We start from the raw sequence: 72,089 nt of genomic DNA on the forward strand, positions 1-72,089 counted from the left end.
GGGGCTTCCACCCCGATTGAGGTGCATTCCACTGAGGCTGTGGCTGGGCATGTGAATGAAACGAAGGAGTAGTGGGCTGAGTATGGTACTGAGGCGGGTAAGACCATGGAGGAGGTATAGACTAGGAAGGATGAACAGGGGGTCCCCAGGAAGGCATAGGAGCAGATTGGTTGGGGCTGTAATAAGCTTGGGGTGTCCCTTGCATCCCCTGTTGGTAAGGTCTGGGTCCATGTGGCCTCCTTTGGTTGAGGAAATAGAGAGGTTCAGTGGGTGCTTCTGTCCCTTGATACATGGCTTTAAGCCCAGGTAAGGTTGGACATTGGTTTGTGGGCTAGTCCTCCTCACAGACAAAACATACCTCAACTGAATGTAATGGGCACTCGTTCTTAGGGTGTTTCCTTGTACACCTAGGGCAGAAGATGGCCAAAGCCCTCTTAGCTTCCTCCTTCTTCTACTGGATTCGGAATGTATCAAGTTGCATGGCAATGGTCTGTCTCACCTCACTCTTGAGGTCCTCTAATTGATTTGCAAACTCATGTTTGGAGAAATGAATACCAGCTGAGAGGGGGTTTCCTCTACCTCTTTTCCGGGCTGCCCTAGAGTGGTTTCTAAACACAGTCTTTATGTCCTCATAAGGTAGTTGGTAAATATCTCCTCCAGCTAGCATGTGAAGGGTATCTAAGAGGTCTTCAGGGACTCCTCGGAGCAGGACTAACTTGAGGGATTCAGGGTCAAGTGTGCAACTGGCCCGTTTATAGCTGAGTTGGAACCTTTCCTCGTAATCTTCTAAAGACTCATAATTCCCCATGGTCATCCGAAAGATTTCTCCCTTGGTTTCCTTGGACCTACAGTAGTCTCGGTATTTGGTATTGAAAGCTTGCTGCATCTGGGCCCAAGTGGTGATACTATTCCCAGGTAAGCCCATGAACCAGCACAATGCTGCATCCTTAAGGGTAGAGGGGAAGAGTTTCAGTTTTTGCTCATCCTCGGTATAGTCATAGGTTTGAAAAAGGACGGCAAACTCAAACAGGAAGGTATCAGGGTCTTCAGTAGTCAGTCCATGGAAGTGAGGTAAAGCGGAGGGGCTAATGTTCTTCATTTTCATGTCTCCATTGGTCTCTCGGATGGGGAAGGCACCTTCAATTCTCTCATCTTCTCTCCTATTGTCAGCCATAGCTTCAGATGGAGTGTTCTCTAACTCTTCTTCTTCTATAGGATCTTCGTATATCTCAGGAGGTTCACCTATAGGTTCTTTTGGATCACTGCCACCAAAGAAGAGAGAAGGGTGACTCAATGATGTGGTGGGGGTGTTGGGTAAGAATTTGCCTGTTTTATCTCGATTTCTATGAGGCATGAAATGAAAAGACTTCTGATTCCTTTTGTTTTTTCTGGTACCTACAAAACTAAAATAGATTGAACTGCAACTACTATCTTGCTGAAATGGAAATGCGGAATTGAAATGAAAGCATGAAAGGACTAATCTATTTTGCTCAAATGAAATTGCGGAATTGAAATGCTAATCTATGCTTGAAGAAATGAAATTGCGGAATTGAAATGTTAATCTATGAAAGCAGGAAATGTCTATGCTACTTTTGCAGAAAGGAAATTGCAGAATGGAAATGAAATACTACTTAGCAGAAGGCGAGAGTAGGAAAGTAGAAGAAAAGCAACAATCACTAATACTCTGACGCTTCCCCGGCAACGGAACCAAAAAGATGGTGGGCTCCAGTATTGTAGCAATAATGCTACAATTCCTGGAACTCCCTTCTTTAATTTTATCGACCCGGTAGTTCGTAACAAACTTGGAAGCGATGGTGCTGTATGCACAAGTACTAGCTCTTGCCGCAGCTGTCACTTGGTCAGCTGGCACAAGTCTGCTAGGGGCTCATGCCAACTTCTATGAGCTCTTAGAAGAAGCTTTTTAACCGATGGACCAAAGCTAATCTCAAAAGAAGCTAATCTATTTGCAGAAAGGAAGTGAAAGCCAACAAGAAACGCAAACCCTAGCAAACCCTAATTCTACCAGCTAGTCTTACTGATGCAGAGATGGGAATGAAAACTAATGAAAGCGACGCCATTACTTCTATGAAGGTGAAATGCATGCGTTTAGACTACCTCTATCTCAAGAAAACACTTTTTGTATTTTTGTTTCAACTATTAGAATTATCATGCATGTGCTTTTAACTAGTTTTTTTACTGTGCAGAGGTGGATCAAGGAGGAGAAAGGCTTGAAAAAGGTTGGGAAAGTTCAGAGAGGGTCTAAGGGGTCCCTAACACCCTTCCAGAGAGTTTCACAAAGTTTGGCTACCAAGAGACCGTGTTTATGAGCTTCTACAGGAAGTCTGCAGGGGTTCTACAGGATGTTCCAGAATTTCTACAGGATGTTCAGTAATTCCTACAGGATGTTCTACAATCGGACTTTGGGTGATGGGTGAGTGGAAGAGGCTACATGGGTGGATAGGGAGGTAGGAGAGGGGTTTGTAATGCCTTAGTGACCGAGAGATGAGATGATGAGGGGGTGTGCTAAGCTAGTTTGTCTGGAGGAGAGTAGAGGGAATGGAAGGCCGAAAAGGTAGGATAGCGGGGCCAGTAGTGTAGGTAAGAGACAAGGGGTCTAATTGGGAGATGAGTAGTTGACCTGGGCAAGGCTTAGAAGGAGGAGAAGGTGAGGGAGTAGCACTACACAGTGCAAACTGAATCAAATCATCCACGTCCTGCATATAATCGAAACATTCCTAATATGTCCTAACTGTTTAATGGAACCAATGAACAACAACGTTATTCTTAAGGAAAACCATGTATGGTACTGAAGCAAAGAAACATTCCAAGAGGTCTGAACGCATGGACAACTTCTACAAACGAAAATATTGCACCACAGATTGCATGAATTTGTAAACCAATGTTTTTGGTGGGTAGCACTGTCTGCAATTCCAGCCCCTAGAAAGAGGTGAAAATGAGTGTGCAGGCAACCCTTTTTTAGAAATTTTATCAACTCCAATCTCTTCACTCTATTCTAAACAGCTGGACCAATTCTGTCTTATGATAATGACCTACTTAACCACACCAAGAAATCTAACTCAGCAAACTGTGTTTCAAATGCATGTAAAGAAAACCATAATGCTGAAGGAAAAGATAACAATACAAAGGAAGGAGACCTTAGGCTCTCAGGTTGGGCCCAACCTCGAGAGCTATGGCTCCTTTTAAAAACTCAGGACTGAGATCAAATAGGACTTCTTTCCATTAAAAAATAATAATCATAAGTCAAATAGCATGCCAATAATTGGCTACAAAAGAGCAAAACCAAACTAGCAGCTCGTAGTGCAGAATTTGCAACAATGTTTCAAAAGTCCTTTTCGAAGGCTAAAGCCTTAGCATTTATACATCACGAGGCCCCAAGCTGGCCTCCTAAATTAGTGGGACTCGGCTGACCAAACTAGGTGTGAACTGCTGCTTCCTCAAAATCCATTTGGCTGCCTTCTAATCCAGTTGTGGTGGCTGTTACAGCTTGGAGTTGGGGGTGAAGATCCCGAGGAAGGCCTTTTAATGCTGGACAACCCTCCTACGAATCCTCAACCCCATCTTGGTTGTCTCCTGGTCCTTATCTGCTCGGTTTTGTTCCAATCATGTGTCAAAAAACCTGAAATGAGCACGTGTTAGCCACCTAGGAATAGTGACTGCCCTTATTCGTACAAATGACATAAACATACTAAAAAATGATGCATAAGTTATGAAAAATGAAGGATTGAGCAAAGGTAGTTAGGCCAAATGAGCCCAAAATGTTACCAAATTTGGGGCTCATCATATATATTCCTGCAAGGATGGAATTGGTGGATTCTTGATGCACAAAGGCAAAATGATTTTTTATGAATCTCGTAAATTAAATGAGCACAAGAAGAATTATGTAACTCATGATCTGAAATTGGTTGCCATAATTCACACAAAATTTGAAGACACTACTTTCTTGGTATAATATTCACTCTAATGATTTAAATTTGAGGGCTAAAATATTTATTTGAACAACCTAATATAAATGCAAGGGTAGATAGAGGGTTGACCACACTCAGTGAATTCGAATTTGAAGTCAAATATATAAAAGGTAAAGAGAACAAGGTGGTTGATGCACTCAACAGTAGGGTGTAGTTAAACACTTCAACAACCATATGTTTCTATAAAACTAATCTTGAGAAAATGATAAAAAATGTTGGGTAGTAGGATGAAATGTATCGTCAAATTAAAGAGTAATTGTAGTAAGCAAATGAAGGTGAAAAAGATAGGGAATATAATTATGTTGAAAGTAGATTAATTAAATTTAGAAGCATAATTTATGTTCTAAATAATAGTGACTTGAAGAAACTCATATTAAGATAATTTCATGTGAAGTCATATTTTGGCCACCAAGGTTATCAAAAGACGCCAATAACCATCAAGAAATTCAATTTCTAGCTCGATTTAAAGAGGGGTATGGCATATTTCATCACCAAGTGCATAAAGTGCTAGAAAGTAAAGGCTAAGTGTAAGTACCCAACTGGATTATTGCAACCTATCTCTATTTCAAAATGGAAGTTAAAAGTAATTTCTATGTATTTTATTATAGGGTTGTCAAAGATTCTAAAACAACATGATGGAATCATGGTGATCATTGAAACGTTAAGGAAGGTGGCTCACTTCATGGCTATTAAATCTAGAAATTTAGCTAATGAGATGGCTCAAGTTTTCATAAAGGAGATAATGAGATTGCATGGAGTTCCTAAGAAGATTATCTATGATAGAGATTCCAATTTCACTTCAAAGTTTTGGAGAGAGCTGTTTGTAGTGCTAGGAACTGAGTTGGCATTTAGCACAACGCACCATCCACAAACCGATGGCAAAACCAAAAGGAAAAAACATAATTATTGAGGAAATATTAAGAATGTATGTAATACACCAGCCAAGGAAGTGGGAAGAATATCTTCCAATCATAGAATTCACATTAGGTATCAAAAATCGTTGAAAATGATCCCATTTGAATCACTATATGGGAGGAGTTGCAACACTCCTATCGACTAGAGTGGACCCCTACTAGCCATGATAGGATTTTCATCAAAAATATCACAAATATGTAATCTACAAGTTTGAAGAACAACTTAGAGCATAAGGGTCTCGTACATAATCTGAGAATCGCGAAGAAGAATTGATCCCTTATATCATTAGCTGCATTATCATCTATTAGGTCTTAGATACATTATCCATTCATTTACAAATTGAAACATAAGGCGAGCCATAGATCATTACTGTCATACTACATGCTTATAACCAACATAATAAAAATAGAAATATCAAGGATACATCAGCTGTAGAATCTACATATAAACCAATACATTTATACATAATATACCATGGAAATAACCTCTTATTAATGAATGCGAAAAACAACCTGGGACGGGGCTGCCATGTTCCACCTAACCATAGAATGGCTGAGCCAATTCTCTCTTCATCCATTCACCCCTGTGGCATATTCCAAGCATGAATGTGGGACTCAACAAAAAGAACCAACCGGGGCATCCTAAGGCTAAACCACCTCACCCTCATCAATAGAAACTAGGCTTTATTGTAATACATCCTATATCACTAGGCCAAAACAATAAAACATTCTTTACCATGATCTCCACCACATCACTAGGGAAAATAAGCATGGATGCCACTGGATTTCTCCACCTACATTGTGAGGAACTCTCATGTCTCCTAGTCTCTCAAACTTTACCACAATCCACACCAAATCACTAGGCCCTAAACTGAGACCCACTCTCCAAGATTTACCGCATATCCCATCATGAGATTACTAGGCTTGATGGACAACAACCACCTCTAGGATTTACCATATATCTTAACATTCACCAGTCAAGGATTCCTAGGCCCACCGAGGCAACAAAAAATTTGGCTTTACTGCAACCCATAGTTTGGTTCATGGGTTAATAGGCCATGTGTTATATTATTCACATATCCACCTCACTCAATTTTGAATCCATCCGCCAATCCAACTCAATGAAAACATGAGAACCCCATCACACCATGGTTGAACAAAAATGGAAAGGCGAGGCTGAAAAACATTGTCACACTTGGCAAAACCCATGCCATAACAACAACAAAAACCACATGCAATGCCATGTATGCCAAATCTAGCAAGGAAAACACACATGCAAATTGATACCTGCAAATAATCTTGTTGTAGTTGCTTTATCCTACTCTTCCTTACTTTCCCTCTTTTCCTTTTGTTGATCCAATGCCAAAGTGCTCCAAGAAAACTTTGTGTGTCCAAGAGTGAGAGAGAGAGAGAGAATGATGAGGGAGCTCCAAAACTAAACTGACAAAAGGTACCAACTAATCCTTAGAAGAGTTTTTATCAAGTAGGCCTTTATTTTCTTCATTTTCCATTATTTTCCTTCATTTTCCTCGTCACATGCAACCTGTGACCTTTCACCTTCCCTTTCCCCTAATTTCCATTTTTTTCATAAATAAATGTGCCAAAAATGTCATTTTTCCTTTCCGAGTCCTTAGCCATTTCCTTTGCCAATTTCCTTAGCCATAATAAACCAAATGAACACACACTAGGATGTTTTTCCCAAAAATCAGCTTGGAATAAATGTCCCATAAACCGTGGCTATTATTTTTCCTTTATTAACTTTTATTACATAGAATTTACACCAGGGTTGTTACAGAACCACCCCCCCCTTTGGGGGACACCATCCTCGGTGTTCAACCACCCGTATACCTCAGGAAAACTACTGAAAAGAAAACATACTTCCAATGGAGCTTTATAACATAGTTCGATGCAGTATTTACAATGATGACCCTGTTGAAACGAAAACCAACATGACAACATAACAAAATTATAACTATAATGACATGACACCCATACCGCTTATTGGAGCTTTATAACTTATCTCATGGTGGTATTTACATCAATATACATATGCACATATACCAAACATCACTAAAACATGTACCAGAAACATATACCAAGGACAATATACCAAAACATCTACTCAACAGATGAATAAGGAAGGATACATAACCCGCATTTGATCTGCCATCTCCCATGTCACTTCATCGGGCCCAAAGTGTTTCCACTACACTTTAACCTGCTCAATTTCTTGGTTATGGAGCATGAACACCTTTTTCTGCAATATACATTAAGGCTTCTATTGGAATTCTCCATCTAGCTCCACCTGCAATACAAACAAGTCAGTCACATGATCAACATATTTAACATGCTCCTTAAGAAATGACAAATGGAAAAAATCATGGACTTTTACGGTCGATGGTAGTGCAAGTCAATAGGCTATTGACCCAATCCTCTCAATAATCCTACACAATCGACAAAAATGAGGTGCCATCTTGGCACATGATCTAATCTAAAAGGAGCTCTTCTTCGGTTTGATGTGCACGTACACATGTCCCCCAACTTGGAACACCTTGAACAACCTATTGCAATCTACATAGCTCTTCTGTCTATCCTATGTTGCATTTAGATTCTTCTTGATTACCTACATTTCCCACTCCATGTCTTCCAACATGTATGGTCTAATCAACACCTTGTTAACTGGATCACTCCAACTAATGGGAGTATTTCAACTTCACCCATACAATGCCTCAAAAAGATTCATCTTCAAAGGTTCTTGATATCTATTATTGTAACTGAACTCTACTAGTGGAATATACTCTTCCCATTTTTGTTGCTGATACATGACATACATCCTCAACATGTCCTCCAATATTCTATTGACCCTCTTAGTTTATCCATCTGTTTATGCATGATAAGTTGTACTGAAGGCTAATCTTTTGCCCAAACTTGTGAATAACTCCTTCCAAAACTTGGAAGTGAACTTTGCATCCATGTCTAACACAATCTTCTTCAAAAATCCATGTCATATTACCACGTCCTTGATGAAGACCTATTCTACATCACTCGTTGAGAATGTGGACTCCACTAGAATGAAGTGCACAACCTTTGTCAACCTATCCATAATGACCATGATGGAATCATGTTGTCTCACTGTCCTCAGCAATATTTTCACAAAGTCCATGGAAATTACCTCCCATTTCCACTCTAGAATCACAATCAGAAGTAATAGTCCACCTGGATGCTTACATTCTGCCTTTATCTACTGAAAATCGAAGCACCTAACAAGAAACTCTACTACATCCTTCTTCAGATTCGACCAATAATAAAACTTCTTCACTGTGGTCAATGTCTTATGATAACTTGAGTGACCTGAATATGGTTTCACATGAAACTCCCTCAAGGTCACCTTCTTGAGCTCATTGTTGTCTGGCACATATATCATGTCCCTAAATCTAACCAATCCATCTACCATGAGACAATATTCCACATCCTGTGCACCTCCACTTGTACCTATACTATTACTTGTACATGTATCTATACCTGTACTCTACTACAAAATGTGCACAATCTCCATAAATCTGACATCCTACTGACCTTCCTACAGGATCCCACCCTTTATATATGTCCCATAGGAACTCATAGTTGCTATATGATTTACCTGTGATCTCCTGCTAAGAGCATTTGTGACCCTATTCTCCTTTCCTTTGATGTATCTGATCTCAAAATAAATCTCACTGATCGTGGCCAACCATCTAGCTTTCATGGTGTCTAGATTTGGCTGGTCAAACAATTATCTCAACCCACTATGATCACTCATCAATACAAACCTCCTTCTAAGGAGATAATGCCTCCACATCTTCAATGCATGTATGATCATTGCTAACTCAAGATCATGCATTGCATAGTTCTGCTCGCTCTCATTCCATTTTCATGACTCATAGCATACCACTTTTCCATCCTGCATAAGTACTCCACCAAGTCCTCTCTTGCAAGCATATGTACATACTACAAACAATTTTTCTAGATCTACAATCTTTAACATTGGTGCATGTGTCAAAAATTGCCTAAGCTGCTCAAAACTAGCCCATACTCGTTTATCCATTCAAACTTATTAACTTTCCTTTGTAATGATGTGATAGGATAATAAATCTATGAGGAGCTCCTCATGAACCTCCTATAATAGCTTACCGACCCCATGAAGGATCTCACCTCATCCACATCCCCTAGAGATGTCCATTTCATGATAGCTCTAATCTTCTATGGGTCGACCACTATTCCCTCCTTGGAGAAAACATGTCACAAGTAATTTAACTCTGTCTGAAAGAAAATGTACTTGTTGAGCTTAGCATACAACTGAAGCTCTCTCAACAACCTCAAAACTGCTTCCAAATTCTTGGCATGCTCTTCCTCATTTTTAGAATATACCAATATGTCATCAATGAACACAATAACAAGATTATCCAAAGAGGGATGCAACACATTATTCATCAAACACATAAAGGTAGGTGGAGCATTAGTCAAATCAAATGGAACTACAATAAACTCATAATGCCCATACTTGGTCTGGAAATATGATTGCAAATGTCCTCCTCTTTAATGCATACCTGATGATATCCAGATCTTAAATTAATCTTAGAGAACATTGTTGCTCCCTTCAATTGATCAAACAAGTAATCAATCCTCAGCAACGAATACATGTTCTTGATGCTTACCTCATTCAACTGCATGTAGTCAATGCATAATCTAAGAGTACCATCCTTCTTCTTCACAAATAATATTGTTTTACCCCAAGGTGATAGACTTGGCCTAATGTATCCATTGTCAAGCATCTCCTTTAAACCTAACTTCACCTCTACCAACTCTGGATTGCTTATCCTATATGGTGCTTTTCATGTTGGCACTACCCCTGATACAAACTCAATAGAGAATTATACTTCCCTGTGAGGTGGAAACTCTGAAATCTATATGGAAAACACATCCTAAAACTCTTGTAGGACTGGGTACCTTCTCAAGGTATCTACATCCTCAACTTCCTTACCTTTGTCATTAGAAATATGCATTACAAATAACACACACCCTTTCTTGCGACTATGTTTGGCTTGCATAGTTGTCACAATCCTAATTGATGTGGCTTTATTCTTTCCTTGTAAGACTCTTAGTTCTCCATTTTCATCCAAGCACTCAATGACTTTGTCATAATAATCCACCTTGGTCCTATGAAGGTATAGCCAGTCCATACCCAATACCATACTATATGATCCCAATGGTAATATATTCAAGTGCGTTGTTGTAGACATGCCATTCAACTCAAATGGACAAGCTCTTACCCAATGATGAACTCGATTCTTTGTACCTGTATCCAAATGCACTAACCAAGATTCTACATGCACTTGTTTATTCAAACCACACTTATCCACCAAGTCAATATTAACATAACTATAATTAGATCCAGGGTGAATCAAAATAGAAACAAATTGATCACAAAGATTATCGTTCATCTCAATTATATATGCCTGACGGTTTGTCTGCCTATTATCCAGTGCTGCATAGATACGAGGAATGCTCTGACCAACATCCCCAATAGTCTATGCCTCTTGTGAACTATATAACTGATGCCTACCACCCTGATTTTGAAGATAATATCTCTTAAGGTGATCCATGTCCCTATAGCTGAATTGAACTTCTTTTGTGGTGCCAAATTTTCTTTATCTTCTGCATTTTCAGGCCCTGTTCTTTTCGACTACCATTTACCCTTAACTTAATCCTTATCCTCCTTTTAAATCCTTTCTGAGATTCATTCTTACACTTTGATTGGTCATAGCAATGATTAAATTTCCCAATAACTTCCTCAAGTGACTGACACTCATCATACTCAATTCGATCTCTAAATGTTAATGGTAATGTTATGAAACCAGCTCACAAAAAGATAGGAAAGATAGATCAACGCATTAGAATTCAGCCTCTTTGAGGGGGAAACCTCCTTTACATTACACAAATGAATGATTCCTTGATGATACAAATTAAAAGACCTCCTTTCTATATATAGGAGTCTAAGGGGGTCATAATATAATAAGAGTCGACATAACAATAATAATGTAAGGACACAATAATAACAATAGTGGGCTTCTATGGGGCACACTAGTAACAATATGGGCACTGCATGGGTACATCAATATAATAAGGGGGTTGTACCAATAACAATAAGGGGTTACACCAGTAGTATAAGGGCCTAACATGCCCCTCTCCTTCAAAAAGTGTTGTCCTCAATGCTTGAGTAGTTCTTGATGCTTCTGTATAAAATTCTTGTCCTCCCATGTGGAATCTTCAGCGAGTAAGTTCTTCCACTTGATGAGATACTCTGAAATTGATCGATTTCATAGCTGTTGGGTTCTTGTTTCTGTGACTGCTCCAGGTTCCAATATGATTTTTTCCTTCCTCTTCAATTTCTAGCAATATTGTTTGAATTGGGATCTTTTGCAACTTTTGAATAAGTGGCCATACTTCTTCATCCTTCTTCCATTCATCCCTTGCTTCATTTATCCAATCCAGTTGGATAATAGAAATAGCACAAAACAATGCTACCACATCCTCATCCTTTCTTGAGAGTGAATCTGCAACAAAATTTTGCTTCCATTTTCTATAGATGATGTCAAAGTCATAACCCAACATATTTGTGATACATTTTTTTTGTTCTTCTAAAGATAATAGTTGTTCTAAAAATTATTTAAGGATATCATGAAACATTTTTACCTTGAAGTGTCTTCCCATTCGGTAAGGTCTCCATTTCTTAAGTGCATGTAGTATTGCCAACATTTCCTTCTCATAAATAGCTTGCTTGAGATGTAGCAGTAAAAATACCCAATCACCTACATCAAAACATTTTTCACTACGATGTTGATATACCTGTTGTTTCATTCGATTTTGCACCAAAGTGGCATTATCCTTTAAAAGTTGGAGAACTTGTTGTTGATGCTCGATGTGATCTTTCACTGTTTGAACCTTTTTCTTCTTGATATGTCCTTCTATCTTTAGAGTTTGAGGAGTGGTAATTTATTCCAATCCTTTAAAAGATATGTTCGGATTCATTTCTTGATGCTCAATGTGATCTTTCACTTCTTGAACATTTTTCTTCTTGATATGCCCTTCTATCTTGATAGTTTGAGGAGTGGTAATTCTGACCAATGAATTACAAGATATGGTTGGATTCATTTCTTCTTTCTCGATGTGATCTTTCACTTCTTGGACCTTTTTCTTCTTGATATGTTCTTCTATCTTGAGAGTTTGAGGAGTGGTAATTACTACCAATGCTTTACAAGATATGGTCTGATTCATTTCTTCTTTCTCTGGGGTTGGGTCCTGGTGTATATCCTCTTCTTTTGATGTTTCTTGATCCTTTTCTTCCTCCTCTTCATACTCTATGCAAAATAATTTCTTCTCAGCACACTTATGACCTTTTGGTGCATTTGCTATCACAATTGTAACAAAGCCCTTTTTCTCTTTTTTCTTCCAATTGTTGTGGTTTAACCCTTGTAGGTTGTGGAAGGCTAAAAGAAACAGCACTTCCATCTTTATAGTTGTGAGGGGTAGACTTTCGTGTTGCCATAATTTTACTTTCCATTATGTAACAAAGACCTTTTACTCTTTCCAATTGTTGTGGTGTTGCTCTAAATAAGGTGTTGCTCTTTGTATCCTCATAATGTGCTATCATTTCCTCTGTCAAAATTGACCACGTAACAAGTTGTTTATGAGAACAAAGCCCTTCATACCATAAAAATTGGTCTGGTTCTAAATATGAAGATGCAATACATACCTTTTGTAATAGTGGTACACCATGTAGATCAAAATATTGATCCATCTGAAGTATCCAATTTACCGGATCCTTGCCATCAAACTTCCTCATCTTTTTTTTTTCTTGATTTTAGGAGCTCGATCTTGAAATGACTGTAACTCTGTACTTTCAAATTTTTAAGTTATGGAATTGCAATATGTAGTAGCCCTCTGCGTCCTCTTTCTAATGACACCAGTCTGATCCAAATTGGATTCTCCAAGGAAGACTTATGCCAAATCTCCCACAGTGACCTGATTATAGACTAGTTCAGTAGAGCGAACTTGTACGTCCTGCCGCATGTCACTATTTCAACCTTTGGCTCTAAAAACTATATACAAGAAACTATGGTCTGTCCTCTTTTTGTACCTTCTTATGAAATTTCAATCCAATGTTCAGAGAGAAAGTTATGACGATTTTCCCCTAGTCACCTGTTTGGAATGTAATTTAAGAGTCTGCAAAAAGACCAACTTCCTCAGATCATATCTCCGCAAAATATAGCGCAAAAAGCTCTGAAATTCGGACCCATGGTTTAGTGCGATTTTGTCTCAAATTGGTTTTTCTTTCACTTTTGAAATATTGTAGAACAAAAGTTATAGAGAAAATGCCACAATGACCTATTTGGAGAAGTGAAACCCTAGAATCCAAAACTCTGATACCAAATGTTATAAAACCAGCTCACGAAAAGATAGAAAAGATAGATCAACGCCTTAGAATTCAACCTCTTTGAGGGGGAAACCTCCTTTACATTACACAAATGAGTGATTCCTTGATGATACAAATGAAAAAACCTCCTTTCTGTATATAGCAGTCTAAGGGGTCATAATATAATTAGAGTCGACATAACAATAATAATGTAAGGGCACAATAATAACAATAGTAGGCTTCTATGGGGCACAATAGTAACAATATGGGAACTACATGGGTACATCAATATAATAAGGGGGTTGTACCAATAACAATAAGGGGTTACACTAGTAGTATAAGGGCCTAATAGGTAAACGACTGAAATATCGTTGAACTTTAACCTTCTCATCTTTCAGATATGGTACATACCTCAATAGCTCTAGGAACTTGGTTGTGTACTCTTCATTTTTCATTGGTCCCATATTTAACTCATTGAATCATTTGGCCTTACTAACGTAGTACCTTTTTGACAAGTACTTCTTCCTGAAAATCCTATTGAACTCATGCCAACTCAATTTTTCTATCTTGATGTCTCTAACCCGCTTCACATGTTCCCACCAGATATTTTCTTTACCTCTCAGGCTGAAGATAACTACTATGCCCTTCATATTATCTTTGTAATTATGAAACTCAAAGAACTTCTTCATCCCAAGTATCCAAGCATTTGCATCTTCTGGATTTTTCACATCTCAATCAAAAGAAGGTGGCTTTTCTTTCTTAAATTCTTGTGGCAAGTATTCCTTATCACTCCTCCTATAAGGATGATAATGATGATGATCATAATTCCTATCAGGACCAGAACTAGAGTATTACCTGTGTCCATCACCTCTCTTATCTGGAGAATCTAACAACCTTCCATCTCTAACCGTGTCATCTCTATCTGACCCGTGACCACCATGAGACCTACTACCATATGCCCCATTAGTTATGTCCTCCTATCCATGGATGATCCGAAGTGGCCCTTGTCACTAGAATATGACAAACTTTGAAGGAGTATTACATTAACCTCTACTTGTTTCCCTTGTGCCTAGATGATTTTTTCATTGTCTGCCTTACAGCTCCTTATTTCCTCCTTCAAGATTCTTAGTGTCTCTACCAAATCAGAAGAGTGCCCAACACCACGCCGCTCATCTAATTCATACGGAGAATCTTGGTAGTCTAACATCTTGCTAGTCATCTTTGATATTATTCCTGCAAGGTATATCATGTCAACTAAACCAAATCGAAATAAGCCAATGTATCTTAGCATAATTCGATGAGCATACCTCGTCTGCAAGATCAACAGGTCAGCGTGATACATGTATAACGTAATCATGATAGGATATAGAAATATAACACATAAGCATGTAACCATATATCCATCATTCTAACTAGTGTCCTGATCCAGGTGGCTCCAGAGAGACACACAGGACAAAGAGGAGTGATGGAAGCTCAAAAATCAAAGTGCTCAGAAGTTTCTCGAACCAACTTCAAGTTGTAGATCTTGTCGTCTTGATTGCAGTAGTGTGAATGGTTCATCAATCTAAGTTCGGATGAGGAAGATAGTGGCAGTCAAAGTTGGGTTGATTTTTTGCTGACTCAGCAGGCTTAAGGAGGCCAAAATTTGAACAGAACCCGGCTAGATTCTGGGTGAATTTGTGGCTCGGTTAATTTTCCTCCTTTGGTCCAAAATTGAATTTTCAGAAACCTGCATATTGTTTTATGTAACAAAAAAATATTAAAAAAAGGTGGGGTGGGGGTCACCAACCCCGCCACCCCCTCCTCACATAACCGCATATATTAATGTGGTGGAGGGGCAGGCCACGACCCCCGGCACCTCCCATGGAACCCCACCACAACAACCAAAGCCAATAGTGTGTGGTGGACCAGCCCTTGGGGCACGAACCCAACCATGCCCAAAGGGGAATATGACGGAACCAATGGAGGAAGGTATGGGGGGCAGGCCACCCAAGGTGGGCCCAGCCCAACCCACAACCTTTGTTAAAAAAAATATTGTATAAAAAAAGGAGGAGGCGGGGTTTGACCGCCCAACCTCCTCCCTATTAACCGGATGCCTAACCAACTCAGCCAACTGCCCACTTGGGATAATCTACCACCATTTTTTATTTAAACCTCATTTGCATGTAGTTTAGAGGTAGATGGAGGAACCAGAAGCTGGCATGGATTTCGAGACGGAGGAAGGAAATGCGCGTAGTTCGAGGCAGCATTTTGCAGGAGGGCCGAATTTTCACTTTGTTAGATTTTGAAAAATTTTATATGGTTTCAGCACTTCTCGATGTCGCGAACGCAATAGCGTTGTCCATTTCTCCATCAAAGTTCTGCATTTTTTAGCCATTTTTCAGTATGCAGGTGGAACCATCACTGCTATAGAAACAGGTGGAACCATCGATAGTCGATTTTGCATTATTCGACACCACAAATTTGATGGTGCATTCAGATTTCTCATTTTCTCATTCTATTCTTTAGCCACTTTTCTAAGTGGAATGCAGGTGTCAACATTCATGTGTGAGCAATCATTTCCATGTGTTTGATGCCGGGAGATTGATGGCACAAACAACGTCAGTAGTTTTAAATCCACTTCTTCAGATGGCCCTTGGTTGTGAGGTATATGCAGTGTTTTCATGTACTTCTTTTTCTATACATTGTGTTGCACAGATCCCCATTTGATGCTCACTGTGGGATCTTGTTGATTACTTGTTTTCATGATTCCTGCTTGATGTGACGCAGAATCGTGTATATGATGTACTTGTTTTCATGATTAGTCATGTTATGTTGTGAGATCCCTTTGTTGTATGTTGATGGGATACTCATGTTGTCGTCATGTATGTTTTCATTGAGATCCCTTTTATGCCATATTGGCGGGATGCTCATCATGCATTAGTTTGTGTCATACTGATATGAGTCCTTTTGACTGAGAGTTCCTGTAGCGAAACATATCTTGGGGCCACTCTTGTGTGAGGGAATTTTTCCTTGTATGATAACGACATCATCTCTTATGTACATCATCACTATTGACAACACTTAATGCAATGGCCTACACCATCTTGACACTGGAGCCCGGAGATGTAGTCCCTCTTGGACGAACTCCATTATCAACAGCTTATGTTTTTATGTTGCTAATGATTGACATGTTCCTCTTCTTTATAGCATGCACATGTATTCATTTATGTTTCTTTTAAAAATTCAATTTAACATATCACGAACGTAAAAGGTCCTGGAAGGGTCCTTTGTTACACCCGAACCTAGATCAACTAGTATTAGAGTGGTCTTTTCATTGATGTGAATTGCAACGTGAACAATGGAACATGCAACAACAGAGGATGAAAAAGCGATGTACGAGACCATGCTCAACATTTCCAAAAAGCTAGAGATAATGTATGAAACTCTATAGAAAGAGAGAGAGGAAAATGAGTGATTTCAGCTTCAGTTGCAAGCCATGGAAGAGGCCTTGGAAGAATTGAAGCACAACAAATAGAATCTTCAAACGGAGAATGCTGAATTGAAGATGTGTCTACATGAAGAGAAAGAGGAAAAACAAAGTCTGCTACGACAGCTGCAAGCAAAGGAAGAGGCCTTGGAAAAGCTGCAGCATGACCTATGCGAGGTAAAAAGTAGTTCTCTACCTTCATATATGTTTCTTGATGATGATTTCGTTGTTTTTGAAAATCATAGCACAGGAATTGGCTCCAAACTGTTGAAGAAAATGGGGTGTGAAGGAAAAGGCTTGGGCATTAATGGCCAAGGAATTGTCAACCCCATCAAAGTAGAGGAATTACCATGTCAAACAAGACTTGGCTATGTCAGAAAAGAATCTGGTGAATGCACTGAGACAGCTAGTGAACCACCAACAACAAATGATGAGAAGCCCTCATCAGTTCTTTCCAAGTTGATAGAGGAGGTAAAAGATGTTGATTTCCTTTTGGTTTCATCTTCACATAGTATGATTTCTGTTGGAGATTTGGAGATCCCAATTATAGGGACAAACATGAGGCTCCTTACAAGAATGAGGTACGAGGAGGAAGAAAAACTTGGTGTTAATAACCAAATCATAACTCAACCATTGGAGGTTGTGCAGAGACCTCAATTTGCAGGCTTGAGGTACACTAAGGGAGAACGCTTGAAGGTGTCAAATTCTTTTGAAACATCGTCAAAATCGTCAAGGAAAGAGAATGATGGAAACACATCACCATCATCCCATGGTAGTTTCCATTGTAGGAAAAGAGCTGAGGCAAGCTATCCTTGCCATACTTACACCAAAGACGACACAGAAAGGTATAACCAATTTCGATATTCGAATGTTTATTTCGATTATAATCATGTTGTTAGAAATGAACGTAAAACATGGAATCGAAAAACATGTACCTTTTGTGGATTACATAACCATACATATTCTAAGTGTTGGAAAAGAATGGTAGCACACAAAAGGATGAGGCATGAAAGACCCTCCCAACAGCAGGAAAAGAAACATGTTAAGAAAATCTGGAGGAAGAAAACCTATTGCAGTCATTGCGACAGAAGTTGCCATCAAAGAGCCACTTGTTGGAGGCTCCATCTAGAGCAGCGCCTTAAAGACAAAGCGCCAGTGCATGAACCAGGTGAAACAATTGTTCAACAAGCAAAACTGCCTTATCATGGTCATGCTTTTGTAAATCATTCGTTGCATTTTAAAATGTAAAAGTGATGATGTATTTTCCATCACTTGTTCAGCAAAAATGATGTCTGGTATTATTTTGAGTGGCATGATGAACTGTGAAAGTGATGTCATGTTTCCATCACTTGTCGAAAGCAAAAATAGTGTTTGGAATTATTGTTGTAGATCATGTGTTGTAGTGATGATGTGTTTGACCATCACTTGTTGAAGCAACAATGATATGTTGGCCTTATTTTCGTGGCTGGGGTATCATTTCCATCTTGATGTAAACGTGACCACTGAGTGTGTGTTATAAACTCGTGGCAAGTATGGGATGCTTGGGTCATTAGTTGCTCATGAAAGTAAAGCATGTAATTTGCAAAATAGTGTACTACATGTTGCAAAGGTTGTAGGTGTCGACTCATCACTTAAGGCTCTGAAGAACAAAGGTGAAGGAGATGGAAGCGAGGCCTTTTAGGATGCTTGGGATGTAGACAAGGTATAGAGAAGTTGCACATTATTTTTCATGCTTTTGGAGGACCAAAATCTCCTCAGTGGGGAGGATTGATCTAGTGGCTCTAGAGAGACACATGGGACAAAGAGGACTGATGGAAGCTCAAAAATCAAAGTGCTTAAAATTTTCTCAAACCAAGTTCAGGTTGTAGATCTTGTCATCCTAATCGTAGTGGTGTGAATGGTTCGTCAATCCGAGTCCGGATGAGGAAGATAGAGATAGTCAAAGTTGGGTTGAATTTTTGCTGACTAGGTAGGCTTAAGGAGGCCACAATCTGGACAGAACCTGGCCACTAGATTCCAGCCAACCTGGGCCAAATTCTAGGTGAAGTTGTGGGCCAATTAGTTTGTCTCCTTCAGTGCAAAACCAAATTTTCAAAAACCTGCATATTTTTTTATGTAACAGAAAAACATTAAAAAAGAAGGGGGTTGGGGACCACCAACCCCACCACTTTCTCCCCACATAACTGCATATATTAATGTGGTGGAGGGGTGGGCCACAACCCCTGGCCCCTCCCACGGAACCCCATTGCAACCAAAGCCAATAGTGAGTGGTGGGTCGGCCCTTGGGGCACAGACCTAACCATGCCCAAGGGGGAATACAAAGGAACTAGCAGAGGAAGGTACAGGGGGTGGGCTACCCAGGGTGGGCCCAGCCCAACCCATGACCTTTGTTAAAAGAAAATTGTATAAAAAAAGGAGGACACAAGGTTTGACTGCCCGACCTCCTCCCTATTAACTGAAGCCCTAACCAACTTAGCCAACCGCCCACTTGATAAAATCAACCACCTTTTTTTGTTTAAGACTCATTTGCACGTAGTTCAAAGGAAAATGAAGGAACCAGGAGTAGGCATGGATTTTGAGGTGGAGGAAGGCAATGCACGTAGTTCGAGGCAACATTTTGCAGGAGGGCCGAATTTTCACGTTGTCAAATTTTGACAAATTTTATATGGTTTCAGCACTTCTCGATGCCACGAATGCAATGGTGTTTTCCATTTCTCCATCAGAGTTCTGCATTTTTAGCCATTTTCCAGTATGCAGGTGGAACCATGACTGTTGTAGAAACAGGGAGTAGAACCATGATCCTTGATGAGGTAATTGTTTCCATGTCAGAATATAGTCAAATTTACAGTTGTTTTTCATGGTTTTCCGCAGGGATCACAATGGCAAGGTTAGATTCACATTTTGAGTTGCATATTTCTAGTCCACCCATGGCGCAGAATCTTTGAGGAATCTAAGGGGAATCTAAAAGATTCCTTGAGCCCTAGATTCTAAATTTCTCAGAATTCAGAAATTGGATAGTCGATTTTGCACTATTCGACACCACAAACCTGATGGTGCATTCAGATTACTCATTTGCTCATTCTATTTTTCATCCACTTTTCTAAGTGGAATGTAGGTGTCAACATTCATGTGTGAGCAGCTATTTCCATGTGACTGATGCTGTGAGATTGATGGCACAAACATCGTCAGCAGTTTGACATCTGCTTCTTCAGATGGCCCTTGATTGTGAGGTATATGTAGTGTGTTCATGTACTTCTTTTTCTATGCATTGTGCTTCACAGATCCTCGTTTGATGCTTAATGTGGGATCTTGTTGATTACTTGTTTTCATGATTCCTGCTTGATGTGATGCGGAATAGTCTATGTGATGGACTTGTTGTCATGATTCGTCATGTTATGTTGTGAGATACCGTTGTTGTATGTTGATGGGATACTCATGTTGTCGTCATGTATTTTTGCATTGAGACCCCTTTTATGCCATATTAGCGGGATGCTCATCATGCATGAGTTTGTGTCATACTGATAGGAGTCCTTTTGACTGAGAGTTCCTATAGCGGAACATCTCTTGGGGCCACTCCTGTGTGAGGGAATTTTTCCTTATATGATAACGACGTCATCTCTTATGTACATCATTACTATTGAAATCACTTAATGTAGCAACCTACACCATCTTGACACCGGGGCCCAGAGATGTAGTCCCTCCTAGATGAACTCCGTTATCAATGACTTATGTTTTTATGTTGTTGATGATTGACATGCTCCTCTTCTTTATAGCATGCACATGTATTCATTTATGTTTTTTTCTAAAATGCAATTTAACACATCACGAAAGTAAAAGGTCTTGGAAGGGTCCTTTGTCACAATCAGACCTGGATCATGTCCAATCATTAATTCATGCTCATATCAACTACGCATACCATGACCTCATGCATGAAAGAAACCATCACATCATTGAACACTCTACCACATGTGAACACTAATGTGCATAAACAACATTCAACCGATCATACACTCATGATGACACAATTCACAACAACAACATTCACCTTCACATGGCGACATCACTACAACCATGACTGACACCATGCATATGCAACAAGCATATAGACCATACGGATGATTAATGCACGTGAAACCAACATGAATGCATGACCATCACACACTACCCATCCATTCCAAGTGGTGAACCATGCTCTAATACCACTTTGTAACACCCTCATCCCACATCTACCCAAGTAACCCGCCATTTTGGGTAAATATACCATGAGATGCCACTATAATGGGATTCATTCTCCTAGGTGACCTTTAAGGAAGTGGAATCAATGGAAACATACCACAAATACCATCCACATCACTAACAGAACTCCTAGGAGCCATCCCAACCACTCAGTTAACCAACACCTGAGACCAATTGAATTTTTATACCATTAAACCCCTGGACGCTCCCTTAATATGGGCATGCATGCGTCTAGGAGGCTTTGTACATTCCCACAACATGGGTATGCATGGGTCCAGGGACTTTTCTGCCCAATGTTGTGCCTACATCTTTGGTATTTGAGCTATCTTTTTAGGCCCACAGTCGAGGTCATAGCCCAGAACTCAATGACACTTTCAGAAATGAATTTTAACAACATAACCATGATGTACTTGTAAAAAGAATGATAAAGGCTAGACTGCACCCCTACTAGCCATGACATGTTTTTCATCAAACATATCACAAATATGTAATATAGAGGTTTAAGCAACAACTCAAAGCATAAGGGTCTCATACTTATCTCAGAATCGCTAAGAAGCATTGTTCCATTGTATCATTAGTTGCATTATCATCTATTAGGTCATAGATACATTATCCATTCATTTACAAATCAAAACATAAGGATATCCATACATCATCACTATCATAATACATGCTTATAACCAACATAATAAAAACAGAAATATCAATGATACATCAACCATAAAATCCACATATAAATCAATACATTTACATATAAGATACCAAGGAAAGAACCTCTTATTAATGAATGAAAAACAAACCTGGGATGGGTCTACCACATTCCACCCCACCATAGAATGTCTGAGCCAATTCTCTCTTCATCCATTCACCTCCGTGCCATATTCCAAGCATGAATGTGGGCTCAACCAAAAAAATCAACCAGTGCATCACGAGGCTAAACCACCTCACCCTCATTAATAGTGATGAGGCTTTACTGTAATCCATCCTGGATCACTAGACCAAAACAATAAACGTGTAATAACAAGATTTACCATGACCTCCACGAGATCACTAGGGAAAACAAGCATGGATGCCACCGATCTCTCCACCTACACCATGAGGAATTTTCTTATCTCCTCGTCTCTCAGGCTTTACCGCAATCCACACTGGATCACTAGGCCCTAAACCGAGACCCACTCTATTGGCTTTACTATATATCCCATCCTAGGATTACTAGGACTGCTGGAGAGCACCCACCTCTAGGCTTTACCATATATCCCACCATTCACCAGTTGAGGATTCCTAGGCTCACTGAGGAAACAAAAAATTTGGCTTTATCACAACCTACAGTTTGGTTCAGGGGTTACTAGGTCATGTATTCTATTATTCAGAGATCCACCTCACTCAACTTTGAAGCCATCTGGAAATTCAGCTCAAACAAAACATGAGAACCCCATCACACCATGGCTAGTATCCCAAAATGGAAAGGCTAGGCTAAAAAGCATCGTCACACTTGGAAAAACCCATGCCATAACAACAAAGAAACCACATGAAATACTATGCATGCCAAATCTAGCAAGGAAAATACACATGCAAATTGATACCTGCAAAGAATCCTATTGTCGCTACTTGATCCTCCTTTTCCTTGCTTATTCCTTCCTTCCTCTTGCCTTCTTTTCCTGTCTTGATCTAATGCCAAAGTGCTCCAAGAAAACTCTTAAGTGTCCAAGAGTGATATAGAGAGAGAGGGAATAAAGAGAGAACTCCAAAAATGATCCGACAAAAGGTACCAACTGATCCTCATAAGCCTTTTTATCAATTAGGCCTCTATTGTTTTCATCTTCCATTATTTTACTTCATTTTCCTCCTCACATGCAACCCATGACCTTTCATGTTCCCTTTTTCCTAATTTCCTTTATTTTCATAAATAAATGTGCCAAAAATTCCATTTTTCCTTTCCAAAGCCTTAACCATTGGCTTTGCCAATTTCCTTAGCCATAATAAACCAAATGAACACACACTAGGATGTTTTTCCCAACATTCAACTTGTAATAACTATCCCATCAACCATGGTTATTATTTTTCCTTTATTAACCTTTATTACATGGAATTTTCACCAGGGTTGTTACAATGTTGAAGGATGTGAAGTAGGAAATGCAAACCATCATAAGAAATTTAAAAGGGGCATAGTATAGGAAAAAAATCTATGCAGACCAACATAGGGTGCACAAAGAGTTCCAAAGTAGGGGAACACGTATTCCTGCGAATTAGGTCCAAGAATATTTCCTTGAAATTTGGGTCATACGCTAAGATCGCACCATGATTTTATAGACCTTTTGAAGTACTTGAAAGGATAGGGCCAATGGCATGTAACTTGGCTTTTCCTCAATCAATTAGAGTGCATGATGTTTTCCATGTTTCATTTCTAAAAAGATATGTGAAATATGTTAATCATGTGATTGATTGGATTGTGTTAGAGGTATAAGCGGAGGGAGAGTTCCAATCAAAACCTCTATGCATCTTGGATTGGAGGCAACTCACACTCTGAAATCGAGAAATAGAGAAATTCAGAGTGTAGTGGAGACACTTTGGGACCGAGGAAGCAACATGGGAAATGGCTGACCATATGTGGGCAACATATCCTTTCTTATTTACTGCATAAGGAAATCTAAATACATTGTAAATGCTGTATAGAGCATTGTGTATGAAGCTCCATAATCAACAATGTTTGGTTTAGAGATGCTTTTTTGTGTATGGTTATTAAACACTGAGGATAATGTCCCTGCCAAGGGCAAGGGGACTGTGACATCCCCTAATTAATATTTTCCCTTTTGTAAATAAATTGTAATTAATTAAAGGCTTAGAAAAGGGACACAAATTCTAGATTTTTGAGGAGGGAGATTTCTTTAGGAATGGGTTGTTTAAAATAACAAACCTAGGTGGCTAAGTAGTTATAAATGAGTTTACTATGCATTAAATTTAGCCGAAAAGGAAAGGACATGCCCAAGTTTCCTTTAAACTCCAACCATAAGAAACAAAAGGAAAAAAAATTAAGGAGAGGCATGGGTTGTGTTGTCTAGTGGTTGATTGGCAGGTAGTTAGCCATTTTTGGGGGAAATTCTTATTGGATGACCCAAGGGTGCGCTTCAATTCTCGCGCACAGAGACAATGGAAGAGAACACATAGAGAAGCGCACTTCAAGAAAAGTTCCTCCCAAGGGTGGTGGTGAAACACATTGAGAGAGATATGATTAAATTTTGTAGAGACCAAGCTCTGGAGAAATAGATACCAGTTGAAGAACCCTCAGTGAGGCTTGTTGGGCAAAAGTCTTATAGATTGTATTGATTTCTTGTAAGGCCAAAGAATCCACTTGAAGCTTTTGGATTGATGAACCTACTGGTTGGGAAGAGTCACTTGGGTGCTTATTTTGCAAAAAATAGAGTTGTTGAACCACCAAGAGTTTCCTTGGGGATGAAGCTCTAGTGCTTGAATCACTATTGAACCACTTGGAAATGTGAACTTCTTACCTTTCAACAACTTATCCACTAATGAAGGTTCCCTTATTGTGGGTCACTCTCTTCCCTTGAAAGTGAGATGGAGCTATCTACACTATTGTATCTTGGCATGGATGCGATTCTTCCTAAAAATTTTGCACGGTAATGTGTGTAGCTGGTGGATGAAGGTAGTGTGGTCTTGTGGCATCTTGTTCTAGTTGTTCTACTAGTTAAAATTCCTTAGAAGCAGTCCTCCTCAAGAACTAGAATCTAGATCAGGGGCGGCAAGTACAAGTAATCATGGTTGTATTTTGTCTAAGGTTGGGTAAAGAGATGAGATCCGATCTTAGTTTCCTATTCATTTGGTTGCATAGGATAATTATTTACTTATGCTTCTTATATTTGAATAGTATGTACAACATATTGTACTCTTTGCATGCTTATAATGTTAATGGGGATGTGGATTCCCATGTGTAAGAGAGATGCTAATGCCCTATATAAATTCATGAGTGGATGGTAATTCTCTGTGTTTATTTCCCTAACTTTATGAATGTGTTGGTTACCTTGAAATTATGTTGATTTCATTAATTGCATTGTGTATGTGAGTTGCGTTGCATGGAAAGAAAAGCTTGATTGTGTTGTAGTTGGGAAATAAAATTGATTTCCCTGTGGTTTTGAGAAGTGCACTTAGATGCATATTTTCCATGTATTTAACTAGGCAAGCTATTGACCAAGCTTATACTCATTCCAACATATTTTGAAAGTAAGATTTCTAAGGATTTCGATAAGTGCAACTAAGGATTCCAAGCACACTGATCCTTTCCTCCATGGCCATGGTGTGATAGAAGAGAGGTGAAAGATTTTGAATCTTTACCTTCGATTTCGTAAAGTTCAAGTTTAGTAAGGCAATCAAGTCACGCAAGCCTTAAGCCTAGGTAATTTCTCAAGGAAATCGGAAGAAAACTTCCTAAGTATAAAGTTTGCGAAACATGCTTAAATTTGCTAGTGGGATCCACCAGGCTAATGGTCAGACTAGTCGGGCTGAATAGGTCAGTCAAGTGGGACCCGCACTCGACCAAAGGGGCAATGTTGAACTAGTCGAGTGGGACCCTCTAGTCATAGGGCGACCTGTTAAGCCTGATAGCATAGTTGGGAGGGACCACTAGTAGGGTACCAGGGGCAAGCTGAGTGGTCAGCGGTTTGGAGGTTAGGCCTACATGGAATGTGCAATGCAATTTCTAGCAGAGAGATCAACCCTGACCCTCTTATTGACGGGACCCGAGGTTGAGTGACGTGCCTTATATGTAGGCTCTATTAGAGGCATACTAGCAGTCATGCATGTTATTACATGGTTGCCACGTGGGAATGAATCATAATGTAGTAAGGTTTGTAATTGGCCTAATTTTGGATGGTCACATGTTTTGGCTCATAATTTGCATTGAGGTAAAATATATATCATTGGAAAGGTGTCAACAATATGAATGCAACAATGTCACATGTTTTGATTTTTGAGGTAGTTGCAAGAGGTCAAAAATTTTAAACTCGACTTCCATGACGAGATTATGGTAGTCAAGTAAACATAGTTACTGTTGGGATTGTTGATGTAGTTGATGGCATGTGTTGGATGTAGTCTTGTCGCTTCACATTGATGTCAAACTTGGCATGTGTTGGCAAGGGATCATGTTGCAGCTTGACTTACATATGATGTGTGTGTGTGTGTGTGTTTGGTTGTTGTCTAGATGGTTGTGTTATTGGTAGTTTTATTGTTGCTTATGATTCTATATGGTTTGATGAGTTTATGGTTGATGGTTACATTACCGTGGTATAGGTATTCCTAACATTGGCATTTCCTTGGTATTGGATTGTGTGAGTGGTCCAAGTTGACTCTTGGTATTGACATTACAGGTATTGGTTTTACCATGGTATCTGCTAATGGTATTTTCTTGGAGGTTACCATGGTATAGGGATTTGTGGTATTGACATTATCATGGTTTTGAGCCGTGGTATTGACCTAGAAACTACCATGGTACAGGGGTGCATGGTATTGGCATAACCATGGTATTGACTTGTGGTATTGACATGGCGTTTACCATGGTATAGGTGTCCTTGGTACCAGATTAACCATAGTATTTTCCCATGGTATTGGTTGGAGATTATTGATGATATTTTGATATATACTTTTGTGAGAATAGTGAGATAGATATTGGATGTATCAATTGGTGGGGTGAGTGTATGGGTGGAGTGAGTAAGTGCTACAATACGTTTGCATAGATAATTATACATCGATAGCTGAGCTTAGTGGGTGTATATCAAATTTTATTATTCATATTAGAGATGTTGTTGGGTTGCTCATGGTGAGCAAGTTTTGAGAACCCAGTCTGAAACATTTTGAAATGTGGTTTGCATGGAGGAGTTGGAGGCGTAGAGAATTCATGCTTGCGGAGACTATCAGATAGTGATTAGAGTCTAGAGGAATCTCAATCCAATGGTGGTTGGATAGTCTAATGGATGTTGGGTGAGGCTCGTTGGTGGTGGAGGCTTCTAGTAGATGTTTATCTGCAGAGTCATGTGAGTAAGTACTTCTCAACTGATGGATGTCAACACACTGTTGTAGGAGTCAAGTCTTCCAGCTAGTGGGTGCTAGCTACTCTATGTAAAAAATTTATTCAGCATAATAGAATATTTGAGCAGCAGCAACAGCGGGTGGTTTTCTGTTGTGGAGAGGGTTTTCCACTAGAAAATATTTGTGTCCTCTTATGTGCATGTTTTCCTTGTTGATTCTTTATGGTTCTTTTATATGGTGATTTTGCATGCTTTGATACTTTGATTTCATGTTGGTTTCATAAGTATAACTGATGGATTACTGAATCTGGTGTTTTGGTAAAAATAATTAAAAGTTAAGTAAATCCTATTGCTACTAAGTTAGGCCCCCTCTTAGTAGTAAGGCCATTTCCAACAATTATTGTCTCCTCATACCCTTAGTTGGGGCTAGGGATAGGATCAAGTCTGTCATAGATACCTAGGTCTCATGCATATGATTTCTTCATTCTTCTGCATTATTCTCTCTCTCTCTCTCTCTCTCTCTCTCTCTCTCTCTCACACACACACACACACACACACACACACACACACACACACACACACACACACACACATATTCCATACAACCATTAATATTAAACAAACTCATTAATATGAAACAACTTAATAATATTCATAATATAATATTTCTTTGTACATTCTCATTCTTTCTCTTACTTGAAACATAAGCTAATCATGAGACTTTACATAGTGCAAAATCACAGACAACTCAAATACTTTTCTAAAATTTCTGGAAATACAATAGAGGTTGATTCCTCCCTACCGTTGAAATACAGTCTCAGTAGTTCCCCCAAGCTCTAAGCTCTACGAGGAAACTAATAAGAAATCTTCCACATATTTACACCTTCTCAAACCTAAGCAATGTTGTACAAATTCTAGACATAGGTCGAGTATTTCTCTCCAACTCGTACCTCATTTTTTAAAATTGAATTTGTCTTTTTATCTCATGCAATCTTTTCTTTAATAGATATTCCACCAGTGAAATTTATCTCCAATCATGTTGGTTATAGTGGTCAAATAAGCTAGAAAGTGGTATCTCATTGGAAAAAATGGAGGATTTATAAATTTTTTTTTTTTTTTGTTGTGTTCCTTGTCTTTTCTTGGTCCATCACTAATTCTAAATGTTTCATGTCTAACCTCTCATGTGGTGCCTCCTCTTATATTTCCAAAAATAAGAATAAATATAACACTTATATTTTATTAACATGAATAAATATTTACATTCTCATACATTGTTCACTTTTCATATTTTAGCTTTTCATCTATATGACAAACTTATAAAATAGTGAAAATCTGTTGTAAAACTGATTTCACTAAAAATATTCTAACATATTCTCTTAAGATTAAATCTCTACTCTTCACTTAATAATAACTAATCATTATATTAAAATTATAAAGAATCTATTCTAAAATAATATAATATTTTATTTTTATATTTAACATAAAATTAATACATCTCACATATATACGTATAAATAATGAAATTACTTGCAAATCAATTCCACACACCAAAATTCGAGTCCAGAGTTTTGGTTTGTTTATCCAAAATCCGATTTAGCGTTACTAAATGCGCAGAATTATTGTTTTCTTGGGAAGTTTCCATCTCTCCTCCTACCCATATGTAAAAATTCGCTAAGGGTCCACTTAAATTACCTTTTTGCTTGAGCAAACACGTCAATATACCAAGATCCGTTTTCATCCTATAAAATTGAATTGTCCTGGTCTATTAGTTAGATTTTAGATTTTTTTTTTTGGAGTTGCGGGTTAAAATCAGATTAAAAATTTAAATTACCATTTTGCTTGAGCAAAAATGTCAAGATACCAACATCCGTTTTCATCCTATAAAATTGAATTGTCATGGTCTATTAGTTAAACTTTAGAATTTTTTTTGGAGTTTCCAATCAAAATCAGATTAAAAATTTGTGGGGAAATTTGGAGATTAAAAAATTGTGAGAAAATTTGGATTTGTATTGTTTAAATTATTATTTTTAACTGCATTCACAGATGAGCAACCTGAAAAACCTTTGACAACTTAGATTAGCAACCTGAAACACCTTTGGCAACTTCAATTATAAAAAAAAAACTATTAAGGATTAAGATTGTAAAAATCAATGAAGGTTCACATAATTTTTCTTGCCTTTCCTTTTCGAAACCAAAATGTCAAAGTCTGTCCGAGACTTGCGGTTTGCCTCTTTCCAACACGTGGAAACCATATAGTGAAAATACGCGCAAACTGCCCATAATCTATGCATCAGTAAAGTGGCGTTGACCAGAACATCATTGCTTCGTCCTGTCCGATTGCGTTTCGTCTACAACTCTGAATATTGACCACATCGCATTACGCGTTGAATTTCAAATTGCAGTGAGTCGTTTGAAAATTCAAAGATGCAGCATACATGTTAATATTCCTCACTTTGCTCGCTCTATAATAAACCTTCTCCCCTCTCTCCCTTCCCCATAAACGAAGAAGAAATCAAGCCTTCTCCCACATTTTGCCCATTCACGATTTCGTTTTGCACATTGTTGTTCTTGCTGAATATGGCAGGAACAAAATGTGTCGCCTTACTTCTTCTGGCAATGGCCGCCGGAGGCACCCACGGCTTGGACTTCGTGGTCACCAACTCAGCCAATGATAGCGACGCCGGGAGGAGATTCGACATCGTCATAGGGAGCGCCCAGGTGAAGCAGATAATGAACAACGCCACGCAATTCATCTGGCAGACCTTCGCCCAGCAATCCTCAGCCGAAAGGAAGAACGTGCAGACGGTCACTCTCATTGTAGAAAGCATGAGCGGTGTCGCCGAGACAGGCAACGACCAAATCCACTTGAGCGCCGAGTACGTTGCCGATTATCAGGGCGATGTAAAGACTGAGATCACAGGCGTTCTGTACCACGAGATGACCCACATCTGGCAGTGGAACGGCAACGGCAACGCGCCGTCAGGGCTGATCGAAGGCATTGCGGATTATGTTCGCCTCACTGCGGGCCTCCTCCCCTCTACATGGGGTAAGCCCGGCAGCGGTGACAAGTGGGACCAGGGCTACGATGTGACCGCCTACTTTCTCCAATACTGTGACGCCGTTACCTCTGGCTTTGTTGCCAAGATGAATTCGAAACTGCGTGATGGATGGGACGTGGGATTCTTCAGTGAGATCACTGATAAATCTGTGGATGAGCTTTGGAATGATTACAAGGCTACCTATTAGTGAGCGAATTTCTGCGTCACATCTACCCCCAAATCCTAAATAGCATCTTGGTGGGTTTAAAAATTTATATGGCATTTCTAGTTAATTTGAAACATATGTTAAACCATTTGTCCATGATAGAGAATGTGTGTGACGTAATAAAAGATGAAAACAGTTATGAGCATTGCCATTTGTACTCGTATAATATTTCAATAAAGTTTTGTGTTGAGAAGTGACGGTGGTGGTACTCAAAGACTTCATAAAATGTGGTTTGAAAGGTTCGAGTAATATAGTTTGTGGGCACTTAATACACATTGATGTTGTTCATCTATAGGCGTCTCTCTATACTAGGACAACCTTTTTACAATAATTACGTCGTAAGGTGTTCCCCGCTGAATTCAATTCCCCTCTCTACCACTTGTCATCCTTGTGAGCCACATGACCACCTATCATCCTTGTGAGACCACCTCTCATCCTTGTGAGATGTTAGACGATTGCAAAAATTTCCGCTGTTAAATGAAAGTGGTTACAAATTCATTGCGGAAACAATTGGCTTCAAACCAGTCATCTACCCTTGCCTTGAATTCCCTTATTGAGTTTCAATCTGAATTAGAATTGAGTGCGCGCAGATCTGTTCATTTGACCCAATTAGCTATTGTCGATGTGAAGTAGGTTCATCATGATGCACAACCCAGATTCGTAAGGACGCTGTCTGAAGCTGATTTGCATGACCCATTGCCTAATGCTTGTTCAAGCAGGGAGAGGGTAAGGAAGGGTTCTGGTTCTTTGGACCTCTGTTCAAGCAGGGAGAGGATAAGGAGGGGTTCTGGTTCTTTGGACCTCAGCGAAAGTCCCTCTACATAAATTTTGAGCAATGGCTTATTGGACGAGTCTCTAGAAGAGGATTTTGATAGCCCAATTTCAATTGCGTTTCACAGCCCTGGAGAATCTCCGGAAAAAATCATGGTAGTCAGTGGAACCCATGGAAGTGAGGGGCCTCTTGTCTCTGGAAGGAGGATTGAGAATTGGACCAGTGATAGGATATATAGAGGTTCTGAATTGGCTTTGGTGTGCGACAGGGCTATTGTTGGATCTAAGAATGAGACGGAGATGTGTTCTGGTAATGGAGGATTTGGTGGTGAAAATTAATACCACAAATCATTCGATGAAAATAGGGATGAAGAAGTTATAATAGTCGGCACTGGGGCATCTGGCTTGGCCATCGCAACATGCCTTACAAACCTCGGAATTTCTAGTTTCGTTCTGGACAGAGATTTTTGTGTGGGGTCTCTGTGGAAAAACCAGACGTACGATCGGGGGACACTGCAGGGCAGTAAGCAACACGCCAACCTTCCTCTCATGCATGTTCCTGATGAATATCCTATGTTCCTTACCAAGGAACATTTTGTTTCTTGCTTGGAAAAATATGCTAGAAGATTTAATATTCAGCCACAGAATTGTGAGTTCGTGGAGTCTGAAAGCTTCACTAAAGAGACGAGAAGATGGCATGTAATTGCAAAGTGTTCTTCGGATAATTCTGAAAGGGAGTACCATGGAAGGTTTCTAGTTGTGACAACAGGCAAATTCAGTGAAAATTTCATGCCAGATGTTCCCGGGTTGGACAACTTTCGAGGAACTATTATCCATTCGATTGATTACAAAAATGAAAAAGATTTCGAGGTCAAGAGAGTTCTTGTCGTGGGATGGGGAAATTTTGGCATGGAAATAGCGCTGGAGCTTGTAAATAACGATGCAGGGCCGAGGTCGCCTATCGTAGTTCGTAGTCCAGTAATCATATGTCCCCCTAAACCTTCCTTTTGTACAACCATTTCATTTTTTTTCGCTAGGTTTTACATATTTTGCATCTTTCATCGGAAAATTTAAAGAAACGCAATAATTGAACATTATATTCATTTTAGAAGTGAATGTTTACAATTACATGCAGCGATTTATGGATCTTTATGCCTGAATAACGAAATTTACCTCGAAAAAAAAATAAAAAAATCTGCAAAGCTATGAGTATGTAGACAGGAACCAGATCCAGGAAAAAAATATTTATATCTGCGTACAGAAATTTATGGATATTTGATATAAGTATGCCGGAATTGTTATACAGTGATGATTTTTATCGAAAACTAGGATTTTCTACAAAGTCGTGGTGAATTTTTTCGTCTTTCAAGTTTCCTGTCAGCGATGGAAACTAGAGGTCGAAAGCTATTTCTGTCCCAATTTACATTCTTAATGTATTTTCTTCTACTTATTATTTTTCCAAGTCCAAGAATGTAATGAGCAGAGTCCAAGAAGCCTCACAACACTGAAATAAAAACAACACTAGCATATACAGTTTTAAACCAAAAAGAGTGCCTAAGAACTACTGACCTTCAGCTGAAAGTGAAAGAAAAACCTTACAACAAACACACAGAATACACACTGCTAAAATATGAATAAAAAGTCCCCAAAGGAGAGCTGACAGTCTGAAAAGACACAACTGTTATAACTAAAAAAAGTCTTGAAGGTATAAACAGAGTTTAAACTGTCAGGGCCAGATTCAATCACCATACATAAACCTGCTTCAAGAATCAGTGTCTTTTAAGATAGAAGATCAGATACAGTGTTGTGTTCTCGGAAAACATGCTGGACCTGGGTGGAAAGCCTCTTGAAAAGCCCTGATCTTGTTGTCCCAATATTTCAGCTCAAGAACCTTGAGCTTAAATCTACAATAAAACCATTCCAAAATCACTTTTCAATCCCAAAAATATACACACTTTTAAGCCTGTAAAGAGAGAAACTTTCATTACGCAAGAAGTCCAGCTTCTCTATTGGTTTTCTGTTAATTACATGTATGGACAAGTAATGTGTCGGACAATGTTCTGATCTGGATACGCCATGATAATTTGGACGTAGCTTCCCAACTCAAGTGACTTGTACAGGTTGCATTGTGCATTTTGGGTTCACACCAGATCATAACCACAACAACTCAAATTCTTGTTCATGGTAGAAATGATCAACACGTTCTACGTGCTAGAAATGGAACAGATCAAGTAGAGTCAAATAATGATTTGAGGTGGCCTTTTGGGCTCATTACAAAGGAAATTTAGGTAAGTACAGTGATTCTGTAGTTTGCTTTCCTTCAAACAATTGCAATATACTTGAGATTAACTCCAGTGAGAATGAATCAATAAATAATGAAATGGAAAGGTATAAACAGAGTTTAAACTATCAGGCCTAGATTCAATCACAATACATAAACCTGCTGTTGGCATTATGTTCTCTGGTATGGCTATATGTTACAGATGTTGTACTTGATGGCAACTCCCATGACAAGGCTCTCAATTTATTGAAAAATAAGAAGGACGCAGGAAATCAGTTCTGAAGGTGCGTACCCGCAGGTACACCTTGCAGGGACCGCGTCCAGAGTCGCAGGCCAGCCATTCAGGAGGTGCGTCCACCCAGTGCACACATTTCAAGGCAGAGAAAAGCTCACGTGGGGGTTTCTTGTGTTTTACTCTTGGTATCTAGCCGACGGTATTGTGTTATTATGGTGTCGGCTCGTGGTATTGTTCCATGATTTGAGGAGCTTGCCTATATAAAGCAAAGGAGATCATTTGGTTTGAGCATGTCTTTGGTTGAATATCTTATGAGGCTAGATCTGGTCTAGATCTAAAAAGGCGAATCTTCTGAAAGACTGAGATCTCTTTGGCGCATGATCAGATCTGTAGATCCGACTGTTTGGGTTACTCTTAAAGTCTTGAAATTATTCATACCCCGAAGGTACGCAGGTTCAGTGAAAGACAAGTGCGTCGGGACGCAGTACAGTAAGAAGAGACCTGCGTGGGGATGCAGGGCAGAGTAAGATTCAGGTACGTCCGGGACGCAGTACAGTAACAGGCGCACTGCATGGGGACGCGGAGCATAATAAGGATCAGATGCGTCTCTGAGCAAAAAGACGCGGCGCGATATTATTTCTGGGTGCGTCCCTGCAGCAACAGGACGCAGTGCAGTTGAAGGAACAGTGCGTGGGCACGCAGCGCAGCAGAAGGATCTCTGCGTGTGGATGCAGGGGAGCAGAAGGTTAACTGCGTCTGGTCACAGGCCACAGAAGGGAAAACTGCGTCTCTGTCTTAAGATGTTCTGTTGATTGAATTTCTCTGTTGATAAGGTGTTCTGGGTTAGTTCTGTTATTACTGATCTGATAACTGTAGTGGACTGTAACTGTTATGTACTTGATGATCATTTGATGCTTTATGAAAAGAAGTAGGGGGTTGTAGCTCCCTTCCAGGAGAAGGCTGGAAAACGAGAGAGAGTTGTAGCTCTCTGCAGGTTGCAGCCTGTGTACTGGTAAAGGACTACACCAGTACAAAATCATTGTAAAAGGAGTTTCTAATTTGAAAAAAGATAGAGACATATTGTAGCAGGTGGTTTTCACCCACATTGGGTTTCCACCTTACATCTTGTGTTCTTTGGTGTGACTATCTGTTGTCTTTGTTCATGCTCATTATTTTATGGTACTGACATGCAAAAATAATTCAAAGATCAAATAAGGAAGATTTATTAAATTGCTAGATAATACTGATTCACCCCCCCTCTCAGTATTATTTCCATCAATTGGTATCAGAGCCAGGTTCTTCAGAGAAGCTTGATCGCTTGAAGGTAGATCGTTCATCATGAGCAACTACGAGAGAGAAGCATCAATCAGACCACCGGTTTTTGATGGGACAAACTTCAATTATTGGAAGGTAAGAGTTACTGCATATCTTCAATCTCTTGGTACAGAAGTTTGGGACATTGTTGAAACAGGCTACGCTTTTCCTTCAGCTACTCCTACAGATCCAGCTGAGAAAAAGAAGTATGAAACAAATGCAAAAGCAGTCAGTACTCTGTTAGGATGTATATCCCAAACAGAATTCATGAAGGTAATGCACTACAAATCCGCAAAAGAGATATGGGACAAAATTGTCACAAGCTATGAAGGAGATGAACAGGTAAAACGTGCTAAACTTCAAACTCTCAGGATTCAGTATGAGACTCTCAAGATGTATAATGATGAAAGTGTGGCTAACTATTTTCTTCGGGTAGATGAGATTGTTAATTGTATGAAAAATTTGGGTGAAGAAATAAGAGAGGCTATAGTGGTTGAAAAGGTTCTAAGATCATTGTCCCCCAAGTTTGAATCTAAAGTATCTGCTATAGAAGAAAAGGAAAATCTACGAATTCTCACTATGTCTCAGCTACATGGAATTCTAACTGCTTATGAAATGAGAAAGGGAGGTCCATCAGACAGAAGAGAAGCTGCTTTCAAGGCATCAGGTAAAGAAGATTATTATGAAGCAATCCACGTCCCAGAAGAAGAGGAAGAAGAATCAAATTTTGTCAGAAAACTTCAAAGAGGTTCTGGAAGATTCAGAGGTAAGTTACCTTTTAAATGCTTTGCTTGTGGAAGAGTAGGTCATTATGCTGCAAAATGTCCTTATAAGGATAAAGGAAAGGAACCTGCTAGATGGAACAAGAAACAAAGTGCAAATAAGAAAAGCTACTACACCCATGAAGATAGTGATGGTCTATCGAACAGTGATGAAGATGAACGAGGTAATGAATATAAGTTGTTAATGGCATTTGAAGATGATGATTATATGGATGCTATAGATGTGGATAACCTTTATGATGAAATTACTAGACTCAAGAGATGTATAGAAGAAAAGAATGTGATCATTGATACTTTACAATTTCAAATTGATGAAAAGGAAAAACATCTTGAAAAACTAGAAGGAGAAATTGTTGGTCTTAGAAAAGAGATTGAGAAAACAAAAACTATTAATCTTAAGTTTGTCAAAGGATCTGAAACTTTGGATAAGATTATCAATGTGCAGCGGTCTCCTCTAAACAAGACAGGTCTGGGCTACAATGGAGAAACCTCTCAAGCATCCACCTCTAAGAGTTATCTTGATGCAGCAAGAAGAAATGAGCAAAAGAACAATGAAGATCATCAGGTAAAGCAGGGACGAATTACAAACAGAAACTATCAGGGGCAATCCATGTTAAGGGTGAACCAGCCACAGGTAAAATCTTCTCAATTTGGTTCAAGAATAGATGAAAATAGAAATTACAATCAGTTGGCTGGTAGATTCGATAACCGCAGAAGTTTCTTCAATGGACAATGCTTTTCTTGTCATAACTTTGGTCACAAAGCAGCTCAATGTGTTGCATATAAAACAATCATGACTAGGGAAGCTCAAAAACAAAGAAGTATGATAGGGATTACAAAAAGGACCTATAACAACTTTTCGGTTCTTGAAAATGAAGTTGAATGTTCTATTTGCAATAATTTTGGGCATGAAGACTCTGAATGCAGGAGCAAGTTTCAGCAGAAAAAGGAACAAGCCTCAAGCACCAAAACATGGAGAATAAAGGAACCTCAAACAGAAAGATGCGGGATAGCTTTTTATGCAGAGGGACAGGAAAATCTATGGTACATTGACAGTGGATGTTCGAAGCATATGACAGGTGATAAAGAAAAACTTGAATCTTATTCTGCTCGAGAAAAGGGAAAGAAAGTCTCTTTTGGAAATGATACTCCTGCAACTATAAAAGGAAAAGGCATTACTCAGTTAAAAGAAAAGGTCAAGGCTGGAAATGTTTTGTTTGTAGATGGATTGAAGCATAATCTTCTAAGTGTCAGCCAGATGTGTGATCAAAGAACCGAGGTTATATTCAGATCGAATGGATGTCTTGTTCGTGATCTTGATACAGGTAAAACAGTGCTCAAAGGCAAAAGAACTCCAAATAATCTGTACATATTTGAAGAAGGACAACAACAATGCTATCTGAGCAAGGATGAAGAGCACTGGTTATGGCATTGAAGGTTGGGACATCTAAGCTTCTCACAAATAAGGAAAGCGTGCAAATATCAGGCAGTTCGCGATCTTCCAGATATCAAAATTCCTGACAACACCATATGCAAATCATGTCAGTTTGGAAAACAAACCAGAACTAACTTTCCAGAGAAAGAAGGATCAGCTAGCATGCCTCTTGAGCTAGTACATACAGATACATGCGGTCCCTTCAGGAAAAGAACACCTCGAGGAGAAGAATACTTGATATTATTCATTGACGATTTCTCCAGGTTTGTCTGGTTAGGACTTATGAAGCACAAAGATGAAGCATTCGAAAAATTCAAATCCTTCAAAGCCTTGGTGGAAAATGAATCAGGTCACAAAATTAAGTGCCTCAGATCCGACAGAGGTGGGGAATTTACGTCAAATGAATTTTTCGATTTCTGTGAAGAACATGGGATAAAAAGAGAATTCTCTACAGCAAGAACTCCCCAGCAAAATGGAGTTGTGGAAAGAATGAACAGAACAATCCAACAAATGGCTCGTGCTATGCTTGATGAATCAGGAACTCCCGCTACTTTCTGGGGTGAAGCTGCACATGCTGCGGTTGTTATTCTCAACAAAACGAATGTCCGGGTGAACAGCACTCAAACTCCTCATGAGCTTTGGAATGGTAGGACTCCTTCGGTAAAGCACTTCAAAATATTTGGGAGCAAATGCTATATCAAGAATACTGATGAGCAGCTTGGCAAACTTGAACCTAGAGCAGATGAAGGCATTCTTCTTGGTTATTCTCCATATAGCAAAGCATACAAATGCTACAATAAAAGACTTGGCAGAATTGTTGACAGCATTGATGTAGTGGTTGATGAGAAGGGATACATTCCTAGGCAAGTACATCGTGAAGACATCGAAGAAGATGAAGGCTACCCTCAAAGACAGAATGATGAAGAAGAAGAATCTCAAGAAGAACCTCAAGAAGAACCAGAGGAGCAAACAAGAATAGAAGAAAAGACTCCATCCAGATATGTTCAGAAGAACCATCCAGAATCTCAGATTATGGGGCAGAAAGAAGCAGGTGTACAAACTCGAAGAACAATTGCAGAAGCTTCAAGCTATTTAGCATTACTCTCCTCAACTAAACCACAAAATGTGAAAGAGGCATGCAAAGATGAATGTTGGGTGAAAGCAATGGATGAAGAACTTGAGCAGATCGAAAAGAACAACACTTGGGAGCTGGTTCCTAGACCAAAAGATAAGAATGTTATCGGGACAAAATGGGTCTTCAAAAACAAATTGAATGAAAATGGAGAAGTAATTAGAAATAAAGCCAGACTTGTTTGTAAAGGGTATGCACAGCAAGAAGGAATAGACTTTGAAGAAACCTTTGCTCCTGTTGCAAGACTTGAGGCCATCCGAATGTTTCTTGCTCTCTCAAGTTTTCAAAACTTCAAAGTATTTCAAATGGACATGAAATCAGCCTTTTGGAATGGAGACTTGGAAGAAGAAGTATACATTGAACAGCCAGATGGGTTCATTCTTGGAAATGATCCAAACCTTGTATGCAGATTGAAAAAGGCCCTCTATGGTCTCAAACAAGCTCCAAGGGCTTGGTACTACCGCTTGGACAAATATCTTCATCAACAAGGTTTTTCAAAAGGTTCAGCAGATAGCAATCTTTATATAAAAGTTGAAAATGACAAATTGCTAATACTTGTTGTGTATGTAGATGACATTATTTTTGGCAGCAATGAAGAAGCTATGAGTTAAAGCTTTGCCTCGGTCATGCAGAAAGAATTTGAAATGTCCTTGCTAGGAGAACTGACATATTTCCTTGGTTTGCAAATCCAACAAAAGGAAGGAGGAATCTTTTTATCTCAAACCAAGTATCTCAAACAGATTTTGAAGAAATATGGCATGGAAGATGCAAAACTAGTATGTACACCCATGGTCACAGGATGTAGTCTCAGTACAAATGATGAATCTGCAGCAGTACATCAACCAACCTACAGATCTATGATTGGAAGTTTACTTTATTTGACAGGTACCCGACCGGACATCATGCATGCAGTTGGAATAGTTGGAAGATTTCAGGCAAATCCGAAGGAGACTCATCTTCAGGCAGTGAAGAGAATTTTCAAATATCTTCAAGGGACTCAAAATTATGGCTTATGGTATCCTAGAGATACAAATCTTACTCTTCATGCTTATACAGATGCAGATTGGGCCGGAAGTGTGGATGACAGGAAAAGCACAAGTGGTGGTGCGTTCTTTATGGGTTCTAGACTGGTATCTTGGTTCAGCAAGAAACAGAGTTCAATTGCCTTGTCTACAGCTGAAGCAGAATATGTTGCTGCTGCATCTTGTTGCACCCAACTCCTTTGGATGATGCAGACTTTGCAGGATTTTCAAATCACTTGTACACCACCTATCCCCATCTTATGTGATAACACAAGTGCAATCAGCATCTCAAAGAATCCAGTTATGCATTCAAAAACCAAGCACATACCAATCAAGTATCATTTTCTCCGGGAACAAGTGCTTGAACAGAAGGTCAAGTTGGAGTATGTTCCTTCTAAGGAATAAGTTGCTGATATTCTCACCAAACCATTGCCCAGGGACACTTTTGAATACCTCAGGCAAAAGCTGGGGGTTGTTGATGCATCATCTTATTGTTGAATCTTTTCTGATTGATGGTACAGGTTCAGGGGGAGCATATAATGCACTGTTGGCATTATGGAGGATGGTCAGAAGGAGATCTTGGAAATAGCTGCAATATGTCTCTATCTCTTTCATGGTGGATTATGGTTCTTTGTTACAGATCTGGTTCTTTTTCAGGGGGAGCATGATCTTAGGGGGAGCATACCCCTTTGCCCTTGATGTCAAAGGGGGAGAATGAAGCTGAAGATTGTAAGGTTGCCATCAAGTCCAAAGGGGGAGATTGTTGGCATTATGTTCTCTGGTATGGCTATATGTTACAGATGTTGTACTTGATGGCAACTCCCATGACAAGGCTCTCAATTTATTGAAAAATAAGAAGGACGCAGGAAATCAGTTCAGAAGGTGCGTACCCGCAGGTACACCTTACAGGGACCGCGTCCAGAGTCGCAGGCCAGCCATTCAGGAGGTGCGTCCACCCAGTGCACACATTTCAAGGCAGAGAAAAGCTCACGTGGGGGTTTCTTGTGTTTTACTCTTGGTATCTAGCCGACGGTATTGTGTTATTATGGTGTCGGCTCGTGGTATTGTTCCATGATTTGAGGAGGAGCTTGCCTATATAAAGCAAAGGAGATCATTTGGTTTGAGCATGTCTTTGGTTGAATATCTTATGAGGCTAGATCTGGTCTAGATCTAAAAAGGCGAATCTTCTGAAAGACTGAGATCTCTTTGGTGCATGATCAGATCTGTAGATCTGACTGTTTGGGTTACTCTTAAAGTCTTGAAATTATTCATACCCGAAGGTATGCAGGTTCAGTGAAAGACAAGTGCGCCGGGACGTAGTACAGTAAGAAGAGACCTGCGTGGGGACGCAGGGCAGAGTAAGATTCAGGTACATCCGGGACGCAGTACAGTAACAGGCGCACTGCATGGGGACGCGGAGCATAATAAGGATCAAATGCGTCTCTGAGCAAAAAGACGCGGCGCGATATTATTTCTGGGTGCGTCCCTGTAGCAACAAGACGCAGTGCAGTTGAAGGAACAGTGCGTGGGCACGCAGCGCAGCAGAAGGATCTCTACGTGTGGACGCAGGGGAGTAGAAGGTTAACTGCGTCTGGTCGCAGGCCACAGAAGGGAAAATTGCGTCTCTGTCTTAAGATGTTCTGTTGATTGAATTTCTCTGTTGATAAGGTGTTCTGGGTTAGTTCTGTTATTACTGATCTGATAACTGTAGTGGACTGTAACTGTTATGTACTTGATGATCATTTGATGCTTTATGAAAAGAAGTAGGGGGTTGTAGCTCCCTTCCAGGAGAAGGCTGGAAAACGAGAGAGAGTTGTAGCTCTCTGCAGGTTGCAGCCTGCGTACTGGTAAAGGACTGCACCAGTACAAAATCATTGTAAAAGGAGTTTCTAATTTGAAAAAAGATAGAGACATATTGCAGCAGGTGGTTTTCACCCACATTGGGTTTCCACCTTACATCTTGTGTTCTTTGGTGTGACTATCTGTTGTCTTTGTTCATGCTCATTATTTTATGGTACTGACATGCAAAAATAATTCAAAGATCAAATAAGGAAGATTTATTAAATTGCTAGATAATACTGATTCAACCCCCCTCTCAGTATTATTTCCAACACCTGCTTCAAGAATTGGTGTCTTTTAAGATAGAAGATCAGATACAGTGTAAATAATCCACGCCATTTATCTATTAATTACATGTATGGACAAGTAATGTGTCAGACAATGTTCTGATCTAGATACACCATGATAATGTGGATGTAGCTTCCCAACTCAAGTGACTTGTACAGGTTGTGTTGTGCATTTAGGGTTCACACCAGATCATAACCACAACAACTCAAATTCTTGTTCATGGTAGAAATGTTCAACACCTTCTACGTGCAGGAAATGGAACAGATCGAGTAGAGTCAAATAATGATTTGAGGTGGCCTTTTGGGCTCATTACAAAGGAAATTTAGGTAAGTACAGTGATTCTGTAGTTTGTTTTCCTTCGAACAATTGCATTAGGGTTTAAGGGACAGGGTTTATCACATTTTCTGTTAGTTTCATTTAAGGTTTAGGGCTCAAGCTAACCCTTATCCAATATTTTTGTTTCTTTCATGAGGGCATATCTTGGCATTTTGTTTTCGTTTCATTTAGACTCTAATTTCCTGAACAATGTGATTTCAGTGAAGCATTTGTATTCAGTCTTTTCACTCTGTTTCAGTTTAACTTCATTCACCGCCTATTTTTTTGTTATGAGCTAATCATTTGTTGTCTCATGTTTATGATTTTGCAGGACATTCATTACCAAGGAAAATAACTGAGGGAAGCTGCAGCTCCAATTGGTTACCATTAAACTCAGGGCTCTATATTTTTGCATGAAAATGTGCTTTTCTGTTAAGCCGCAGTGGAGGAATGCTCCCCAACTGCAAGTCCCTCAGAAAATTTCAGCACAGTGGTGGATGGATAAAAGCACTTTTAGAAGAAGTTGAGAATGAGAGGATGCACCTCATGACATTTATGGAGGTGGAAAAACCCAAGTGGTATGAGAGGGCCTTGGTCTTTACAGTGCAAGGAGTCTTCTTCAATGCATACACACATATTCACACATATTCTCAGTCTAATTTAACTAAGTGTAACTCGATTCTAGATTTTAGAATATTCCATGTAACTCAGAGCATTACTAGACATTGTTTCCAAGTCCTGGTACAGAGCGTATGAGCCATATGTTGGTATTCTCCTAGAGGTTTTGCTTGAGGCTCACTTCTTACATAGGCAACTAGTCCAAGAAGACCTTTTTGCCATTTCTTTTTGATATTTGCATTCCTGGGGCTATCTAGGCCTTGTGTCGTTTCATAGTTTTATCACATATGTGAATAGTTTCTTCAATGGAGCCCTTTCATGTGCGGGATTGAAGTTGTACTTACTTCAAGTAGGAAAATAATATTCTTGTTAAATTCAAATAATTTTCTGTATGACTTTTTGAAACATGTTTATTGTTGTAAAATCTAAGACGATAACTTCTTGGACATGATTTTCAGGTTACTGGGCAACTTGGCTTTATGTGGTCAACGACTGGACACACTTTGCAAGAATTCATTGGGATTCCCTGCTATAATATACAACTCATATTGTGATGTAGATCTAGGGAATATATCCAAGACTTCAGATTGGTGTCTTATATGCTCATTTGCCCTTTCCCTACCAAGAGTTTTGAACTTGAATCTACCCTTGTGCCATTGTTGTTGCGTAGTGTCTTGGACAATTTGGAACTTATCTTGATATATTTTGACTCTGATTTACTAAACTCTTTGGATGTTATCAGCATCAACTAAGCCATCAGAGCGAGTTTCAAACAGAATCCTCATCAGAGTAATGATGACAATGGGCAAGGCTCTTGCTCTCCTGTTCTTCTTATAGTACTATTTTTTGTACAAGAATGATGGGGTCAAGCAACCTTACACTAAAATGGAGCAACAGCTCCTACAGAAAACAGATATCCATCAAGTATATTTGCTAATCTCTTTCAACTTGTTTTCAACTTATCAGGTGGAAATTGATAAAAATCTCTCTCAAATGTGCTATATCACAGATGCTAAGCTGGTCATGTTCCATGGAGATCAGCCACATACATCTCAGGATATAATAAAGAGAATTGAAACACTTGATGATATTGATATCATTTGGTTTGGAGGCTTTGGTACCGTGTAGAAATTGGTGATGGATGACAATAGTGCATTTGCAGTGAATAAAATTATGAACAGGGGTAAAGATTAGATTGCCTCTTTGAAAGAGAGCTTGAGATTCTGGAAAACATCAAACATAGAAACCTTGTGAATTTGTGAGGTTATTGCAATTGTCCATCGGCCAAACTTCTTATCTACGACTACTTGCCTCTGGAAAGCTTGGACGAGTTACTACATGGTTAGTATATTGGCAATGCTAAATTTGTGAAATTCATGGAAGTCCTTCGAGATGACTTTAGTTCTGATTTTAAGGTAGGTTATAATATTTTCAATATTGTCTGGCGTCTAGAGTTTTGGTGTTTGGAATCAATTTGCAAATAGTCCTACCAATTTTGTCCAAGCCATAGAAAAAAGAATCAACTCTCAAATGGAGTGCTCGATTGAAAATAACATTTGGAGCAGATCGAAATCTGGCTTATCTGCACCATGATTTCTATCTTCGCATTGTACATCGTGATGTAAAGCCCAGCAATATATTGATGGTTGAGAATTTGGAGTCACATGTATCAGACTTCGGTCTTCCAAGGAAGACGATGAGACACATGTGGCCACCATTATAGCTGGCAAATTTCGCTGCTTGGCACTAAGTACCGATTTCCTTTAGTTCTACCCCTTTTTAGGATTTAGAGATTCTATATCACCAAAGGTAGTCATATATTTTTATCCAATGACTCTCAATTGAGAGAGTATCTACAAAGTGGGTGAGCAAAAGAGGAATCTGATGTATACAACTTTGGAGTTGTTCTGTTAGAGTTGCTTAGTGGCAAAATGGCCAACATGCCAATAATTTGTAATGAAAGGTTTGAATGTTGTTGGATGCGTAATTTATGTTGTATTTTATCATTTTATAAATAAAATGATAATTTAATTTTAAAGTCATAGATACCATGAAAATTTAATTTTAAAGTCTTAGTAATCTAAGAACTTGTTGTGATTTAAAATGCCCAGTATGCAATTTTTGACTACTAGCTTTAGCTTCACCATCATGATTAGACAACTGCATTTCTAATTGAGTATATCCCCATTCCAAATGCAGGTGAACACACTATTTGAGGAAAAATACGCTGGAAGAAATTGTTGATACGCGTTGCGATTGTGGTTGTATAGGCGGTTCTACAAATCATTGTGAGGTACATAACTTCCAATCCTAAAGAACGTCCAACAATAAACCAAGTAGTTCAGATCTTAGAAGAAGATACAGTGTGTCTCCATACCTTAATGACTTTTATGTATCTAATTCAGAGTGACCAGATAAATTCAATCCCAGGCCTTCCATACCGATTTTGGCAACTATTTTTTTCCTCTTGGTCATAAACTCTTCACGGCTTCAGTTTGTGTTTTTCTGGTCTGCTTGTATATATTTGTGAGCCAATGGCTCTCCGCAAATAAATCACGGTGTGTTCTCCAGAGTAACAATGGTGCAAAGCATTCAATATAATTCATTGCTATAATAGAAACCTTGCCCATCACTTAAACTAGGGTAATTTAGATTTAATTTTTATAACTAATATACTGATTTTTTTTAAATATATTTCATTGACTAGATAAATGACTTTTTATAAATATATTTTTATAATTGTTCACATTTATTAAATGGTTAATTTAAAATCCATGCTTATATTTCTCAATCTTTACTAAGTCATAAATAAAAGGGACTCACCAAGGGAAAACAAGTGTGACTTTCCATATCACTAGCTTTAAGTAGTAAGAGACATTAAATACAAAATTAAAGTGTTTTCAATTAACATTATTAATTAAATATTTTTTATATTTTAACTTTAAATTAATATTATTTTTTCCAAAATTTAATTATATGGTTGTTTTTGTATATTATCATATTATTTTAATAATAAAAGAATTTTTTTAATAATATTGGATAATAAAAACAAAAGATTATAAAATATAGTTTACACCATTTTTGGATTTTTTAGATTTTAAATTAATATTAATTTTTAAAAATTTAATTATATATTTTTTTATATTATTTTATTATTTGATTAATAAAAGAAAATTTATAATAATTTTGGATAATCACATTATGAAAAAATTGAGTGTTCTTGTCACCTTTCCTCAACTAGAGTTACCCTATATTTATATTTTGAGAGAATCTGCTCCTGTCTGTGAACTGTCAACTTTGTTAAGGTCCTCAGAATCGAGCCTTTGAGAAGGTCCTTTGACAATCCTTAGCCTGAATGTCTGTTTTCAATTCATCCATATTTTTTCCTATGGCTTCTTTATTCTTAAAAATGCCACTAGAAGCTTCTCTATTTAAATGACTCATTTTGTCCTTCAAAGTTTTAAGTCTTTGGGCCATGGCAAACATTCTTTTATCCAAACTGAATATGTTTATTCCACCATTCCTCTAGTTTGTCTTTGAAGTTAGGATGAGATATCTAAATGTTTACAAATATCAAAGGCAAAAATTTGCAAGCTAGATGTACCCAAATTTCCTAATACCAGTCTATGCTTAGATTTGGAATTCTTGGGGATTAGGATTCAAAACAAAAGTTACCTGGAAATCACTGGGAATTTGCAAGAAATCTCTCAGTCCCTTCTGCATTGTGATTCCTCTCCACCTTTCAATCAGTCCGAGTGAAGCGATCCCTCGTTGGAGTTGGATGCCAAAGACAACCAGTTGAAACAAAGTCCACAATCTCTAGGTTGGCCGAATTGAATCCTAACCCTCTGCTTTTCTCTGAATGTATAAGAGTTGCATTGAAATCTCTATCAACAACCATTTTTCTTCCTCCAAACGGATTGAAACGCTTCCAGCAATTCCCAACATCTCTTCTTCAGAATCCGATCAGGAGCATTGTAGACATCTTGTACACTCTATAATGAATCCAAAATTGAGAACTAAAAATGTGATAAATATTCATCTTTGCAGCATCCCACAAAATAACAAATACCGAACCCAACTCTGCCTACTTCTTCAGATTTGATTGTTGTTTTAGCTTTTCAGCACTTCATTGCATTTTTCGATCCAAGTCAGTTCTTATCATTGCTGCCTCCTCTTTATTGCCAGATTTGACTTGAATTATTTCATTCCTCAAATTTTGACATTTTTCTTCTATGATATTATTTCTTATGCCATTGCCTTACGGCGTTTCCTTTGCAACATGTGGGGCAAATGCTAGTTATTTTCTTTTTTAATAAAATGTTGGGTCGCTAGATCATTGATTACTTGCAAGGAGTAGTATGCTTTGTGCATTGGAGCAACCACATCTTTATAAGGATGAAGCAAATAGAAAAGTGAAACCTTATGGATTTAGGTGTTAAGCACCGATCTAACAAGATCTAAAAATGAGATGGGTAGTGAATAGAACTGTTTAAAAATGACATGGGTTGTCAATAGAATTATCTATTGGTAAGAGGGACATAGAGAACTGTCAATTCTTTAAATTGCTCATGGTTTAAATTTTCTATTTAGATTCGGAAATCATTGTTATTACTCACAACAAATGAACTTAAATTGGGTCGTTGGTTCTTGTCAATATGCATAAGGCGACCGTGGGCGTAAAGGGAAGGATCCATCCTTGTTCACCTGAGCCCATTACAATTATCTATACTAGTTTAAAAATAGAGAAAATGAAGTTGGAGGACATCGTAGAAGTTGCTCGAAAAGATGACCGTGTAAAGTGAACTGCTCTTGGAAGATATATTTGGAGGAGTCTACATGTCCAATGATCTACCAATAGAGATCAAGATGGATCCTATGTCCTTGAGATGAATGTAGATGGGCTCCAACATTGATTTGTTCAGTGTATGAACGTTGTGTATGAATTGTGTGAGAGTAGCCAAGGATCCTCTGAAGAACAAAAGGGGATCCCAAATCCTAGTTGTGTACAGTGATATTTTTTCCTTGTTGAATACAGGCCAATGAAGAATAAAAACACTGGAGGGTGATAGGATCTAGTGTGATGAAAGCATTTCCCAAGCATATCACGATTTTCGGCATAGCTTCAAAAATATGGAAGGGTTATGATTATGTTTTCTTATAATTTGGCATTAATAAGAAATACTACACCTGCTTGCGCTATTGATAAGTGGTGATCAACATCCCATGTTTCTAGTCACCAAAGTCCTCATATGTGAGGATTTCAGGTAATTACTCGGCTTTGATCACTGGCAGCTAGTGAAGGAAAATGGGTTGGCATCATGCCATTGGCACCTGAACATTTTTCAAAATCATAAGAATAACAAGAGCAATATAAAATAATTTCAATGTGAAGTTAAGGATGTTGTTGTAGTGCAAAATATTAGTTAGAATAAGAAATCCTCGACTTTATTCTAGTCTATGTAAAGGAATGGCAAGATGAAGGTAACAATGGCTACTTTCAATGTGAAGTTAACGTTGTGGGTGCAGTGCACACGATTAGTCAGAATAAGAAAGCTTTTGTTACGGTGTTTGTAAGGGAATCACAAGATGAAGGTAACAATGGTTATATCTACGAAGGTTTTAAGCCTTATGTCAATGGGTGAGGGTTCAATGGACAAGATAAAGATGAGCATGCCTCCTCTCCATTCCCATTTTGATATGGACGAAGAGGATTTGTATAGAAAGTTGAAATCATTATAGAGATAGATGGTTAATAGGATAGGTAAATTTACAAGGGGTATAACTTCTACATGTGAATTTTGATTGAGGTAATTTCCTTGGTGTTGGAATTTTTTTAATATATAGAATGACTATGAGGAGTTGAGATCTATTGTTAGAAATTTTTTATTACAAAAGGTGTCATTACATGCTTAAAATTAGCCTTGAATGTTTTTAATCATAAATCACCCAATTAGGACTTGCCCTTAAAATGGGTCTTTCAAACCAATTTCTCCAATTTTTCCGCTTTGAATGTACAAAGTTAGATCAAAATATATATTATCAATACAAACTATAACCCCTCTCCTCTTTGGCATACCTCCATGGTTGTAAATACTGACATCAATTTAGATAGCCAATGTTTACCACATTGCCACTAAAATTTCGAAGCTATATTCTACATTCTTGATATATAATAAATCAATCTTTGAACCTTATTACTTCCATAATTACTTGATTTAATGTGTGAATATTGACTTCTCACATTATTAATAGCTTGGGAATCAAGTGATGGAGGGTCATGATGTTTTGGGATGAACTAAGATGGATTGTATCATCCTACCCTCTCCTCTCTTTCCCATGTACATGTACATACTTCCCTTTCTAGTTGTCTATTATCTTCCCATGCATCACTAACACCCCAAACTTGGTTTTCCATATTTTAAATGGTTACAAATTTTACACATTTTAATAGCAAAAACTAATAAAAAAATATAACAAATTTAAAAATTATTAACATGAATAAATTTTATATATGTTTTAAAGACCTGCAAATTTTACAATTTTCATTATCATAAATTAATAAAAGTTAGAATCCCTCTTAACTCTTGATCTACTAAGCCCCTAGAGGGATCAAATCTCTTAAGATGCAAACCTCTTTTTGAGTGTAAAACTTGAGAAAAGGTTTGCACCTCCAGAGACTTGATTCCATGGGAACTTGGTATATCTAAATTTAAGATGGACCTATGCTTGTTTTTGGAAACAAACTGATAAAAAAATTTAACCGTAAGATATTTTTTTTTTTCACTTGTTTTATATAATATATACATAGTTGATATTGGCATATTTTATTTATAATTCACACTCTCCACATTATCATGTTATTACATGCCTTTCATATTCGAAAGTAGAAAACATATATCCATAGTATATTCTTTTTTTTTTTTTCTATACATACACTGAATATTTTTTGTTATTATTATTTTTTTTAAATGTTACATATCAACTCAATATTAAACATTAAAGAAATTACAAAATTTTCCTATACCTTAAATTAGAAAACACATATTCATGGAATAAGATCTCTATTTCTTAGGTTCCTATAATACTAGTTTAGCTTCCATATGGTTATTGTTATGTCCCATAGAAACCCACTATTGTTATTGTTGAGCCATAACATAATTATTTTTATGTAGGCCCTAATTATATTTTGACCCTTTACACTCTTATATAGAGCAATGAGTTATTGTCATGTGCTTTATTCAAGAATTGTTCATTTATGTGATGTAAATAGAGGCTTTCCCCTCGAAGAGGTTTATTGACAAGTCGTTGATCTATCTTTTATCCTGTTTTTATGATCTCATTGCATAGCATTTGGTATCAAAGCTCTGGATCATATGGTTTCACTACTTCATACATGTCATCATGGCATTGTCGCTCTCTCTCTCTCTATCTCTCTCTCTGTCTATATATATATATATATATATATATATATATATATATATATATATATATATATTCTACGAGGATTTTGAAGCTGAGATAACTACCACATGGAGGAGAAATATTGATGAACATCTAGATGCAATTTTAGACATTGATGCACTATATTTTCCAAGATATGGTTTGAAGAAGTTAGGGTTTCCACATGCTCCAGAATTCATTATCAAACAAGTATTATGTTGGGTTTTGTTATATTCTTTCCATGACTAGGCCCAATAGTTAAGTTGGGTGTTAGAGGGGGTGGTAGCCCCCCTCTACGAGGTCTGGGGTAGTGCCTGGCGAATTTTTTTTTTTTTACCCTATATTAGGTGGGTGGACTTACCTATGGTTTTGTGCATGGATTTTGCACATGCTTTTGGGAGCGATGGTTTTCGGTCCATGGTATTTTGTAGATCTGGTCAAGGGAACTATGATTATGTTCTAATCCATGGTTAATGGATTGGGGTTTATGGATACCTCGGCATGTATCTATATGTATTGTAACATTGAAAGGAACGTAATGAAAAATCAATCTAGTAGCCCTGGTTTTGGGATCTAGGGGAAAATCTCTGTGTATATTTTCTTATGTGTTATGTTCTTGCCATTGCTTATTTTCTATTTTTAAAATTCATATCCAGGTAACTTCTATAGGGGGTTAAAACCTACATGTTCCGAGGAAAATCATCATAACATTATCTTCGAGCATCATTCTTTAATTTCATAAAAGGCTATTGAAATATAATGGATTGTAGTTTCTTAGTTATGACTTTTGGGGTTGAAGGTTAAAATAGTGGCACATGGCATCCCATACAAGTTTGATCTACTGAACTAGTCCATAATCAAGACATCATGGGAAAATTGACATAAATTTATTTTGAAGAATCCAATATCGAACTTACTGGTGGTGTTGGAAAGAAGACACAAAGGGATACCGCATGACGCAATTTAGGACCTTGGGAGGCCAAAATTATAGAGATACAATTGTTTCAAGTACAATCTCCAAAAAGAAAGAAAAAGGTGTGTATTTTTTTAAATTTGCATAAAATTTATTTGAAAAATCGTTTTGAAGTGATTAAAAGGAGATAGGTAAGAGTAGATATAATTATTTAGTTCCAAAATGCCTCAAAACAATAAAATGGATACACCCAGTAAGGCAACATAAAGATCTACTATGACACATGAAGAAGATGAAGAAATGTAAAATGATATATCAAAATTACAAACCAAGTGCAACAAATTTCACTCTCGCAAAGAGTAACAAAAAATTAACTCAAAGCTAAGATGGATGGTTTGAAGAATGGTTTGAAAGAAACAATTGAAGGTTTGAAATATGTTTTAAAAACATAAATGAAAAAGGACGTGGAAGGTTTGAAGGATGGTTTGAAAGAAGAAATGGATGGTTTGGAGGAAGGTTTGACAAAGTTGCTACAAGACATGCTTCCTAATGGTGACAAGATATTCCATGAAACTCATGATCAGAACAAAATGAATGTGAATCATGATTTAATAGACTCTAACTTTGGGTTGAAGTCCAACCATATTCCAAAGATCGATATGAGGAATTTCTATGGTAAGGATGTAATAACATGGATACTATAGATGCAACAGTTCTATAATCTACACGATGTGCAACACACACATAATGTATGCATTGCATATTTACATTTAGAAACTAATCAATTAGTATGGTATCGATGACTTTTTTCTCATAAACAACTAATCACTTGGAAAAATTTTACGAAGGAATTTATAGCACATTATGAGGATGCAAAGAGAAATTCCTTCTTTATCCAAATCATAACTAACAATCAAAAGGGTTCAGTTGGGGAGCACATTGAGGACTTCCAAAGATTACATATCAAGGTATGTTGGGTCCCTATAATACTAGTGATTACCCCATTACTATTGTAGTTGTATCCCTTATTAACATTGTTGTTCCCCTATTGTCCCCATATTGTTATTACTGTGCCCCATAGAATCCCTCTATTGTTATTTTTGTGGCTTTATATTATTATTGTTAGGTCGGCTGGGTTATATTGTACTCCTTAGACTCATATATATAGAAAGGAGGTTTTGTCATTTGAATCATCAAAGAATTGTTCATTTATGTAATTTAAAGGAGGCTACCCCCTCAAAGAGGCTAAATTCTAAGGCGTTGATCTATCTTTTCTATCTTTTTGTGAGCTGGTTTCATAACATTTGGTATCACAACTTTGGATTCTAGGGTTTTGCTGCTCCAAATAGGTCATCGTAGAATTTTCGCTATAACTTTTTTTATGTGATGTTCTAGAAGCTAAACAAAAAACCCATTTGAGAAGACATCGCTCTAAACCTCGAGTTCGAATTTTAGAGCTTTTCGCACTATATCTGTGGAGATATGATCTGAGGAAGTTGGTCTTTTTGCAGACTCCTAAATTACATTCCAAACAGGTGACCTGGGGAAAATCGTCATAACTTTCTCTCTGAGCATCAGATTGAAATTTCGTAAGAAGGTACAGAAAGAGGACAGACTATAGTTTCTTGTAGATATTTTTCAAAGCCAGAGGTAGAAACAGTGACTTGTGTCACGTTGTACAAGTTCACTCTACTGAACTAGTCTATAATCAAGTCACTGTGGGAGATTTCACATAACTCTTCCTTGGAGAATCCAATTTGGATCAGATTGGTGGCATTGGAAAGAAGACACAGAGGGATACTACAGGTCGTAATTTCAGAACTGGATGATTGGAAAGTACAGAGATATATTAGAGGAAATATGGAGCTCCTGCAAAGTGAAAAAAGGTGTGTAGATTTTTTTAAATTTTTGCTTAAGCTTGCTTTGAAAATTTATTTTGAAGGAATTCAAAGGGCATAGTAGAGCATTATTATCGGTAACTGATGCCCTGAGGAAAGAAAATGCAAACACCTAGTAAGCAACCTGAGAGCTCTAGCATGACTCATGAAGAAGAGGAAGAAATGCTACATGATATATCAAAATTACAAGACCAAGTGCAACAAATGTCACTCTCACAAAAGCTAACAGAAGCTAAGATAAATGGCGTGCAATCTAAGATAAAGGGCATGTAAGCTAAGATGGACAATTTGAAGATAGATTTGAAGACAGATTTGAAGACAGACATGGCAGATTTGAAGACAGATTTGACAAATTTTCTACAAGAAATACTTACTAATGGTGAAAAGGTAGTAAAGGAAACTTATGATGCGAACAAAAGAACTGTTAATCATGATTTCATAGACTCTAATGTGGGATCAAAGACCCACCATATTCCAAAAATCGATATGAGGAAGTTTGATGGCAAGGATCCCACAACATGGATATTACAAATGGAGCAATTTTTCGATCTCAATAATGTGCAAAACACACAAAAGGTACGTATTGCAACTTTATATTTGGAACCAAATCAATTTGTATAGTATCAATGGCTTTGCTCTCGTAAAAAAATTATCACTTGGGCAATTTTTATGGAAGAATTGACAACACATTATGAGGATACAAAAAGAAACACTTTTTTTAGCCAATTGATAAGTCTCAAACAAAAGGGTTCAATAATGGAGCACATTGAGGAGTTCCAAAAATTGAACATAAGGGTAAAAAATATTCTAGAGGAGCATAAGATTGATGTGTTCATAGGGAATTTAAAGGATAATATCCAACATGATGTTTGCCTTTGGGAACCTGATTCATTAGAGAAGGCATTCAGGTTAGCAAGAAAAATGGAAAGAAAAATTATGGCAACCAAGAAGCATACCACTCACAACTATAAAGATGGAAGTGTTGTTGCCCCTAGTCTTCCACAACCTATAAGGTTGACACCACAACAATTGGAAGAAAAAAGAGCAAAAGGGCTTTGTTACAGTTGTGATAGCAAATATGCTAAAGGTCATAAGTGTGCTGAGAAGATATTATTCTACATAGATTGTGAAGAGGAAGAAGAAAAGGAGCAAGAAATGTCAAAAGAAGAGGATAGACTCCAGGAACAAAGCCTAGATAAATACGAAATGAATCCGACCATCTCTTGTAATGCATTGGTAGGAATTACCACTCTTCAAACCATCAAGATAGAAGGACAAATCAAGAAGAAAAAGGTAATAGTGTTGATTGATTGAGGAAGTACCCACAATTTTATTCATTGTAAGGTAGCAAAAGAATTGAATTTCTTCTTATATCCAGCAACAGAGTGTCAAGTGATGGTTGCAAATGGAGGAACAATAAATTGCTCTGGAAAGTGCCATAATATCAAGCTATCCATGGGAGAATATGTATTGACTAGCCCAATGCTTTCCATTCCAATGGGAGGTGCTGATGTTGTACTAGGAGTCCAATGGCTACAATCCTTGGGTACAATATCTTTTAATTTTCAAGAACTTTTCATGAAATTTTCTGTGGAAGTAAAGGAAGCGGAATTAAGGGGTATTGCGGGGAAACCGAGAAAGATAATCAACTCTAACGGTATGACAAAGCTTCTAAAAAAGGAACAAAGAGGTGTAATTGCACAATTATGTTCGCTAGATGTTTCCACATTGGAACCATCTATTTCTCCAGTTCTCCAAAAAGTCTTGGACAATCATTCCAAGGTATTTGAGACTCCCAAAGGTCTCCCACCTATTCATGATCATGATCATGCTATTCATTTGATTCTAGGAAGTGTTCCTCCAAACATCAGGCTGTATAGATATCCTTATGCCCAAAAGAGTGAAATTGAACGTATGGATGCAGAAATGCTAGAGGCTGGTATAATTCAACTAAATCAAAGTTCTTTCTCTGCTCCAGTAGTATTGGTGCACGAGAAGGATGGATCATGGTGCATGTATCTAGATTATAGGGAGCTCAACAAGCTCACTATTAAAGATAAGTTTCCCATTTCTGTCATTGATGAATTACTGGATGAATTACATGGATCAATTTACTTCACCAAGTTGGATCTTCGTTCAGGATATCATCAAATCAGAATGAAGACTGAAGACATTCCAAAAACATCATTTATAACTCATGAGGGTCATTATGAATTTTTGGTCATGCCTTTTGGCCTTACCAATGCACCTTCAACATTTCAAGGTTTGATGAATTCCATTTTCAAACCATTCCTTAGAAAATTTGTGTTAGTATTTTTTGATGATATACTAATCTACAACAAGTCTTGGAAGGATCATGTTGAACATGTTGACAAGGTGCTACAACTATTGGAGGAGAAACAATTATATGAAAAAAGATCCAAATGTTTCTTTGGAGTACAAGAGGTGGAATATCTGGGTCATATTGTATCTCATGAAGGAGTTAAGGTAAGCCCTAGCAAAATTAAAGCCATTAAGGAATGGAAAACCCGCACATCCATAAAGCATCTACGAGGATTTCTCGGGTTGACAGGGTATTATCGCAAGTTTTTTAAGAATTATGGGAGAATAGCAACACCTCTAACAACATTATTGAAGAAAGATGCATTTTCATGGACTCTAGAAGCAACAAAGGCCTTCGAACATCTTAAAGAGGCAATGTGCCAAGCACCGGTCTTAGCTACACCGGACTTCACAAAAACCTTTATTGTGGAATGTGATGCTTCAGGAAATGGAATTGGTTTTGTTTTAATGCAAGATGAAAGACCCATTGCTTTTGGAAGTCGTCCAATCAAGGGAAAGTTTTTACACAAAGCTATTTATGAGAACGAAATGTTGGCAATACTCCATGCACTTAAGAAATGTTGACCCTACCTAATGGGAAGACACTTCAAGGTAAAAACGGATCATGATAGCCTTAAATACTTTTTAGAACAAAGATTATCCTCTGAAGAGCAACAAAAGTGGGTCACAAAGATGTTGGGTTATGAATTTGAAATCATCTACAAAAAAGGGAAGAAAAATGTGGTGGCAGATGCACTCTCAAGAAAGGATGAGGATGTGGAAGCATTGTTGTGTGTCATTTCTATTATCCAACCAGATTGGATAAACGAAGCAAGGGAGAAATGGCAGAATGACGAAGAAGTGTGGGCACTTATTCAAAAGTTACAACAAGATTCTAGTACATCTGATACATTTAGCTGGAAAAATGATTCGTTATGGTACAAAGATCACTTATATCTCTGTAAGAATTCCCAACTAAAACAAAATATTCTTATGGAATTGCACACTTCTCCCTTAGGAGGGCACTCAGGATTTTTAAAAACTTACCATAGGGTTAAGAAGGAATTTTTTTGGGATGGCCTCAAATCAGATATTCAAAAGTTTGTGACGAAATGTTTGGTTTTCCAACAAAATAAAGTTGAAACAATTAAGACACCGGGTCTATTACAACCTTTATCGATTCCAAGCCAACGTTGGGAGGAGGTTTCAATGGATTTTATCACAGGTTTACCCAAGTCTAAGGGAAAGAGTGTCATCATGGTGGTAGTTGATAGACTTACCAAGTATGCACACTTTTGTGCATTATCTTATCCATTTAAAGCCAGTACAATTTCTACTGCATTTATGGAAACAATTCAAAAGCTATATGGAAACCCAAAGATTATTGTTAGTGACAGAGATCCCATTTTTACTGGAAATTTTTGGACAAAATTATTTTCTTGCCTTGGTGCCTAGTTAGCTCATAGCTCATATTATCATCCTCAATCTGATGGGAAAACTGAGATAGTAAGCAAATGTTTGGAAGGATATCTTCGTTGCTTTGTATCTGATAAACAGACACAATGGGTCAAATGGTTGCCTCTAGCTGAATGGTGGTATAACACGTCCTTCCATACAACAACAAAAATGACCCCATTTATGGCACTTTATGGATATCAGCCACCATCCATCACATCATATTTAAGAAAAATTTCTAAAGTTCAAGTAGTGGAACATCACATTGAACATCAACAACAAGTCCTCCAAATCTTAAAGGATAACCTCATGTTGGCATAGTATCGAATGAAACAATAGGCAGATCAACATCGCAGCAAAAGAAGTTTTGATGTAGGTGATTAGGTATTCCTACAGCTACAACCATATAAGCAAATGTCCCTCAAGCAAGCTAAGAAAGATAATAAATTATCACCAAAGTATTATGGTCCGTACAAGGTGTTGCAAAAGATTGGTACTATGGCATACAAATTGGAGCTTCCAGCTCCTAGTTCAAACAATGTTGCCAGAACTTGACTATGAAGGAAAAATTATATTGGAACTGGAAGCAGTCACAGAAACAAGAACTTGACAGCTACGAAATCAATCAATTTCGGAGTATCTTATCAAGTGGAAGAACTTATCCACTGAAGATTCCACATGGGAGGATGAGAATTTTATACAGAAGCATCCATAACTATTCAAGCGTTAAGGACAACATTTTTTTGAAGGAGAGGGGCATGTTGGGTCCCTATAATACTAGTGATTACCACATTACTATTGTAGCTGTATCCCTTATTAATATTGTTGTGCCCCTATTGTCCCCATATTGTTATTACTGTGCCCCATAGAATCCCTCTATTGTTATTTTTGTGGCTTTATATTATTATTGTTAGGTCACCTAGGTTATATTGTACTCCTTAGACTCCTATATATAGAAAGGAGGTTTCGTCATTTGAATCATCGAAGAATTGTTCATTTATGTAATGTAAAGGAGGTTGCGCCCTCGAAGAGGTTGAATTCTAAGGCGTTGATCTATCTTTTCTATCATTTTGTGAGTTGGTTTCATAATAAGGTAACTGATATTCCGAAGGAGCATCTGATTGATGCCTTCATAGGGACTTTAAAGGATAACATCCAACATGAGGTTTGACTTTGGGAACCTAAGTCATTGGAGAATGCATTCACGGTGACAAGAAAAGTTGAAAGAAAATTTATTGCAACAAGGAGGTATACCACTCACAGATATAAATATGGAAGTAGTGTTGCTCTTAGCCTTCCACAACCTACAAGGTTGACACCACAATCTATGCAAAATGGATTTGTTACAATTATGATAAAAAATACACTAAAGGTCATAAGTGTGCTAAGAAGAGATTAATTTTCATAGATTGTGAAGAGGAGGAAGAAAAGGAACAAGAAATAAAATGAAGAATATATACACCAGGAACCAACCCAAAAGGCTTAAAAAGAAGAAATGAATCTGACCATATCTTGTAATGCATTGGCGATAATTACCACTCAAACTCTCAAGATAGAAGGATATATCAAGAAAAAAATGGTAATAGTGTTGATTGATTCAGGATTACCCATAATTTTATTAATTTTACGACAGTGAAGGAGTTGAATTGCTTTATACATCCAACACCTGGATGTCAAGTGATGGTTTCAAATGGAGGAACTATAAATTTCTTAGGGAAGTGCCATAATATCAATATAATCATGGGGTTATATGTATTGAATAGTCCAATGCTTTCCATTCTAATGGGTGGTGTTGATGTTGTACTAGGAGTCCGATGGTTACAATATTTGGGGAGGATATATTTTAATTTTCAAGAACATTTCTTGAAATTTTTCTCGGAAGGAGGTAAATTGAATTAAGGGGTATCACAGGGAAACTTGGGAAAATAATTAGCAGTAATGGCATGACAAAGCATTTGATGAAGGAACAACGAGGAGTAATTTCACGATTAATATCAATAGATGTTCAAACATCTAAGTCATCCATTTCTCTAGATCCCAAAAGAGTGATTGACAATCATTCCAAGGTATTTGAGACACCCAAAGGTCTCCCACCTATTTGCGATCATGATCATGTTATTCACTTGATTCTCGAAAGTGTTCCTCAAAACATTAATCCTTACATATATCTTTATGCCCAGAAGAGTGAAATTGAATGTATGGTTTTAGAAATGCTAGACGCATGTATAAATAAACCTAGCCAAGGTTCCTTCTCTTCTCTAGTAGTATTGATGCACAAGAATGATGGATCATGGCATATGTGTTTGTATTATAGAGAACTTGATAAGCTCACTATTAAAGATAAATTCCCCATTGTTTCCATTGATGGATTGTTGGATGAACTACAAGGAGCAATTTACTTCCCCAAGTTATCATCAATTTAGAATGACGACATAAGACATTCTGAAAACAAAATTCATAATTCATGAAGCTCATTATGAATTTTTTGTCATGCCTTTTGGTATTACTAATGCAGCTTCCACATTTCAAGGTTTCATGAATTCAATTTCCAAACCCTTCCTTAGAAAATTTGTGTTAGTATTTTTTGATGATATACTAATCTACAAGTCTTGGAAAGATCATCTTTAACATGTTCACAGTGTGCTCAAACTATTGGAGGAGAAACAATTGAATGAAAAACCCTCCAAGTGTTTCTTTGGGGTACATAAAGTGGAATATTTGGGTCATATTGTATCTGGTGAGGGTGTTAAGGTAGACAATGAAAAAATTAAATCCATAAATGAATGGAAAATCCCCACAACCTTAAGGTATATTCGAGGATTTCTTGGGTTGAAAGGGCTTTATCACAAGTTTGTTAAGAATTATGGGAAAATAACAACACCACTAACAACATTCCTAAAGAAAGATGCATTTTTTTGGACTCCAAAAGAAACTAAGGCCTTACCTAACAGAAATACACTTCAAGGTAAAAAAATATCATGATAGTCTTAAATACTACTTGGAACAAATATTACCTTCAAAAGATAACCAAAATGGGTGACAATGATGTTGTGTTATGAATTTGAAATCATCTACAAAAAAGGGAAGAAAAATGTTGTTGCAAATGCACTCTCAAGAAGGGATGAATGGAAGAATGAAGAAGAGGTCTAGACAATCATTCAAAAGTTTCAGTAAGATCCTAGTGCATCTGATACATTTATCTATAAAAATGATTCATTATGGTACAAATATCGCTTATATGTAAGTAGGAAATCCATACCTAAATAAAAGGTTCTTTTCGAATTACACATATTTCCTATAGGAGGCCATTCAACATTTTTAAAAGCCTACCACAAGGTCAAGAAGGAATTTTTATGGAATGGGCTTAAATATGATATTCAAAAATTTGTGGCAAAATGTTTTGTTTGTCAATAAAATAAATTTGAGACAATTAAGACCTTGCATCTTTTATAACCATTAGCCATTCCAGGTTAGCGTTGGGAAGAAGTCTTAATGGATTTTATGATAGGTTTACCCAAGTATTAAGGAAAGAGCATCATCATGGTGGTAGTTGATAGAATTACCAAGTATGCACCCTTTTGTGGACCATCTCATCCTTTCAAATCCAGTACAATCACTACTACATTTGTGGAAACTATTCAAAAGCTCCATGAAAACCCTAAGATTATTGTAAGTTTTACAAATCCCATTTTCACAGGAAATTTTTCGACATAATTATTTTCTTGTATTGGTACTCAATTAGCTCATAGCTCATCTTATCATCCTCAACCTAATGTGAAAAATAAGATAGTGAAAAATTGTTTGGAAGGTTATCCTCATTGCTTTGTATTTGATAAATAAACACAATGGGTCAAGTGGCTACCTCTAACAGAATTGTGGTATAGCGCTTCCCTCCATACTGCAACAAAAATGACCCCATTTATGGTGCTTTATGGATATCAAAGCCATAAATGAAGGGAAAATCCCCACAATATTAAGACATATTCGAGTATTTCTTGGGTTGATAGGGTATTATCACATGTTTGTTAAGCATTATGGGAAAATAGAGGCACCATTAACAACATTCCTAAAGAAAGATGCATTTGTTTGGACTCTAGAAGCAACTAAGGCCTTTGAACATCTTAAGGCAACAATGTGTCAAGGTCTAGTCTTAGCTACACCAAACCTCGCAAAACATTTATTGCATAATGTGATGCCTCAGGAAATTGCATTAGTGTTTCTTTATTGCAATAAGGAAGACCCATTAATTTTTAAAGTCATCCAATCAATGGAAGGTATTTACCTATTTATGAGAATTAAATGTTGGAAATACTACCTACTGTGAATAAATGATGTCTTTACCTAATGGGAAGACACTTTAGGGAAGAAAAAATCATGATAGTATTCAATACTTCTTGGAACAAAAATTATATTTAGAAGAGAACCAAAAATGGGTGACAATGATGTTGTGTTATGACTTTGAAATCATCTACAAAAAGGGGAAGCAAAATGTTGTTGTAGATGCACTCTCAATAAGGGATGAGGATGTGGCAGAATTGCTCTACACCATTTATATTATCTAACCTGGTTGGATAACTGAAGCAAGGGATGAATGGAAGAATGATAAAGAGGTATAAACACTCATTCAAAAGTTTTAGCAAGATCCTAATGCATCTAATACATTTATCTAGAAAAATGATTCATTATGGTAGAAAGATCGCTTATATGTATGTAATAACTCCAAACTTAAACAAAAGGTTCTTTTGGAATTGCACACCTCTCTTATGTAGGTTTTAACCCCGTACATAAATTACCTGCATATGAATTCTAAAACAGAAAATAAACAAAGGCAAGAGAATAACACATAAAACAAATATACACAGAGACTTTACCCTAGATCCCAAAACCGGGACAACCAGATTGATTTTTCATTATGTTCCTTTTAATGTTACAATCTATATATATATATATATATATATATATACAAGCCGAAGCATCCAATACAATGGACTGAAAACCATGTGCAAAAACCATGCACAAAACCATAGGTAGGTCTGCCCACCTAATATAGGGTCCAAAAAAAATTTCCTTGGGGCGCTACCTTAGACCCTGTAGAGGGGAGCTAATCGTCCCCCTCAAATCCCGTGTGACCCCCCCACTACTCAATCAGCTCAACTAAGGTGGTTCCCCCCCCCCCCCCCCCAATAACCACCTACTTTACTAGGGTAGCTAATCATGGAAAGAATATAACACAACCCAAAATTCTCCCACATGTTGTTTTATTTCCGTAGGGGACCATAGGAGAGCTTAGTAATTTATCCATCCCTGTGTTGAAGCCCCAAAAATCGGGTCTACAACAAGGGGGATACCCACCCGGTACAAACCTTATTTAGCAGCTTCTTTTCCATTTGGTATAGTGGGTCCGACTGGGGATATTGGACCAGTTTCCCAATTTATTTGTGTGTGTGTGGAGAATTGATATTTCTTTTCCAACTGTTTCTAAATGGAATGCCTTTACTCTGACTCTAATCTAATAACATGCAATTGTATTCTAATAAATAGAAACATCTAATTCTACACTAACCGGGGTGTAATCCTTCCATTATGCGATCTAAAATGATTTCAAATAACAATAGATAATGAAGATCATTCAACTGTTATGAGAAAAAAATTCAATAGAGATGAACCACTTCATATAAAAAGTTAGACGAAACAGTTGTGAAAAACATATCGCATAATAAGCTACTCATATATTAAGCATAAATAAATAGCTATCACCGTATAGAAGTGCCGAATGATAACTCAAGCATTCACACATCAATATATAAACAACTAAACATAAATATCACTTTAACGCAAAGGCAGAAATAGTTAAGAGATAAAAGTACCATTTGTAACTAGTCCTACTCATGCACTTCAAGCGATAATGATTTATCTCTCCTTAATCCAACATCCACTAAGAGTATAGAAGTGCAACATCAGTAGTAGATATTAAAAGCATATATCAATATACCATGTTCCATTCATTCATCAAAACCTCCTCAGAGGGTACAAAAGTGCATGTTCTCGGGATAAAATTTTGACAAATTTCAGGACCCTTTTCTAAATTCATGAGAAGGGTTTAGATACTAATAACTAAATCTAAAAATAACTTATTACAAAAATGTAGGATACGGTTTAAATGACCGTCATTTTTTCAGGCAAAAATAAATCAAAATTAATACTAATATTGAATCTAAAACTAACAACTAAATATTTCCATATCTGATCCTTGAAATCGCAAGCATTCAAAATTTGTTGAGAAGAGTCGGCTGGCCGACTTCCGACTTTAACTGTCCTGTGAAAACGGCATCGGCAAGAGGGGGTATTAGAAGAACTAGTTATCTCTGCTTTTCTTTTGGATTTTCTAAACTTCCAAAACAAAATTTTTTCCAGAAAATCAAACTTTAATATAAAAAGACAAAGTACATTATGCTTTTTCTTTTGATGATATTTCATTTCTTCTATGTTTAACTTTGTTTGTGTTACTCCCTCAAGCTAGTCTTTGTATTTACATCAGTCACTACTTGGTTTATAAAGATAAAAACGAAGTCTTCTCTGTAAATCAGTTTTAAATATGCTCATTTGTCGTAGGTAGAGCCTCTGCTGCCAACAAGCGTTTATAGCCTCGACCGGGTTACCTGTTACCCAGCAACGATCCTGTATCCTACTTAGAGAAATATACAATTTTCAAAGAGGAATCCATATCCACACTTATTGCTTTCATTTCTCTTTATTACCCTTAAAGAACAATGTCTTGGTTTGGTAGCTAATTTATGACAGTGTCATTCACTTGATTTATAACTTTGCTAAACAAGCTGGCTCATGATGAGACTCCTTGCCTTTTGATTGCAACAATCTTAAGTCATTGCCCTGTTGTGGTGTGCAGTATTGGCAAAGTTAGCAAGCTACAATATCTATGATCATAATAAGTCGGCTCGTGATGAGACCTCTTACTCTTTAAGTTAAAGTGTATCTTTGGATCATTCCCTGAACGTTGTAATTTCCTAGGTGGGAAGGAAGTCATTGTTTCCTTAAGACAGCTTTGGACGACAATGGTAGAGTTTTTTGGAAAGAGATTTTCTACAGAGAATCTTCATTTTTGTTATTGATACCTTTTATTGGATTGATATAAAACAATTTCCCACTAAAGGTCGTCTTTTGTCAAAATTTACAAAGTTGAAACTAGTATCATTTCTAGGCCTAGAGTCTTTAACTGTATCTTTCAATCATAATGATCATTTTTCTAAAGTAATTCTATTTATACAAATGATAAAAACAAAATCTAAAAGAGAATTTGTGTCTTTTTCATAAATCTCAAATGTAACAATTTACAACTGGTTTTATTATGGCAATAAAAACTAATCTACAAGATAGAAGAATGATCTCCTATGGAAAATATTTTTTGAGGATCTGTTTGTTAACAGGTAAGGATTCTCTTTTTCCTGTTAAATCCTATAACATGAAAGTAGATGGACCTATGACTTCTACGATTTGAAAAGGGCCAAGCCACATTCATTGAAATTTCGTATGTTTCCCTTTTTCCTCATGAGCCTTGTCCTATTTTAGAACTAAATCTCCCATCTAAAAGTCTTTTCTGGATATAATGCTTGAATCAAAGGAAGCTTTTACTAATGCTTGGTGATGAGCATGAGTTATTTTGGTCTGTTCTCGTTGTTCTTTTAACTTAATTATTTCCATCTACCTTAGTTGTAAGGAAGAAGTTGGTGTTTCATCAATATATTGAACTAAGGCTAAAGAGGGAATTGCTAAATGAGTTGGAAGAACCACTTCTTTCCCATAAACTAAACTAAAGGGAGAAGTGCCAATAGAGGTTTTTTACGTTATCCGATCTGACCATAAACCATATATTAAAGACTTGTGCCAATTTTTGTGATTTTGTTCAATGGTTCGCTTAATGATTCTGATTAAGTTTTTATTTGTAGATTCAGCTAACCCATTCCCTTGTGGGTAATAATTGGCAGAGTATTTAAGCTTGAAACCCTTTTGAGTGAAAATTCAGTCATCGCATTACCGGAAAAATATGATGTATTATCGAACATTAAAGCAGAAGGCAACCCAAACCTGGTGATTATAAATTGATCTATGAACTCGATGATGTGTTTGGCATTAACTGTCTTGAGAGGAACTGATTCTACGAATTTAGTAAAGTAATTTGTTGTTGTAAGGATATATCTATGTTGTTTGGAAGAGTGAGGAATGATCTCACCTATTATGTCCAATCCCCATTGATCAAAAGGTTGGTCAATGTTGACCGGTTTCAGTGGCAATGATGCTTTCTTTTGTCTCACAGCAGTGGTTTGACAAACTTGACATTTCCTTACATAGTTATGTGAGTCTTTGAATAATGTGGGCCAGTTATAGCCTGCACGTAAGATTTTATGTGCAGTAGCATCTCCAGCATAGTGTCCACCTGCTGGCTCATCGTGGAGTTCCTACAAGACTTTTTCAGCTTCAGATTTATCAAGACATTAAGGGGAACATAATCATAATTTATTCTAAAAAGAACATCGTTCACGAGCTAATATTGTTTGGCTTTCAGCCTTAGAGTTCTTTTCTTGGTATGATCAAGGTTTGAAGGAGCATATCCATTCTTTAGATAAAATATGATATAAGCGTATAATGATTCAACATCATTTAGGCTTACCTCATACATTTGATCGGAAGATGGTATTTCCGAAATGAGCAATGCTCCAGCCAACATTTTGCAAAAGCCTTGACCTTTTACAATACTTGCTGGTTTGATTTCTATATCATATTCCTGTAAGGTGTTGATGCCTCGAAAATCGCTGCAACAACATTGGGGGATAACCACCCGGTCCGGACCTTAAAGCAGCTCCTTTTCTGTTTGGTGTGGTGGCTCCGACTGTTCAACTAGGTCCAGTTACCTTCTCCCTATTGCTATTGGTTTATAATGTATCTTTAACTACCAATAGATAGGGACATCAGATCACTTCTTCTTGCTGATCAGGCAAGAGAATGACCCTTAAGCTGATTTGGGTTCAGCCAAGCCACAACAAAAGTTTTGCCTCTTTGGGGAGAGGACTTAAAAGAATGTAGAATTTATTCAAAATGCAAGCTTATTCTATGATGCAAGCAAAAGAAACTAATCTAAATCCTATCTTAATTAGGCAGATATAGATCTAACCCAACTAAGAGCAAGATAATTAAAGTATTGGGATTTAGATATGTCTTGTTTATAATGAATATCAAGTTAATGAAGTAGTTCAATTAACTGATATTATGGATATCAAAACACATCCTATTGAGACCTTTTAACTGAAATAATAAACCAACAACACTCAGGAAGTAGTTCACATAAATGATATTGATTATCAAATCAACAAATCCAATAACTAAACAATAATATGTGGAAATAGTTCACAACATATTACCATTCAGTAAATCAGTTTTAACAAGGCAGATTTCTGAGTAAATAGTTACTCAGAAATCAGAAATTAATCCATAAGAACAGAGATATATGATAACAACATTGAGACAAACTGCAGATATTGACAATAGTGCACAAACATGAATAAAATGACGCATTCTTGTTACCATAAAAATGAAACTGATATTTGAAATAGTAGTATTAAAAATACCAATTTATTGCATCCATTTCTCTGATCTTGGTCTCCAACAGTCCTTTACAATTGCTTGAACTTCTGCCTTCAAGCTAAAGTCACAATAGTGAAAACTCTGCCCCTCATACATATTTCAAGATACAAAGGAAAAATCCTCAATAATCCCCAGATCTGAGATTTTCTCTCCTCTCTCCTACAACTCTAAATTCCTATTACAATAGTGCTTTTAGAAGTCTAGCATTGCAGAGGAGAGCAACCCCTATTCCATTTTTCAATCTATTACTTATACTGTCTGTGAAGGAATTCTTGAGAGAAAAGTTTGGTGAAGAGAAATCTGCTAAATATAATTTTACTTGCTCCTAATTCTGATCTTCAATTGCTGGAGCATTCTCATTGCTTGAAATCCTTTTCTCCATATCTTTTCCACTGTTTTCCTGCAAAAGAAATCAAAATAAATTAAAATGCAATCAAAATATCATTTTTGGCAATTAAATCAAACCCAATCAAATTATATTTTAAATAAATAATTGAAAATAAAATATAAGCTCTGTATTGATGCTTGGAATGATTTGATTGGCAAAGGATATTATTGACCAATGGATCTGCAATTAGAAGAGGCTTTGGACAAATGAAATTGAAGAAAATAACTCAGAAAATTGATTTTGTTTTCAAAATTCGGAGCCTGATCTTCTGCCTGATTTTTGGCCCAATAAATGATCAAATCTGTTAATGAAATCTCCTCAGAAATATTCTCCTTGATTTTCTCTTTCCAATGAGCCGTCCTGGGCCTCATTTGGCCAAGTATAACTCAATCTATGAGCTTCCAAAGTTGAGGAGTCAAATCTGGCATGCATCTGAAAATTCTGTTGCTGAGCTAAAAAATATCAAAATTCTCATTAAAAATTAAATCCTAAATTAGAATTCTAATTAATTGTTAATTTATGAATTAAACTAATTATTAATGAACTATTTATTAATCTAACTAACTGATATTTAATTAACTATTTATAAACGAATTTAATCTAATTAAAAAAACTAATTAATATTAATCTAAATGATATTTAAATTTAAATTAATCAAATCAATTAACTGTTATAAATTAATTAATATGATTAATTTAAAATTTATTAATTAAATAATATATATTAATTAATTTTAAAATATTAAATATTTACTTTAATATATTACACTTAATATATCAACCTAACTCATCTCACATTTCACTCATACGTGAGTGATTTCAAAAAACAAATAAAACGTATGATAAAAAACAAATATCAACCCTTTTGATGAGACTTAGGGTTAAACCATCATGCTCCATCACATCTGGGAATCAGAGGATGGAGGGGCTTATAAAAATATGTCAAGTGAACTTCCCCGATGCGATATCGCATCGGGGGTTATGGGTGTTATGGTGTGTATCAGGGGCTGGAAAAAAATGCATTGCGAACAAGACTTCCAACCCATATCGCATTGGGGGTTATGGGTGTTATGGTGTGTATCAGGGGCTGGAAAAAAATGCATTGCGAACAAGACTTCCAACCCATACTGCATCAGGGGTTTTGAAAATGTGTTGCGAATAAGACTTGCGATGCGATAAAAACCCTGCGATCAAACAATTTTATTATATGTTTTTTTTGTTTGTTTTAAATTTTAATTTAATTAAATTAATTATATTTAATATATTAATTAATTTAAAATTTAATTTTAAACATAAATTTAATTTTGGTTTTATTTCTATGAATTTAAGTTTTTAAATTACCGCCATTCTTAATAAAAGTAAAAATATAAACTACAGTCACTCTAATCAAACTACAACCACTCTTACATTTGGGTTTTCAAGATTATGATTTGATTTGGAAATTAGTGTGAATTTCTTAAAATCCCGATAATTAATAATTTGGTTGCATAACTAAAAATGAAAAATGTTAGTAAAAACTCGCTACGGGTTAATATTTAAAATGAATGCCTTATTGAACTAATTTATTTACAAAATGCAATATTGTACATTTTATGCATTTTTAACCCAGGCTAGATAAATTATGAAACTTCAAAGGAGTGCCATTTTCAAACCAGTTGACCAAATGAGGTGAAACAAGTGTCAATGGGAAGCTTATAAAAAATTGATTCTAATAAAACAATCAAAACAAGAATCCAAAGAAAATGTAAAATTAACAAAAGCATAGGGCAATCAATAAAAATCCAAAAAGGTGCTTAGCCAAATTTTTTATAGAAAGGGTCCCCATTATTTGAAGTGAACACATCAATAATGGGGGGGGTTGTGTTTTTACCACAACAATGGCGACACGCGGGAGAAGAACTAGTTATCTCTGTTATGAATGAGATTTTCCTAAAATTAAAGCAAAAATAATTAAAGAAAAGAAAATTATGCTTGAAATACTTGACTAAGTTTATTAACCTGAATAAAAACATGAATCATCTAATTGTAATTTTTCTCAAAATTTCTCATGAATTAAAAGATTTCAAAACTCTATATCAATCCTTAATTAGTTGTAGAGATAAAGCAAGTGTCACTTTACAGCTTAGCTTTTAAAATATACTGCTTTGTCATAGGTAGAGCCGCTGCTGCCAGCGAACATCTATAGTTTCGACAGGGTTACCTTTTAATCATAAATGATTCAGAATCCCATCTGTTTAAGAATTATTGATCTAGAGATAAATCCATTTATATATGTTTATTTTTTTTATTTTTATTTTTTTTAATTTTTATTTTGTTATAAATCTTAAAAGCCATTGTCCTGGTTTGGTGGCCAGATAGTTGACAATGCCACTCACTGGCTATAATCGGACTGAACAAGCTGGCTCGTGATGAGACCCCTTGTCTTATAATTGTTTGCAATCATAAGCCATTACCCTGGTTTGTTTAGCAGTATTGGTAATGTCAGCCTATTTTTCCCCTATGATCATGGTAAGCAAGCTCATGATGAGACCTCTTATCTTCTAAGTTTAAATATATTTCAGGATTATCCTCTAGAAAAATAAGATTCTTTGGGACAGGGAGAATCATTGACTCCTTAAGAGTTAAAAATGACAATTTCAGAGTTAAAGGTGCTTTGCTGTAAAGTGTCTTTACTTGGTTAAAAATAATTTTTCTTGACTGATAATAGAATTCTGAAAGATCATAATGAAATTTTGAAATCTCAAAATGATTACAATTTGATGAAAAAGAAATTTTTCAAATTTTATGATACTTTGCCAACTTCTCTTGATTGGTAATCTCTTCCTTAAGTATGTCTACCTTTATAATAAGAAAATCAAACTTTACTAAGAGATTTAAGAAAAAGCTAATAGGTGACTATTAACAATTTTCCTCCACGTATCTTGACCATTGTTAAGTAACAAATAGGCCTTCTATATAAATAATGGCAAAGTCACCAAAATCAAAGCTGAAATCCAAAGGAAAAGAATTTTTATACTAAAACGAGAAAGAAATCAGCAAATAAAAATAAAAATGAAGAAATTTTAAAAGCAAGGATAATTTTAGGGGCAAATGTTCGCCTTTTGGCGAAATTAAGGAGTTTTAAATTTTTAGTGGGCGAATATTTTGTATCATAGTACATTTTTACAAATCACCTCAAATAGCCCACCTTATTTTAAGGGAGAGGGTAAAAAAGGTAAATTTAGCCCTTGAAATTAGGAATTACAACCTTCCATTCGCCCATTTTCAAGAATATGTTTTATTTAAGTGAATCCATTTGCCCATTTTCAAGAATAGGTTTTATTTAAGTGAATCCTATGGGCCAAATACCATATTTATAAAAGAGGTATGGTAAATTAATAAAAATATAAATAAATGAGAGGTATGGTAAATAAATAAAACATTTTTTATATTTACTCCATAAGTCACCTTATATACATGTAAGGGTGTAAACAAATAAAAATAAAGTAAAGTGGAGGTATAGTAAATAAATAAAACGTCTTTTTATACTTTCTCAAAAGATATGGTAAATAAATAAAAATATAAATAAACTAGACGTATCGTAAATAAATAAAACCTCTTTTTATATTTAGTCCATAACACTCGTTCTATTTATGAAGGTTCAAGAAAGAGGTTTTATTTAAGTGAATCCTATGGGCCAAATACCATATTTGTAAAAGAGGTATGGTAAATTAATAAAAATATACATAAGTCACCTTATATACATGTAAGGGTGTAAACAAATAAAAATAAAGTAAAGTGGAGGTATAGTAAATAAATAAAACGTCTTTTTATACTTACTCAAAAGATATGGTAAATAAATAAAAATATAAATAAACTAGATGTATCGTAAATAAATAAAACCTCTTTTTATATTTAGTCCATAATCCTCGTTCTATTTATGAAGGTTCAAGAAAGAGGTTTTATTTAAGTGAATCCTATGGGCCAAATACCATATTTGTAAAAGAGGTATGGTAAATTGATAAAAATATAAATAGACGAGAGGTATGGTAAACAAATAAAACATTTTTTTATATTTACTCCATAAGTCACCTTATATTTACGAACACTCAAAAAATGCGTTATATTTAGGTGAAACCTATGGCCAAAATACTATGGGACAAATACCATGGACTAGATTGTTATTAATACCATGCAAAAAACCATTATTAACCCTAATATTAGAATTAATAAAAATAAAATTGGCACATGGTATTGACCCATGGTATTCACCAAAATGGCACATGGTATTGACCCATGGTATTCACCTGGAATGTAGCCTATTTAAATGGGGGAATTAAACCAGCATGTAGCCTATGGTAAGATTCACTAGGACTTTACAAAGTTTTATTATTTAGTGAAAGACTCGCCAAGATCTTACAAGATTTTATAATTGAGTAAAATATTCGCCATGCCTGGTGAGAGATTCGCCAAAAAATTATATATACATATTATATTATTGATAAAATCGCCTTCCATTTTTCCTATATACCATGGAGATTCGCCCATTTATTATATTTATAAATTTAGGGGGGGTTCTTAAAATTTTCCCTGTTTAAAAGTGAAAAAGAAAATCCAAGTTGGAAAGATAAACTCAAACAAGAATGTTTATACCAATCTCTTCAACAATATGAAGAAAAAGAAAATAATCATGTAATCATTCCTTCTTATGTTGAGATTTAGAAAAATCATACCTTGTAGGGTTGTAAGTGTTTTTTGGCCTTTTTGGATAGCAGTGATGATAAAATTCAGCCACAATGAAAACCTTTCTGTTTTATACTAATCTTCTTGTTTCAAAGCATCATCTTGATCATTTCTAATAAAAGGAATGCTTAAAGAAACAAAATAAAGGTTCAGAAACTTCCTGGTGTAGCTGTTTCGATGAAGATTATAGCTGCTTATTGAAATAAAGCCAGGAGAAGAGTATGGACTTTCGAAAATATGATCTGGCAGAGGATTGAAAGCTTTAAATAGAGAGCCGCAAAACAGAGTTTTATATCAGCATAATTTAAAAACAAAAATGAAACTAGAGTGATGAAATGGAAATTAATGAAAGTGGGCACATGAATCTTACCATTGGATAATTGCTTTTGATCTTACCTGAAGTTATCAATTTCCCCAAACTAGCTGACTCCTTATTTTAATTATCATTAAAACATGAAGAAGTCAAACTAACCAAAATCCTATAACCCAAGATCATTATTTATTTTATTTAAACTAAAGCAAGCAGTAAAATGTAAAAATAGAATGCTTAGTGCTCAGGGGAATTGAAATAAAAGAAATGCATCAGAGATGAGAATGAGAATTTGCAGTAATGACTATTCCTCAAAATATTATAAGTTTAATATAAACTCCATGATTTGATAAATTGTCCAGAATCAAGAGCAAATCCAAGATAATAAAATTTAAATATAAAGATAGAGGTCTTGAATTCCATTTTTAATTATGGAATTATATATTTAAAACTAAAATGTATGAGAAATTGAAATGATTTTTGTATGCTGCAAATTTGTCATCAATTGCCTTTTTACCATAGTGGTTTCCCAAGCTCGTTTAAACACATCGCCTCATCGGATGATCCACACAACATGTTTCTTCATCATGCTTT

General features: G+C 36.9%; 2 protein-coding genes across 2 annotated transcripts; both read left to right on the forward strand.

Moving 5' to 3' along the window:
• The first annotated feature begins 29,597 nt into the window (after positions 1-29,597).
• On the forward strand, positions 29,598-30,501 carry LOC149216560 (uncharacterized). Its single transcript, XM_089391238.1, has one exon. It carries the CDS (start codon positions 29,670-29,672, stop codon positions 30,336-30,338), a length of 669 nt encoding a protein of 222 aa, XP_089247364.1. The 5' UTR covers positions 29,598-29,669; the 3' UTR covers positions 30,339-30,501.
• Positions 30,502-31,299: 798 nt separating this feature from the next.
• On the forward strand, positions 31,300-43,516 carry LOC149216561 (putative indole-3-pyruvate monooxygenase YUCCA8). Its single transcript, XM_089389999.1, has 3 exons — positions 31,300-31,385; positions 31,493-32,105; positions 43,355-43,516. Exons 1-3 carry the CDS (start codon positions 31,300-31,302, stop codon positions 43,514-43,516), a joined length of 861 nt encoding a protein of 286 aa, XP_089246125.1.
• Positions 43,517-72,089: the final 28,573 nt, after the last annotated feature.

Source organism: Pinus tabuliformis, chromosome 1_1 (genome assembly GCF_031772625.1).
Source record: "Pinus tabuliformis cultivar Carrire ecotype Pingquan chromosome 1_1, CPIR1, whole genome shotgun sequence".
Lineage (NCBI taxonomy): Eukaryota > Viridiplantae > Streptophyta > Pinopsida > Pinales > Pinaceae > Pinus > Pinus tabuliformis.

Excerpts from the sequence above, each read along its gene's own strand:
- LOC149216561 (XM_089389999.1), top strand. The coding sequence starts at position 31,300 with ATGGAAGTGAGGGGCCTCTTGTCTCTGGAAGGAGGATTGAGAATTGGA. Across the intron at positions 31,386-31,492 it reads GAGGTTCTGAATTGGCTTTG|GGATGAAGAAGTTATAATAG; the intron begins GTGTGCGACAGG and ends CGATGAAAATAG. Across the intron at positions 32,106-43,354 it reads CTATCGTAGTTCGTAGTCCA|GTGGAAATTGATAAAAATCT; the intron begins GTAATCATATGT and ends TCAACTTATCAG.
- LOC149216560 (XM_089391238.1), top strand. The coding sequence starts at position 29,670 with ATGGCAGGAACAAAATGTGTCGCCTTACTTCTTCTGGCAATGGCCGCC.